Here is a 60,948-nt window from a genome sequence, read left to right on the forward strand (position 1 = left end):
TTTCACCATAGAATTCCCACTAACTGAATTATTTTAGTGTTTTCTTACAAACCATCACTCGCTTTGCAACCTTTCACATGTCAATTTCTATTGACTATGAAGAAGCGCATTACAAGTAAAGGGTCGCAAACACGTTCGCAACGGGAAAATGTCATCAATGCCCAGTAAAACTAGGAGACATCAAGACCGATTATGTGATGGACATAAGTTTTGCACTAGGGACAACTCAATATATCCAAAATTGAGCACATCTATATTGCTCAAAGCGTTACATGTTTCGCATTGGCGACACCTTGCATTCCACAAGATCACCAATTGAAACATAGATTTACGGCGATGTTTATCCACACAGCTTTCCATCACTAGGTAGTGAATATCCACTTTGAACGAGTGCAATATTCCCTAGAATCATGCACCACTTCAAAGCTCGCTGATCGTTTCACACCAACTTCATGCCAAATGAAAATGGCATTCCATGTTCGCGTCGATATGATGTTACATGCGATACAACGTTTACAACTACTGACGGATATTATGACCAACTCCATGGATTCCCACACGCATAACTTGAGCATATCCTCGAGTGTTTAAATAGATTTCTTGGATTAGCCGGCCGCCTGCGGAGGGTACGCTGAGCTAGTATTTCGAATACACTTTGAGTCAATCTCGCCATCACGAAATTTCCCACATAGTGCTTTAGCTGTGACAATGACTTAAGTTGCACATCAGGAAATCTTGCCATCAAGATCTCCTAGCACAACAAGTTATCAACGTTACCTCATGTCTCCATCTCTCAACACCGGAGTGCATCAAGACTTGGGTGTTAAGTATGTATTCCACACACACAACACCATCAAGGCATTGTCCAGAAAATAGTAAGGCATAGACAACGGTTACCAACTCTGAATCATGAGGAGAACGGCGCTACTCATGGTCCACAGTTGACAAGTAGTATAGGTTACATCCTTGCCGTTACACAAGAGTGCATCCCCGCCCTATCGCGATGTACTTGTGCAAGCCACATACCCAATAATCTCAACGGGTAGTTTAAGCACAGGTGCAATCGTGTGTTCACGTTCTATTGTGTTGACTACGTGTCCATCGTCATCATCACATAAACCAAGAATGACACTTCCTCAACCAAAGCTCACTTCTCATGAGCTTGGAGAAGAATCTCTTTTACTAAGCACTTCCAACACTGATACCAAGTGTCTTCCATGCTCGACATGAATAGTCGAATAGACTAACATGTCGATGTTATACTCAACTAATCACCTATCTAGGTATTCATGGAACACTTGACTCATCAAGTCCATAAATATAAATGGTGTATACGACAATCCGAATGGTATCATCAAAAACTCATAATGGTCATACCATATATGGATCGTCGACTTTGGCACATTTTCTCACGCACCAAAAGTCAATGGTATCTCAGAAGAAAATCAATCTTCGGGAATACTGAAACTCCCTAGAGTTGACTGAACAAGTTATTACTTTTCTTTATTGAACATACATCCTAGATCATCGCTAGGTTTATCACACGGTAATCTATGCACGACTACATAGACTCGCGACTAAAGTGGAAACATTTGTACTATCCGGATGTTCCCAACTCCGACTCGATATGAGCTTGGCTTAGGCATAAGCCAAACACAAGTATACACTCTCAGACATTCATCATTGTTAAACTTCGGAGAGAAAGTGCGGAGTAACTCGCCAACGAGACCCGCAAAGTTTGGAGTCTTTATACCATAGGGTAGGAGTGCAACTACCCACTCGAGTTCATCTATGGTCACTTCTACTCTTTGATCGTCAATCCATTCCAAATTGACACCAAAGCCCTAACGAGTTAATATCGTAGTTCAACATGGTAAGCATTATTGTTTAGTATGTTGAACACCGAAATCCTATATGCATGGCATTAAAACTAAACACATTACATGTTGAAGCTAAATATGCCAACATTGGAACTCTACACATATAACACTGCTAGCTTCGCTGGCAGAGTCTTTTCTCTTGCACCAATGGAACAATTGTCCACATATTTCCTGCAAGTGAATGCGTCACCAACAAGAGTGGTCACACAAGTGTTTAATCTAAGAGTTCGATGCTCAATTTGCATGACTTACACATGCAAATGAGACATTTGTGGATCACTTAACATACCAAGCTAAATGAGTTAAACACTGTAGCTCATCATGTCAAACACTAGAGCTAGCAATGTCACCACCCATATAGTGCTAAGGCAATAACCTCCATGTTTATGTTTATTGTAGACAAATGCGTCACCAATAGAAATGGTCACGTACATTGATTTTAAAGGTTTGGTGCCCTTTATGCATGTAACAATGCATAGTGAGACATATGAATGGATAAAACTCAATAAGCCAAATGTACACAATGCTACAACATAAAAGTATAATACATGTGGCAACATTGGCAGCATTTGTGATGGTTGGACGGACTTCAGCATTGCTCGGTGTGAGTGGGCACACCTAACTTGAGCAAACTGTCTTGGCTGATCATTGCCCGCTAAAGGTACTTGACTATAGCGGCAACAAGTTGGCAACCACATGTGGAATTGTCACCTTGACCATATTTACAATGTGCCCTAGATCTTCTATGACATATATACAAATGTAGCTCCCACACTCTACACTGGCAACGCAAGAGTTGCTTTGAGTCAAAGCAGCTAACGAGGGACATAGCTTTATAAGGTGGCCAAGTCTACTGCATCGAAAGCATACCCGTAATTCAACACGACACATACACCAAAGTGTGGCTTCCCACAATTGGTGCACAGCGTGACACCGAAGAGGCTCGCAGAGGCATCTTCTTATCCAAGGAACTTAGAGTCACAACCAATAAATTGCTTCTTCGGCAGTGAGGAAGCATGAGCTCCCAATGGCATTGACCATTTTCTACTCAAATGATTCATGGTCAAAGGTCCATCAATGAGGAATGCCTAAAACCACTACTAACGAACAATTTCCTCGATAGAGTGGAGGATGGGGTAGAGGCACCTAAAATCACTTCCAGCTCAATCACTGACAGAGGAATCCTCTTCCTCATTGCGTATCGACATTGCTGGTCTAGGCGGCATGACTTTGTCTGCACAATGAGATGCCACATAGACAACATTGCGCAAACAAGATTACATGCATCACAATACCCATGCAATGCACCTAAGAAGCTTATTTTAAACCGTTTCCCGTCTAACCGATATACTCTACACAATCACATTGAAGTTAACCTACAACGTGAAAGTGAGAGGAAAACTACCTAAACACGTAAATCAAATAATATGCATCACAAAATCCATGTAATGCATATGGAGTATTACATTTTAATTTCATATCTTTGTTGAAGCTTTTAAGATTTCCTATGGCTCTTTTGTTACACTTAAACTCTGACACAACCCTAGGTTTCCGCTTTCCGCTTTTCCTAACCAACCCTAGAGCTAACTGCTCTGATACCATCTGTTGTGACGACCCATTTTTTATTTTTATTTTTTTAAAACAGCAGAGGCTTTGGAAAGGCCATTTGGCTTATCCATTAATTGAGAAGGGAGGTGCACGTGCACCTCTCTTCTATATTTTTTATTTTTTTATTTTTTATTTTTTTTACTTTTACTTTTTGACTTTTCTTTTGTTTTCTTTTTTCTTTTTTCTTTTTTGGTTTGACCGATTCTTCTTTTTCTTTTTTTCTTCTTTTTTTTTTAATACATTTTCTTTTCTTATTTTATTCCTATTTAATTTATCTTATTTTCTTTTTCTTTTAAATTTTATTTTCTTTAGACTTCAAAAATGTTCTCTTGCATTTTTAAAAACACTAAATTAAATTAACTAATTATTTACGTAAATTTTATACTCTAATTATTAAATAATGCCCCGGACATTACAATGGACGAGCTCGAGCTTGAGCTTGGACAATGTTTTTCCTTTGGCGAGCATAGCCGAGCTATGGTTTTGAAGCTCGTCACGAGCTCGAGCCGAGCTCGGACAGGCACTACTCGCCCAAGCTCAGCTCGTATACATGCCTACATACATGACATTCCAACCATTTGGGAAACTCATGTTATACATGCACTCCAAATATACGGCATATCATAGAATGCAAATGCAATCTAGCCGAATATTATTATACATATGTTTCTGTCCCATACCAAAAACATATGCATACTAATACGTGTAGCATGAAATTCCTTTTTAAAACATGTCACACATCATCATGCTATGTATGATCTTGTTCTGTTTTATTGGTTTCTCTGCTTGCAAGGCTACAACCCAATGACTTGTTTCTGATGCCATAAGACTGTATACTCACTGGTCTTACACTTTCTCTGCCATTGTGATCTTTCAACCATGGTCTTAAACAACCAGCGTTCATGATTTCGTTATGCTAATGCTCTAACACTATCTGTGCTATGTGTTCATGTTATCACACTTATGCAAATCATTTCATTGCATGCTCTTCTTAAAATTTCATCAATACATGCATTTCTTAAATTCCCGTAAATCACATAAAACAATATTCAATCCACTTGTACTCAATCATAACTAAAAACTCACAAATCTCATCAATTCATCACTTTAACATATTAAAAGCAATTCACATGTATATATTATTCAAAAATACTATTGGCTCGAGATTATCAAATCGTAATATTTTCTTAACATAAAACACAACAAAGTTCTCAGTAAATAAAATACTCACTTAATTTGGCTGCTTGATATTTGGCTTAAAGATGGATTCCTAACAAAAGCCTTGCAATGTACTACTGCATTATCACATTGCATGACACATAACATTTATAACTCTAAATCCCCACTTAGCTCTTGAATTGCTCAAAAACTAAACCCATGAAAAACCCATAGAATTTCTAGAGTTCCATTTGACAACCCATCAACTAATAATACTAACCCATAAAATAATCTTAAAGTTAGACACAAATTTTACCCATTTAAAACACTTAGACAAAAACTAGGGTTTTGGGTCTTACCTTGATTTCTCACCAAAAATAAAACCCAATACTTGAAAATGATCAAGAACACAACAAAACACACAATACCTAAAGAAAATTGAGAGATTATACTTAACCTCTCAAAATCAACACAAATCTAGGAAAAACTAAGATTTTGGATTTACCTCAAACCAATTGGTGAAAACGTAGATTTTACCCAAATAATCACATTTCCAAAGTCAGATTTGAGTTTGGAAGCTTCAATAAACTAAGATCTAGGGTTTTGAGACAAAACCCTAGGAGAGAGAAGAGAGAAATTGTGTGGTTGACGGAAAAATCAGAGAAAATAAGCTGAAATGGGCTCGTTGGTGTTTTAAAATGCGGCATGTTTGGACACTAAAATGGTCCGTCCAGACATGCGTGTGTGGAATCGCAGATATGAACTTTCTGTAAGGCTAGTCTGGATACGCGTGAATGCTAGAACTTACTGGAAGTCCCGTTTGCAGGCTCGTCCAGACACAGCATCAGACATAGGGTTTCTACCAAGTCCATCCAAACACCAAAATGGCTCCGTCCGGACATGTACCGAGAACCAAAGTCACTGACTAACCCGCCCGGACACATAATTGATCCGTCTGAACGCGCAACTCAGAAACTCTCTTCAAAACATTTTCTAAGTGTTTTTCCTTTATTTGTCCTAATTTCTCACTTAATTAGTCTAATTCATGTTTTTATCACCTAATTAATTTCTTGGACATTACAATGTAACACATTGGGTAGCACTGTAGCATATCCAATGTTTAGGGAACCTTTGGAAAAACTGCTGTAAGTGGTTTTTTTTTTTTAAAAAAAAAAAAAAATCCCTATATTTAAGGAAGGGAATCGACTTTAAGGTAACTACTTTTGGCCATGGTTGTGGGTGACTTGGCCGTGGGTCACTGACTCACTGTAGTAAAAAATATCAAATTAAAAAATGAGGTCTCGAAGTCAGAAAACACAAAAGCATAGGGATCCTTGGAATATTCTCCTTACAATATATATTATACAATATATATTTTTTATTTTATTTATGGTAATAGTAAAGATTATGTATTAATTGCATGCCAACTATGTTTTAACAAAGATACATGCTACTTCTTCAACTCCTCTAGAGATCCGTTACTTCTCTAACCTCTGTTCAACTTTCATCCAACCATTGGATCTGTTTTCCTACGTATGGATCCTACATCTCCAATGGTTGATTTTTTTTTTATTATTATTTTTTTTTAAAAAAAAAAAAGCTGTTAAAGTTGAATAAGAGTTGGAGAAATAACATTTCTCTTTAACAAAAGAGACTTGATATTCTTCCAACTCTTGTCCAACTCTTTTTTAAATCCATCATTGGATCTACAGGATCCACATGTCGTTCATACAGATTCAATCATAGATTTGAAAAAAAATATGGATGGAGTTGGACAGGAAAAATAACATTTCTTTCAACAAAAATATTTTACGTATTTATTTTTCATTCATAGATTTAATAGATTCAAATTATAATTGTTATAATAGTTTTTCTCATGTCAGAATATCAATTAGCACTTGAAAAAAATGAGAGAAGTAAGCAAATGATCTTATCGATGTTGGCCACTAGGAGATGGCTTTGATGCTTAAGTCAGTATGTATCCAAAAAAAAACTTGAGATAAAAATAGAGGAGAGTTTTGGAAATAAACTAAAAGTTCCTTTACCTGGTTATAAGTTGCCTTTTATAACAGCCTCCCCTTAACTGCTTACTATTGGTTCCTCCGTGATGATGGTTTTTATAGTGGTTTATCCCGTGTTCCTTCACTTCTCATCATGCCCTATGCTTGAGATTCAAGGCTCACGAGGTGATTATGAAAATTGCCCTGGTAGCACAAAGGTGACCAAGTAGAGTGGGAAGAATCATGTGTGCCAATTGTTTGGTGAGCTCAGGTTAGCAGGTTGGTATTTCGGTTGCACTGAGTTGTTAGCTCATAAGCCTAACAACAACCCCTCAATTCCCTTGTCCAATGTGTCAAGTTGGACAAAGAAAATGTTATATTATAGGCATGTGGATCGGTGTCGACCATTGGGATTGTATAACGTTGGACATACATGCCTCGATTTCGAGATTTACACTTGGCTTTTCAGTTTTGTAAAGTAAACAAGTGTCTTTGTAATATTGTGGTTGGGTGGATTTGTACTTAGAATTTGAATTGAAGATTGCTCAAGAAAATCAAGTACAAGAAGTTATGTGTGTGCCATTCACTGATGTCCGAACGAAATACTCAGACAATGAGTTTCGTCTGTGAGGGCATCTGTTGATGTCCAGACAGCTCCCAATCATGAGGTTTCGTTTGCTGGTTTGTATGCTCATGTCTGGACGGATTTTAGAAACATAAACTCTCATCCTCTAGGGCGTTTGCTGGCGTCTGGACAAGATATTGTTTAAAGGATTGAAATTCTATGGATATCCAAACGTCACCACATAAAACCTAAACCAACTTTAGGTTTAAGAGCTAATTTTTACAAGTCTATAAAATGATTTTGGAGGCACGATTTCTATTAAGCTTAGCAGTGCAAGTGCAATTCAAGGCTGATTTAGAGTGATTTCATAAATTGAGAGCTTAGCCAGTTTATTGTATGCCAAGAGATATTGTTGGCATGTTCTTATGGGGAGTTTCACTGGAGATAGTGATTGTCAAAGACTCAAACGACTTCAGCAGACTTCGCGGTCACTGATCACGATCAGTCATTTTTACTCTCACCGCTACAAATTCTTTGAAAATCTTCTCAATCTTGTCTAAGTGCTGAGACACGCTCGTGCCCTCGAAGTGAGCAGGCAGCTGTCACCACCTTGATAGGGAAATAAGTATGGGTGCGCGTGCGCCACGGTTCATATTTTTCTTACGTTTCTTACCCCTGTAATACAATCTATCATGCAGGGTCCAAAACTCAAGGTTTTATTACATAAAAATGCCATTTTTGTTCGCCTCGATGAAACACATTTTTTTCGATGTTTGAGGTTATTGAATAAGATCGAAGGATTGTTACCCCCCTTCGCTACGCTCTTCCCACTCGGGTGGATATTGCTCAGCTGCCAGAGTGCGGGTTGAGCTTCTTTCTTTTGCAGCGTCACAAACTCTTCTTCTTCTTTTTTTCATGCCAGAAGGCTAATTATGTTATAAAAAAGAAGGAAAAAAAAAAAAAAAAAAAAAAAAGAAGAAGAAGAAGAAGAAGAAGAAACTTTGGGATTGCTGAGTTTCAATCTCTTAGTGCAATCAAATCATGTTTGGTTCTACATCAATAAACCGTTTGAAGTCTACCAGTGGGTCAGTAAGGAGATCAAAAACGAAGTTTGGCCATTGAGGAGCTGGAGTTGCTGAGGCAAGAGGCAAGTGTGGGTGCTTGACTGCGTACATATTGTCTAAACCATTACAAGTGTGTTTTGCATGTACTTGAACCTTTTTTAGTGTTGATTTCATGGGTTTGGTTGTTTTGGAATGATTTTACCTTTAATGTGTTATTCAAAGAGTTTTCACTTCGTAAAAAACAATTGGTATGTTGGTGTGTGATTGTTTTATGCTTTCTTAAATTGTTTAATAACTGTTTTTAATTTCTACATCATTGATAATTTTGCTGCATAACTGATAATTTTTTTGCATAATTATTGGTTGTGAGTGTTGGGGTTTAAATTATGCGTTTCAACACGAGCGACATTTGAAAGTTTTGAACTTGGTACTTACATGTCCCTCCGTAAATTCTTTAAAAAGGGGGGAAATTAGTGCATTCATTTCCAATAAAAAGATTGATGAAGATAAGAAGTTAGCAATTCAAACAAAGGATAAAGATGGAGAAATTTCAACTAAGAATGTTGAGGATGTGATCAGATAGTAACAAATGTAATCTTGTTGTAACATGACATTCCATGCATTGTTATGGGAGTTGTATTACTATTTATAATTCAAAGGGTAAGTGTATCATAACTCCCTGAGTCGGAGCGCACCCCCACTTTTTGAAAATCAATGTTGACTCTTTAACTTTTTCACGAATTTAAAAAAAAAAAAAAAAGAAGGGAAGTTGGGGGTGGCCCGCCCAACACTTCCCTTTTTTTTTTTTTTCTTTTTAATAATAAAATTATTAAAAAATAAATAATATTTAAGGTGATGTGGCAAAAAGGCTGACGTGGCACTAATGGAAGTTGGGAAATTGGACAAAAAAGTGACGGAATGACTTATTTCAAATTCGCGAAAAAGTTAAGGAGTCAACATTGATTTTCAAAAAGTGAGGGACCAGTTTCAAATTGCGCTCCGACTTGGGGAGTACACTTACCCATAAAAATAACCTAATCATACAGGACACCGAGATTTAATGTGGTCCGGCTTAAAAAGCCTACAGTGCCACATGTAGAAATGACCAAAAGAAAATTTACTATCAAAAGATGGAGTACAAACAGTAGTAGAGAAAAAATCACTTAAAACACAAAGTCCGATTACACCCAAATCTCACTTTCATGCAAAAGAGAAAATTAACCAAAAAGAAAAAGTTTTTTAGGGTCATGGACTCGTATGGCAACAATTTATGAGAAGACAAAGTGAGATTGTGTGATGTTCTCTTTGATTCACGGTCTCTTTTTCTCTATGTTTCTTGTTGTGCTCCATCTTTTGACTCATTGTCATTTTTCGTGTGTGGATGTAGATTTGTTAAGTCAAATCATGTTAAATCTTGATGTCCCGTGTGTTTGAGTTAGTTTTTTTTCTTATACTTTTCTGATACCCTAAATATCATTTTGTCACAACAGGGAAGACACCAATGAGAGAGAGGGAGGAAGGTTTAAAAAATGAACGTTGAAAATTAGACAATTCTAGAAAGGGAGAGAAAAAAGAGAAAAGATAGATCAAGTAGCAAGATGACATGGGACAGTAAGTATGAAGTATGAAATTCTTCCAGCTTCAAATGCAAATTGTACTGGATATAAAATATTGGAGAAATTGCTCTGTTGTCTCTCCTAAAGACAACTAAAGAGTTCCCCGTGACTGTTGACCCCTCCTCCTCCCTCTTCCCCTTTGCCCCCCTTTTCCCTCTCCCCCTCCCTTTCTTGCATCTTTTGAGGCACCAACTACCTCACTAAAGGAACTACTTGTATTTTTGAATGCCTTAACAGTCTTTTTGGAAGCTCTATTTGCCTCTTCGAAGGCTTTATCTCAGTTCATCTACTCTGCTAGTACCCCTCCATTGTAGATGGCCTGGCCATCTCCCTCCTCTATTGTGTCTTCAGCCAGATTTGTCAAGATCTTGGGTCAAAATTTTTGAAGCTAGATCTATTTTCCTCCGTTAGATCCAGCTCGACATGTGCCTCTCCACTGTGTCCCTTGTCGTCTTCTGCTTGCGCCGACACCAACCACTTCTTCGACAAACTTCCATGCACTGGAGCGTGGCCTACACGTGCTAGCCTTCCCCCGCTAATGATGTCGGTTGTTCTTGGTGGCCCTCTTCCTTCCGACCACATCTGCAGGCGTAGGGTCTTCACGCGTCGGAGCTTAGTCTTCATGCGCCGGCAATTGGGATTCACGCGCTGGGACCCTTCAACTCCCTTCGCACTACCAGCTGTCGATGTTCTGTTTTGTATTTTTATTTATTATTCCCAGTTTGCTTCGTGATGTTAAAGCCGTTTTCATCATATGCTTCGTTTTTTTCTTCATCGGCGTCCTCTTTACTGTGGTGGTTCACCTTTGGGTGTGCCACTACAGTTATTTCTTGGTTAGGCTACATATCAAGTTATTAAATCTTTCGAGATTTATGATCCTTCTCGTGCCTCTCGATTGTGCCGTTCATGGTATGCCTTGCCAAATCGCCTTAATTGACAACTAATTTTTTTGGTCTTCATTCCAAGAAAATATAGAGCCGCGTTATTTATTTGATGCATTCATTTTTATTTATTTTTTACCTAAACTGATGAGGTTAATTGAGGTTTTTTGTTGGGTTGCCCAACCCAATATTTTTCTTTTGATGTAATTTCAAAAAAAAACTGGATGAAAGCTGCTTCCTATCTAGCAATGGGCCTGCCACGATCAATAGTGATCACATTAATTAATATTTTAAATAATTAAATTGTAATTCATATTAAGTGAGGGCATAAAGGTCCCACTCTGAAAAAAAGAAAACGTCAAACTAGCCGTTGCAATAAAAAAAACCCACGCTCCCTTCTCTAGTTCTTCTTGAGAACTCTTCGTCTACTCTCAGCTCCTTTCTGTTTGCACAATTCCTTTTTCTCAACTAAAAAGCTCCCACCCTCTCTCTCACTCTCTCTCTAAACAAAGTGACAAAACCATACAAGATGTTCACCGAAGGCCTGGATGAAAGCGCGATCAACTGGATCAAACAGGTACTTGTACAGTTGTACTGTAATTTCTCCGTCAAATTTCTTGTATCTTTTTCAAGGAATCGATTTCTTGTTCTTTGATCTTGTCCCCGTTCTTCTATTTCTTGAGGAACTTTCTCTACAATTTGCTATTTTTCGTATGTTTTGAGTTTTGGGTTCTTTTCCTCAAGAACCAACCAAGACTCATAACTCATTTTTTTTCACTTTTAATTCGTATACGGAAGCATCTTGGTCTCTTTTCCAGTTTCAAACTTTTCTTGTTTGCCTATTCTTCGCTTTTAATATTTGTTTGGGTAAATGGACCCCGCTAAAGAGTACTGCTTCTTTACCCTGCAGGGATCCGATTTACAAGTGGAAGAATCTCAACAAGTTCGATCTCCTCTTACCGAGAAAATTGCTGCTGACCCATTTCCAAAATCTCCACTAGCATACAAATACAATAGTGATACTGTTATGTCTTCCCCCATTTTGCCTCCTCTCAAGTTCAACTCTGGCTTGCTGGCACCACATAGTTTGGTTGCTCCCTATCTGGACGACGACGACGATGACGATGCTGAGAGTGTAGCTTCAGTTCCGGATGATGATGATGCCGATTACTCGGACGAAGAAGTTTTGGGATATAATAATAATGACATTGATTTCTTGGATAACCCAATTCTACAGCGTTATGGTGACCAAAAAACATATGGTTACAAATCCAGCACAAGCTTGAGCCGAGGTCGTGGGTCTTCTGTGAATAGAGGGTTGTTCAAGGAAAATCTCCGGATTGAAGTACCTGAAAGTTTAAGAAGATATACTGACGGTGAATTGGGTACCAGAAGATATGCCCAAAAAGATACAACCCCAAGTGGTGGGGGCAGCGAGCTTCGTAAACGGGTTCTACTATGCAATCTACAGGTAGGAATTGATGTCCTTTGTTATTGTGATTAGAGTGTGTTAAAATGTTCCTTTGTTAGTGTGATTTATGTCCATGATGATTTTAGGGTACTCCATCCCATCAAAGTATCCAAGATTTAGCCGACTTGGGAACTCCAAGTGCACCTCCCATAGCTGACATTGGAAGAGAAGAAGGAAGCTTTAAGATTGTCAATCAGCAGCGGAGAGCTTCTGAAGGTTTGACAGAAATTGATCTGACTGATAAAGGGATGGGTCCATCAAATGTATCAGACAGTTTTAATGGAAGTAAAGAAGGTTTAGTGGAACGGAGAGCACAATCCTTAGACACCAATGAAATTTGTGAAAGGTATTGTTTCTGTTTAGCCTCACTAGACCATCTTTATGTTATGCGAACATTTTTCTTGCTCTTTCTTTCTCACCCTATCCTCCTATAAAAATTAAGTCTTTTCAATATTGTTGTTTCAGAGTAAACGAAAACATACCCAGTGAAAAAGAAACGCAGATCCCTTATTTGCAAGCAAGCCAATTGGATCACTCTCCTTATTATAACACCAGGTACAGTCTATGTCAATTTCTATCTGATGCTTGACACTAGGAGATTGTTGTCTAGTGCTAATTTCTTTTAGTGGAGTTTACTGCTCTATCCACAGAATTGAACCTTTTGTTCATAACAGCAGAAGAGCCTTTCTCTGTCCTAATAATGCATTACGATGTGTAGTTATATTTTCCTATATATATATAGATTGTGCCATATGTAGACATTAAAAATCAAATTTGCTATCTTCTTTTTATCATTCCTTTTCAAAACTCTTTACAACTGGACAACTAAATTAGATTTTCATGTTTTTTTTTTTTTTACTTGTTTTCTCTTTCTAGCTAGGTGTGTCTGTTGTATACTCCTTGTATGTTTGAGTTGCTCGTTTTGCACTTTTAATAATATTTCAATTACTTATAAAAAAAAATTATCTGCTTGGTCCTATTTGATTTCTCTGGCTTACTGGATCCTCAAATTATGCCTTGTCAACTCAATCATTGTAGTGGACAATATGCATGGCAAACACTGATTGCTTATGATGCTACTATACGCTTATGCCTACATGCATGGGAAAGAGGCTGTACCGAGGCACCTGAGTTTCTACGTGACGAGTGCCTCATTCTCCGAAGTGCCTTTGGGTAGGTTGTGTTTTGCTTGATGCTACTGAAGATTGAGATAACCCTTAGATATTTTTTTTATGTTCCTTGTCTAGCTTTCAACTCTGATTGGGCATCTCTCCATGTTCTTTGATTATATAGGTTACACAAATTTTTGTTGCAACCCCGAGGTGTGCAACCAATGGAAGGCAGGACTACTAAGAGTGTTGAACAAATATGCCCTTTGAATGCAAAGAAGGTTGTAGGGAAGATAAGAGTGGAAGGTAAAATCCAGATGTTATTCATGTACTAAGTTTATATTGAAACCAACCATTTGGAAAGATGAACTTGGGGTTACATATCATACCAATAGATATATATGTCCACAGGATTGTAACTTGGCTTGCATTTTATCCGTTCGGTTGCTTGGTCTATGGTTCTGTCGTTTGAAGATCCATATATATGTTACATATGTTCATAAGTGATAAAAAGGATTCTATGCTGATCATGAAATTTGATATTCTCCCTTTTTTTTCTTTTCTTTTCCAGACAAAGTGAAGAAAATAAATTTTCTTTAAGATTTAAGATCCTGTAAACTGTATTCTTAATTTGAACTAAGGTGTTGTTGTTGGATAATGGCAGTGAGGAAACTTCGAGTAATACCAAGGAGGACACTTAAGAGCACATATTCGCAGCGAGGTGCAATATACATTCAAGCGGGGGTAGAATATGTCCGGCATGTTTCGTCACTAGTGAAAACTGGCATGAATTCTCTAAAAGTTGCCTCATTCTCAGTGGCATCAGAAGGTTTGCTCTAGAAATATTTGGGAATCTATTTTTACTTTAGTCTTGAGTGTGACTACAAAACCACTTGTTGAGCTTAAAGACAACACTTCCAGTGAAACAACCAACTATTTATAAATAATGCAGGTGTTCAGCTTTAATATTGTTAATTTAGATATTGAAGTAAAAACTCTTGCTCATTAAAAGTTTGCAACAATTTACTGGGCAGATGTTATCGTACCTTTCTCAATCAAAATCCTCAGATTTTCTAAAGATCAAGAATATCTCCTCTGCATGATGCTTTTAGTGGTTGTCTTCATTTCATGTCAATCACACTTTCATAGACATCATTAAGGACTGTTTCCAACCACAAAACATAATAAGTCTCTTCTCATGCTTGTAGAGCCATTATCATGCTTATTACAACTAAAGAGTGCTACAGAAGATACTGAAATGGAGCCAGGTTCTTCTATTTCCTTGCGCCCTGGAAGTGGAGATTACCATGTCTTGTAAGTAGCTATTATTACTCAACTGGGCTATTGTCCTGTGGTTGGCCAGCTTTAGTTTTTTTTTTTTTTTTTTTTTTCATTTCAGGTGACTAATAAAACAGTTAAAGATTTTAGTATACATGTTGGACAGTATCCAAGATTTAACTGAAGAACCCTAATAATCTGAAAATTCTAACAGTACGATGGTCTTAACAGAAAGAATCATACATTTGGTCATTAGGTCTTTGATATTATGCTGGAAAGAATCATACATTTGAACCTATAGGTTGTGATGTTCTGTTGGCATTTTACTTGAGGGATGCCTTTTTTGTGCCTGTAAATGGTGATTTTTGAAAACTGTACATATTTAAGGTTAATAATTAATATTCTGTAGCATAGCCTACAAAAGCAAACTACAGTCAGCCCCTTCAATGAGCAGTGAAGTCTTACACATTTTGTAATTTCAGTTTCCCGGAGAGCCAAGGGGATGCTCTTTTGGTAGAAGTCCAAGACAGAAAAAATTCAGTCCAAGGTCGAACTACAATTCCAGTTTCATCCCTTACTGATAACCCTGTATGTATCCTTCCTCCATCTTCCAATATCAGATTTCTTTTAGTTATATGTATTATCTCTCATACTCTCCATATCTTACTTGATGTGATTGTCTGACTATGCAGAGTGACAGAGTTCGGTGGTGGCCCATATACCATGATGATCAAGAATGCGTTGGAAAGATCCAGCTCTTTATTGGTTGCACAATCACAAACGATGAGACTAATCATATAAAGGTTACATGTCCTTCAACTCAACTCAGCTGAATACCACAGCGATGACCAAAAAAATAATACTATAGTTTATATGTCTTGTGAAACTTGTTTACAAAAGCTCAATAACGGATTGGAGTGAGATTTTAAGGATTACATCTAAAGATGTTTTACTATAGTAATATATGATTCTTTGTGAATGTCTCTTATGTTATTTTTCTAGAATAGGTAGTATGTGGATCATATTCAGATGCAGTATCTGTCAGATATCATACTCTTACTAGATGCTGGAGTTCAAAGAGATTATTGTGTATTCACATTATTTCATCCATATTTAGAGTTGGAATGGATAAATCATTTGATCCATATTTTTCAAGTTGGACTGGCCAGATGTGTTTGACCATTGCAGTTCATATGTGAAACAGTTTCTGCATTAATATTTGTTGGTGCTCAGTCTCCAATCCATGTATAGAATGAGAAACTGTGGTATATGAGATGATATGTGAGTGTGAGTTTAGGTAGCAGGTGTGTGTGCTGTGTACATCAAAGTTTTATTGTTCATCCTTCACATGTTGCAGAGTGGACCTGTTGTGGAAACTCTAGCCTATGATTTATTGCTAGAGGCAGCGATGCGTGCACAACATTTTCATTCCCAGAACTTGTGGTTGCATGGACATTGGAAGTGGTTGTTGACTGAATTTGCAGACTACTATGGTGTTTCCGATTCATATACTAAACTGAGGTGCTAAACAAATGTACATTTTGTCAAGTCAATTTAAAGTTACTAATGATACTTTAACCTCCTAAAACTTTCACTTCCCTTGGCTTTCTTTGTAGATATCTTTCACATGTCATGAATGTGGCCACTCCAACAAAAGACTGCTTAGAACTTGTGAGCGAGCTACTTGTACCCATAATAAAGGCTAGAAGTGAGAAAAGTTTGACCAGGCAAGAGGTAAGCCTTTTATAAAGACCCACATTGCATCCGTTACCATTTAATAATCTTTTAATCAAACTCTTGTGCTTCTGATTTACTTTAAAGATGCTGTGGATGATAATTTTCTTTCATGGTTAAAAACTTGAAGCGGTAAGTACATGGTGCTTGTTGCAATAAAATTAGTCAAGAGCGATCATTGCAGGGACTTGGTGGTCATAGATTCTATCTGTTCTTGTCCATTTAGCAACAATGTTCACCAAGCAGAAGCAGTCTCTTCATGTGCCTCAAGGGGAAAATGTTGAAATATGAACATAACAAACTTTTTGATATCATTATTTTTTGGTGTGTCTTGCAGAAAAATTTACTATTGGATTGTGAAACACAAATAGAGAGTCTTTTGGCAAATGTTTTTGAGAACTACAAATCATTAGATGAAGATTCTCCTACGGGGTTAGCAGACTTGTTTGGTCCAATGCAAGAGTCTGCAGCACCAGCTCTAGCACCTGCTGTCCAAGTCTACACTCTTCTTCATGATATCCTTTCTCTAGATGCACAGACTATGCTCAGAAACTATTTGCAGGTAAGTTAAATTTGTCACTGATGGTCACATACACTATTTCCTTGAGCAGACTTGCAATTATATATGACATAGAAGATGAAATTTCAGGTTCTATATGTTCAACTAATGTACCAGTCCAGAGTATATGGGCCTCCCATGTCTAATATTCTGCCTTTGTACGGTATACTAGACCAGATATAAAGATAAATGTTAGTTTTCCAGGAAAGAAAGAGAGCAAGATCTCACGCAGCCTGAAGCAAGTGACCTGTTAGATCATTTACTGAAATCTTCCATGCCTCACGTGATTTAACAGTGGGATAATGGGGATAATGGGGACTGGGACTGAAGGGGTGTCTATAAGCAAAATGTCCATACAATTTCTCATCATATGAACTAGTCATAGGACTTGTCTGTCTTTTTCTGCACTTTGTTTTGACAAATCAGGCGAAATGAAAATCTAAACCAAATGACTTTATGGTACAGACAGCAGCAAAAAAGAGATGTCGGAAGCACATGGCAGAGACTGATGAGTTTGTGTCAAGCAACTCTGAAGGTTTCCTTATGGACTCCATTACCATCTCCACAGCATACTTAAAGATGAAGAATCTGTGTATCAACATAAGGAATGAAATTCAGGCAGACATCAAGATCCACAACCAGCATATACTCCCCAGGTACTGGCAATTTTTATCCATGAAACACTTATTTTTGGACAATAAATGTTCAATAACTCACATATGACACGGGAAAGGATCTTAAGTTTCTAAGTTCCATTCATAAGACATGAATACAAACACACTCATGCTTCCCAACCACCAAGACCACCCATCGAATAAAAAGAAAGAAAACAATTGGCCTTTCTTTTTTATTAAATTTTATTTTCTTTCTTTCTCCTTTTCTTTTAGGAGGTGAGTCAGCTTTAGCTAGGTTCCTTTGGCAAAACTTTTTAGATGGTGTTTTTTGTTTTTTTGAATGTTTTGTGAGTATTTTGTGTTTTGAGTTGTTTTATAATGCTACAAAAAAGAAAAAAGCTATCCTAAAAAGCGTTGCCAAATGAGCCTAAGATTTCTGTCAACTATCATTGCCTTTTGTCTATTTAACTTATAATTTTCTTTATTTTTTTTTGTAAAGTTTCAGACTATAATTGGATTCTACAACTTGAGATATCTATGAATTCCTAAAAATTATAATTTTGCATGATTTACTTTATCATATATATTCTGACTCATATTAGCCTATTTCCAGCTCAATCGACCTGTCAAACATTGCAGCTGCTGTTTACAGCACTGAGTTGTGCAGCAGGCTTAGAGGTTTCCTTTCTGCATGGCCTCCATCTAGCCCACAGCCGCATGTAACTGAGGTATTAATAGCAACTGCTGATTTTGAAAGAGATCTTGAATCATGGAACATCAGGTTTGTAAAAGACACTTAATACAAGTTCCTCAGCAAGTTTTCATATATTTGAATGACTGACAGCAAGAACATTGTAGCAACACAGCTTGCAGCCTATTGTAGAAGTAGGGCTTCCTTTCTGACATGCTATTTTCTGTTTGCTTCAGTCCAGTGCAGGGTGGTGTAGACGCAAGGAATTTGTTTCACAATTATATAATGGTGTGGGTACAAGATATGCAACTTAATTTACTTGAGCTTTGCAAAGCAGAAAAGGTACTGCCTCTCTTAAGACATATATGAATTCATCTGAAACAAAAGCATATTTTATGTGTGTTTCTTCTCCCACCCCTCTATCCCAGGATGGGCCAAATCTTAAGCATTCACCAGAGAGATTGTTCAAATGAGGAACCAGATTAAATTATTGTGTTCGAATTAATGATGCAGGTGCCATGGTGTGGAGTGATGACAAATCATTCCACCTCACCATTTGCTGAGGAAATGTATGAGAAGATTAGAGACACCCTTATTCAGTATGAAGTAATAATCAATAGATGGCCTCAGTACTCATTGATTTTGGAAAATGTAAGTTAATTTCAGAGACGTGCTTACAGATTTCAGCCCATATTTGTATGCATTTATGTGCTTGTGCATACACACTTTTACCAAGCACATAAACACTTTTATGCACAATATTCTTGCATCCGCTGAAACTTTGCAATTGCTTTTATGATTTGTGAAAGGCCGTTGCAAATGTGGAAAGAGCAATCATAAAGGCGCTGGAGAAGCAATATAATGACATATTGACACCCTTGAAAGATAGCATCCAGAAGAAGCTTAATATGCAGGTTCAGAAGCTCACAAGAAGACAATCAATGACAATCTATTCTGTTCCTAATCAAGTGAGTGTGCTTTGCATGCAGATATTCCATGGTATGGTATTAGTTTTTTGCCACCAGGAATTTGAATAGGTGCCTGAATTGAACTGAGGTCAAATTTAGCCAGTACCAAGCAGAGAGACATGTTGATATTTGTATGTGCATATATAGGATTTGAAGTTCATTGTATATTCATGTCTCTTGTTTTTTTTTTTTTTTTTCAACAGTTGGGAATTTTTCTGAACACCATGAAGAGAATTCTTGATGTCCTACACTGTAGAGTGGAGGAAATCTTAAAGTCTTGGGCATCATATCTGCCAGTTGGGGGAGAAAAGAAGTCACTGTTTGGAGAGCAAATGAATGGGATCACAGTTCTCTTGAGAACAAAATACAAGAATTACTTGCAGGCAATAGTAGGGAAGCTCATAAGCAACGTAAGCTCTACTGACAATTCAATAGCCTTTGAATTCTACCCAAAGTCAAAGGTCTTTGTATTGATTGCTGTAATATTTTACAACCGTTTTAACCAGTTAGCCACTTCTAATGAGCATAGTACATAACAAAGAAGAACTAGGTCATTAGCACTCATGAATGAATTTTGATACTATGTTCTTCTTTCTTGTGTCCCTAATCTTTATTCCAAACAAATGACAAACTAATTCACATAATTTCTTTGAAAATGATTATATCAGATGCAAGCTAATCGAAACACGAGGCTCAAAAGGATTCTGGAAGAAACGAAGGAAGAAGATGGAGAGGCTGAGGTCCGTGAAAGAATGCAAATGCTGAGTTTACAACTCATTGACTCTGTATCCAACTTGCACGGGGTTTTGACAAGCTGGATATTCATTGCAACCTGTCGTGGATTCTGGGATAGAATGGGACAGGTGAAGAGAATCCTAGTATATACACCAGATTTACTAAATTTCTTCTCAAATCTAACGCACTTCCAATTTCAATTGTTTGTACTAGATCGTTCTGAAATTTCTCGAAGACAGGAAGGAAAATCGAGTATGGTATAATGGATCTTATTATGCTCTTGGGGTAAGTAAATTTAAGATTGGTCTCTCCTCTTCTAATCCTTGGACTTAGTTGGCATCATTGGTTGATTACATATCAACAAGGATCATATCCAAAAACACTCTATATATGTCAATAGAAGGGGATTGCATTCAGGTTATGTTCAAGACCATTATGCAGTTTGGCTTTGCTCAAGTTTGTGGTTGGTGCTGTGCTACTGTAGTTATTTCTCACGTACAACGTTTCTTTGCAAATATACCAATCATATGATTTTGCTTTGATTTGTAGATATTGGATGACATCTTTGCTTCGCAAATGCAGCGATTGCAAGGGAATGCCCTGCAAGAGAAAGATATTGAGCCCCCTCGTTCAGTAATTGAAGCTCGATCAATTCTTTGCAGAGACACAACAAATGCAACAGATTCGTCTACCTTTTTCTATGTTTAGCAGTTGGCTCCTCCCAACTGACAAATTCATGTATCAGTTCATAGCATAGGTGTATAGTACTAAATTTTTGGTAGATGTTTCATTATATTCTTTTTGTGTATGGTTGTTTATATTGCATATCAAATTTCTGCTTCTTACCACGAAATCAAATTGAAGAAAATTTTCTCATTTGTGTATTTTGCTGCCAAATTTCTTCCTTATTCTTCCCTTTCTCATGTAGGACTTTAGGAATACACTTGCAATTACTAGTGGTCTGTAACTTAACAAGACATGGCATTTCTGTTGTTCGAGTCGGATAATAGAAAGCAGAAACATTTACTGGTTTCGGATAGCAGATAACTGATTAAAAAGCTTACCCACCCTACCCTCCATGGCTCCATCTATGGCATCATTTGTTACATTCAAACAATGTAACATATAGATTAGCCAGCGAAACCTCTGCATGCTTCTTGTTATCATGATTATTTATACCTATTCCATTTGAGCTTAAGGGCTAACAAAAAGAGACGCAGCTGGAAATAATGCACGGAGGTGAAATCAACGCCATCATAACTCAAAGGCCTTTCACCCCCACAGCTTAACTAAAAAAGAAATCAACTTATGTGCTTGCCATAGTAAACCTGTAGGTCAGCCCAGATCCTCATAAAACAAAGGGTTCGACGTTAAAAGTAATGATTGTATAGCTAATTCAGACAAAGTACAGTTACCTATCATAACGTTAACTAAGATAGAAAGCCAAAAAGATATTCACATCATGAGTTTACACAACAAAGCAGGAAGGGAAGCTCTAGCAGCTTCAATTTCTAAAAGTGAAGTAGCCATAAATACTAGCTGGTCAGTTGAGTCAAAATGAAAGTACAAAACAAGTAGCATGGTCATTAAATAAAACAAAACCAGATACCGCCAGTCAGCTGCTGATCAGGGAAACCCAGAATCTATTTGCAATTTATACAGATTTGTAATTCCCAAGATTCTTTTGCATCGACTTGTAGAAAATAATTTCTGTTCCCTGAGCTGGTCAACTTCCTTTCCCTTGTTGGATTTGCTGAAGAAGAGCAGCTGCCAGCTGTAATGTTGCTTGCAGTCGTTTCTGAGGATCTGCTTCTGCTTCTTCCTGTGCGCTATTGTTTTGCAGTAGTTGATTTCCCTGAGCCCCTGTCTGAAGCTCTCTTTGAACCATGCGAGGCACTGCAGGCACATTTGAGGCCTGCTGTTGCAGTTGCTGCAACTGTTGAACTTGACTAAACTGCGATGCTGAAAGCTCAGACCTCGCCTGATTATTATGTGGAACATATTTCTGGGATGTTCGTAAAGAGTTGTCAGATTCATTCATTGTGTTTATCTGCCTATACTCATCACCCACAGATATATGGGGAGTGCTCCCTGACTGCCTCTGCTGACCAAGAAGAGATGATGCCAACTGGGCAATTTGATCTGGTTGCAGGGCCGTCATAGGCAGCGACAAAGAAGCTGAAGTTTGGGTTCCCTGAAGAGACGACTTTCTATTTCCAGATAATGAAATACCAGAAATTCCACCTTTATAATGACTAGAGCTCGTTTCTTGCACCGTGTTTCGCAGGACCGAATGATGCTCCTGCACAACAGAAACAGCAGCACTATTGGATGGTTGTGATGGTGCATTTGTACTACCAGACATTGAATTCTGAAGATGGTGAGAAGAGAAATTTTGTCGCAGCATAGGGTTTCCCTGACGTAGTTGATAGTCATGCCTGTTTTCATTGTAAGAGTCAGATACACCACTGACAGCATAAGCAGAGCCTGAAGATGATCCAGGTGGAGCTGATGTAACCACATTCCCTGAAAAAGACACATTGGGAACTCCTGATTTTCCCAAATCTTGGAAAGATGTTAATGGATGAATACGTAGCAAAGGTGTTGATGGCTTTGTAAATGATGTATCCGCTTTAATGGGCAATAAATTTGTAATTTTCTTCTCATTTTGATGGTGAAGAGACCCAAAATTGGAACCGGAATGCTCTAACCTCAAAACAACCCCAGATATACTCAGTTTCCCAGGTACTTTAAGTACTTTCTCTGAGAACTCTGATGGGGGTACAAGAAACAAAGTGGTCTTTTCGTCCAACTTAGCAACTGCTGCTCGCTGTTTTTCTCCAAGATAATGCATAAATTCATTATAGAATCCAATATCAGCATCACTTTCAGGTACAAAGAAGACAACCCAAGCATTAGCCGCTTGATAGTAATGCTTTGAAAGCATGTCTAGACCAGTCCTTGCAGTGCAGTCCAAGAATTCAGGCCTGCAGCATAATTATACCGTTAACAGTGAGTTTAGTGGTAGTTCGGCAGCTAGGCAGAAAAAGGAGAAAGAATGAGCAGCTGTATACTCTGCTCTGAGTTTTATAGTCTTCGCAGCTACTAAACTGCAATTGAATACTCCACAGAATTGAAACATACTATTGTATTCTATAAATCCTAAAAAACATATTCATATTGTTTCTATAGCATCTGAAACAGGATACAGACAAATTTAAACTCTGGAAATGATATAGAAAAATTTGTCCCCAAATTCAGTAAATTGGGCCAAATCCGGAAAATCAAATTTAATTAAATATGGTCCACTTTAATTAATTAATACATATAAAATTCAGAGAAATAATCCAAAACTCAATGAAACATGGTAAGCTTGTAAAAAAGAATTAGTTTGTCCAAACTCAAATTAATTTTAGACAATATTATATGATACATTGACCAGTATGTAATGCAGCTAGAAACATGGACAAAACCATGATATGCATTGAACACTCAGATGCCTTGTAGAACAAAATAGACATTTTCCATTTCCATGGGGCACTGAAATGGACCCTGAATGGACAGATATTACTTGCAAATAAAGTATTAAAACGATGGTAGAAATCAATGCATTCACTAAGACAAAACAAAATCAAATCATCCTTCTTCTTCTTTTTTGTAAGAAATCAAAGCATCTTAGTAACTACATAAAGAGGAAGCAGCAAGAGGGAGAAGTAATCAATTGGATGCTGTCAAAGCACAAAAAGAGAATAAGTAACAGTCAACTAGAAGCCCTTTTCACAACCTCGGTTCTGTTTAAAGCTTATCATGACAACAAAACACAAATTTCCAATTAAGAACATTTATTTACTACTTACAACATGATGTCCAGGACTTTTCCGACAGGAAAGCAGCGAGCCCGACAGACAGGATTTCCTCCCTTTGCAATAGTCCCTTCCCATTTCCATTCATTCAAAGAAGATTGATCGGATTCAGGTGTGAATCTTTTTTTCTCAAAAGGATTTGATGGCAGAGAACCAGAGCCCACCTTGAAACTATCATAAGATTCTCCCCAGTGATCACTACTATCTGCATGAGGTAGAGCTATATTCGGTCTGTGATCAGGGGTCTGTTTATACCCAAAAGGTACAGCCTCAAAGTTTTTATCAAAGGCCTCAGGTTGGGAAAAATCAGAAAATACCTTTGGGATATGTGTCTCTTGTTCAAAATCAGAAAAAGGATGCTCAGGAAGGTCTTTTTCGGGCAGAAAGGAGCCAGTCTTCAATTTCTTGGTTCCATGAAAGAAATGGACATCTTCTGGCAAGTCCCATGGATCCTCATACGATGGACTTGTTTGAGGAAATCTCTGAGAATAATCATGTAACTGAGCGTGTTTCTCTCTTGTAGGACTACTGCAATGTTCATAAATATCCTCTTGTAGTCCTAGATCAGACCCCACTTCTCCAAACCTTCTCTGTTCAAATGTATTATTTCCATCTGTCCATGAAGAGCGCTTCCTATTAAAACTATAGGCGTCAGAATCTCCAGCATCCAAATCTGGAAAAAATTGAGGAGATCTTATGCCGAGATCTTCAGTTAAGCTCCCAAAATTCCTATCCTGCCGAAAGTTCCCAGAAGATCCCAGGCGAACATTTGTCTTGGAAGGTGGGGAAGGAGGGGCATTCATTGAGCTCCTTCCGCTGTTGGATGATCCAGTTTCACTCTTTGCAAAACAAATATGTACACGAGGATTTCCAAATAATTTTCCCTGAAGAGTTTCTTTTGCCCTGCAAGCTGACATTACGCTCCTGAATCGAACAAAGGCATAACTACGACCAGGAAATGCAGTAATCTTCTCAATCTCACCAAATGGTGAAAAAGCCTTCCTTAAGATCATTTCATCCACCTTCAATAAAGCTGGAAACCCTATCCATAAAACTGAACTAGGGTCTACATTTTTATCACTCACATTGGATTTGTCAGGATAGAAAGGATCAGGACTAGCATGGCGTGTTCTAAACTCCCTTTGCGAGAAAGGAGATCCTCTCAATACCGAGCGCTGTTCATCTTGACGTTGAGAGTGATCTTCATCACGTGATGATGTTGATGACTTATCCTGTGATTAAAAGATCTCATCAAGTTCGAATGCAAAAACCAACCCATATTCCAAGCAGTCAAAAATGAGCCACCCTTATGCTTCAGCATACATCCGAAAGAAACAAAAGAATTGCAACTAATCTTCAAATAGAATTGATGATCTCACAATAATTGGTGATGGGCCTCAAGTATATTAGGGATGGCAGAATATATATCCAGCACAAAGCACCCAAATTACTAACAAGTACTATTTATATGAAGTGACATTCTGCATAGAGACATGAAACAGCAAATCCTCATGTTTTATTCGATGTGTCAGCCCATCCAGATGCAACTTACAATATCAAATTCAAGTATAATATGAGACCAATCAAATACAGTCGACGTGAATTTAAACAAATTAATCAGCTCAAGAGACATTTGCAAACTTCTATAAGATCAATAACAAGTTCAAGCACTCAGAGGAGACAACTAGCACGTATTCAGAAACCCACTAATCACATTATAAAGAAATTAAAGAGGAGCTCAGGGGAGCAATTTGACACCTCTTTCTTATTGTCAACACAAACATCCTCCTCATTTCATGACAACGGTTTGCCTGTCTGTTTCCCTGTCAGGAGTGAATAGAGAATTTTTTGACATCTATGTCGGACACTTGAGCCACTAATAGGAAAGCAAACAAGGACTAAAAGAAGATAACTAGTGGCAAATATAACAAATATGCCAACAACAATAACTTTACCTCTTCTTAAAGAAATTCAAAAGGGCTGGACATTTTGCCACTGTCAAACAAGCATGATCCTCAATTGAGAAGACCATGTCCAGGAGCATGATTTTCCTTAATTCCCCATTAAAAGAGGTGAAAAAGGACTCCTATGCAAAAAATCAGGAACATAAATCGCTCAAAGCTCATGCAATGGGAAGTGGCCAGTTCCCTGGTTAAATTACCATTTAATCTGCCTGCTTCCACTACAATGGGCACACACATTTGTACTTCTAGAACAACTGGAAATCTTCTACTGAATGAATGAATTCTGATCAGAGAAAAATCAAATGCCCCAACATTAATAGCACATAACTAACTGACAAATTTGTATTGTCAATCTCACGCTGAATTTCATTCATAGGCACTGAAAGTAATTGAAAGATGTACACAAGCACAAAGACCCAATCATTGCTCCAAGCACCATCTAAATACTAAAGGTATCTCTAACATCCTTTTCAACCAGCTCATGCGCCGCCAACTTTTAACCACCAATGAAATATGAGAACAAAAGCAGAAGAGGAAAAGGGGGAAAAATCTTGATGCATAATTTAAACAACCCACACATGATCAATTAGACAAGAAATGGCAATGCGATGCCACAAAAGAATGCTCCATTAGCTTCAATAAATGGGAAATTAATTTCAATTTAATCAAGTCGAACCGCAAATTTTTTTGACGTCAAGCAACTGTCTACATGTGCAGACTTGAGATTCCAAAAAGATTCGCATGGAGAATAATGTTATGATACCAATGAAACTTTTACATAGGGAAGTTAAAAAAGTACAACTGCAGGGCGTTGTCAAAGATTTTCCAAAATGAAAATTCTTGGCTTCGTCCTGTAATAGATATAGGGAAGGAAATAAGAGATGGATATGGATGACAAATATCTGCCTGTGTAGTGGTTTACCTATTCTCTGAAACAAAGCCCCGTTAGTAGCAAGGTCCCACATTTGGATAAAACAGTATCATTCCACAGACCATGTCATTAAAAAAATTCAGTTGCTAATACCCAAATTACCAATAACATAGAAACAAATTTGCAGAATACCCACATTGCAGATTTAAAAGAATTTATTTTGAATCTTGAATACATGAGGATAATAACAGAGGATGTCAACAAGAGTAGAAAGGGCGATCCTCCCACAACGGGGAATGCAATTAGGATTCATGGACCTGTTATCACACGTTTGTATTAAGCAGTGCTGCTTCTAAACCCATGATTTCTTGCAGTTACACACTTCTAAGTGTCTGTCAAATTAATGCAACAATTGCAGTGGTAACTGAAGTCAATATCTAAATTTCTGTAATTTCATCAGATGAATGATATTTGCGAACTGGATTATATGTCGGTCCACAACTCCATGAAACTTGGAGATTGGATAAAATATCCAATATTAGTGATTCTGTTACTTGATTTTTACATTTTTCCCACCGAAAGTCTATACCAAATAGAGATTAATATTTTATGCGATAAAGTTGTGCAATCTGCATATTATATGCCACTTCACTTCCATAAACCATCAAGCTTATAACACATTTCTCGATAAATATAAGCATAAGACCATATGAGTATCGCACAACATAACTCACTCAAACAAAGTTATTAGTTCAACCAATAACCTCACATCATATTATGTATCTTATCCATTACGATACAATTTCCTATACTCACAAAGATACCATACAACTGGCTTTATATTTTTTTTTTGATATGGGTTCGTATGGATTACCTAAAAATATGGTCTGTGGCAAGAGAAGTGATTCACATGCAGCATGTCAAACTAAAGGATGAGAACCATTAGTCAACTTCAGATTTCACGTATAATTAATGAACATCATAATTGGCACAACAAATTCATATATATTTTTGCTTGCTTGATCATAGTGGCATAAAAGAAAGCAATTAGCCGATTGGGGCAATGGCACAATGCATTGGAATACTTGCTACAACCATCAGTACAGAAACTCTCTTTTTTGCTCTGGCATAGCAAACTTCATAAACTACCTAGCCTTGATTTTGCAAATTTTTACTGTTCAAAGAGTTATAGCACCCAAAAAGAAGAAACAAAAAGAAGAGCAAGCAGCAACATAACTGGAAATTACAATCTCTCTTCTTCTTCTTCTTTTCTTTTCTTTTTTTTTTTTTTTTTTTTGGGGGGGGGGGGATTAAGTGAAAACCTAAAATAAGTAGGTTTTGTTTGGTAAACTATTTTTTTAACTAGAATTTGCACGCTCTAGCTTCTGCCTTTGTGCTTCACTGACATAGTCATATAATGTAATAACTGTTTAGAGTGTATCATCATTCAAACCAAACTTGCAAATTTATATCCCACAAAATATTGCATTTGAATAAATCCAAGGGCTGTGCACAGATCATATAATTTGCATTCCTATCACCTGACATTTTAATGTTGTTTAGAAACAAATCTTGTTTGAAGCGGATTCCACCTTTAATATTTGTCTCAATGTTCCAAATGCAGTATATTCCAGAAAATATAGACAATTCTTCAAATGATCCATCCTAAATTCATCCTCTCATATTGTCAAATTACGAAAACCAGTGATTCTACAATAGGGGACAATTCTGTCCCTGCCAATATCAAAATGCGTCCTCATCAAACTAAATCAAACAAGAGAGTCAAAACACATTTCAATTCAACCCTGATGGGTTTGTTTTGGGTTTCTTTCAGACATGTTGAGAGGTTCTAAAAGAGGATATTATGGCAGTATTGAGGGAGTTTCATGGTCAAGGGAGTTTTGAGAAGAGCATTTTCATCTCTCTTATCCCAAAGAAAGTTAGTGCTGTAGATATCAAGGATTTTCGTCCTATCAATCCAGTAGGGTGGTGTCTACAAAACATATATAAGGTAGTGGCAAACAAATTGAAACAGGTGTTGGAGAAGATCATATCAAATTCGCAGAATGCGTTTATTAAGAGGAGATAGATTCTGGATTCAGTTTTGGTTGCAAATGAGTGTATTGACAGTCGACTCAGATCAGGGGTTCCAAGCTTGTTGTGCAAATTGGATCCAGAAAAGGCTTATTATCATATGAATTGGGAATTTTTGTTGTATTTGTTGAAGAGAAGTGGTTTTGGGTAGAAATGGCGAGCATGGATAGCATTTTGTATTTCTATGGTGCGATTTTCCATTTTAATAAATAGAGCCTCATCTGGCTAATAGGATTGAGAAACTTCAGCGAGATTTTTTTTTTTTTGATAAGTAAGTAGAGAATTTTATTAGAAAAATGCAAAGCGCAATCAAGTATACAGGGGGTATACAAGAAAGACAATTAAGAAGAAGAAGAAAGCAATACAAGGAAATCGTTATAACTAATCTCTAGAGGTGCTAGATACGCAGCCGTCCAGGAGTACAAAGAATGAAGAAAAAAGGAAATGAGCTCCTCTATGGTTCTTTCTTTGTCCTCAAACTGTCTATCGTTGCGTTCCGTCCACAGGCACCACATAAGACAACAAGGAGCCATTTTCCACACGACCGCACTTCGAGACCGTCCCCCCGACCACCAACAGGCAAATAAGTCTATCACCCGAGAAGGCATCACCCAATACAGACCGAACCGGCTAAGGATGACATACCAAAGAGCGCGTGCAACCTCGCAATGAAGAAGAAGATGATCCACAGTCTCCCCGGTCATTTTACACATGCAGCATCTATCAATCACAATGACACGCTTCTTTCTGAGATTGTCCAAGGTGAGGATTTTCCCTAACGCTGCCGTCCAAGCGAAGAAGGCCACTTTCAATGGGGCCTTGGTCCGCCAAATACTTTTCCAGGGGAATAAAGAAGCTTCTTTGCAGGCAAGAGCCTTATAGAATGATCTAACATCAAAAGACCCTTTGCGAGAGAGGGACCACCAAAGCCGGTCCCCCCCATCTTGAGCCACCTTGGAAGAATACAGTAAGGAGAAAAAGGAAGCCATAACATCCACCTCCCAATCGTGAACATCACGGAAAAATCTGACATCCCACTAATAGGAACCACTTACCACTACCAAATGGTCTTCTACCAAAGTATCCTTGGCACAAGCTATATCATACAGAACTGGAAAAGCTTCCTTGAGGGACATCTCTCCACACCATACATCATCCCAAAAACGTATCATCGACCCATTGCCCAAGATAAGTCTGGTATAGCTACAAAACAAGCTCCACCCCTTCCTAATGTTCTTCCAAATCCCCACACCGTGAGACCCAAGGGGATCTAAGGAACACCAACCAGCCCTAGAAGAGCCATACTTTGCATCCACCACGGATTTCCACAGAGCTTCTCTCTCATAAGCATAACGCCACAACCACTTCCCTAAAAGCGCCTTGTTGAAAATTCTCAAGTTTCGTATGCCCAAACCACCTTCAGAAATAGGATGACAAACCTTGGACCAACTAACCAAGTGGTATTTGAATACGTCGCCTATGCCACCCCACAAAAAGTCTCGATGCAGCTTCTCAATGCGACTAGCAACACTGGATGGAATAGGGAAAAGAGAGAGAAAATATGTAGGAAGGTTGGAGAGAGTACTCTTTATAAGGGTAACCCTACCCCCCTTCGACAAATACAACCGCTTCCAGCTAGCCAACCGCCTCTCAATCTTCCCTACAACTTCATCCCAACAAGACTTAGCCTTGAAAGGAGCTCCCAACGGAAGACCAAGATACTTTATAGGAAGAGAGGAAACTCCACAGCCCAATATGTTAGCTAGACCGTCCATATTATCCACCTCACCCACAGGAACCATAACAGATTTGGCCAGATTAATCTTCAATCCTGACACAGTTTCAAAAGAAATAAGAAGCATACGAAGATAATGAAGATGATCAGAATTAGCCCCACAAAAGACTAAAGTATCGTCTGCGAACAATAGGTGAGAAATGTTAATAGCTTCGCTGTTGCCAGAACCCACAGAAAACCCTGAAAGGTAGCCCTTTTGGACAGTAGCGAAGAAAAACTTGCTAAGAGCCTCCATCACAATGACGAACAATAGTGGTGACAGTGGGTCACCCTGTCTAAGGCCACGAGAGCTACTGAAAAAACCGGTTGGGGAGCCATTCACCAGCACAGAGAACCGCACCGTAGATATACAATGCGCTATCCAGGAGCACCATCTCTCCCCAAAGCCACATCTTCTCAACATATACAATAAGAAATCCCAGTTAACGTGATCGTAGGCCTTCTCAACATCCAACTTACAAAGTAACCCTGGTTCGCCGGATTTGATTCGACTATCCAAGCACTCATTGGCAATAAGAACTGAATCAAGAATTTGCCTACCTTTCACAAAAGCATTTTGAGGGGATGATATAATCTTCTCCACCACCTTTTTAAGTCTATTTGCAAGGACTTTTGCAATGATCTTGTACACACCACTTACAAGACTGATAGGACGAAAGTCCTTTAGATCCACAGCCCCAGACTTCTTCGGAATTAAGGCTATAAAAGTGGCGTTAACACTTTTGACAAACTTGCTTTGAGAGTGAAAGTCCCAGAAAACCCTCATAAGATCTGTCTTGATCACATCCCAGCAGTCTTGGAAAAACGCAAGAGAAAACCCATCTGGACCAGGTGCCTTGTCTCGATTCATGCTTTTCACCACCTCTAAGACCTCCATCTCCTCGAAAGGAAGTTCTAAAGTAGAGGCCTCAGCTGCATCCAAGGTCTCGAAAGCAATATTATCCATTCTAGGTCTCCATGGGAAAGGTTCTGTAAAGAGAGACTCATAGAATTGAGCAACATGCTCTCTGATAACCTGCTGGTCGGAAGAAACAGAGCCATTGATAGAGAGCGACTCTATGGAATTAGACCTCCTGTTCGAGTTAGCAATTCGGTGAAAAAATTTAGTGCATTTATCACCCTCTTTCAGCCAAAGAACCCTAGACTTCTGTCTCCAACTAATCTCTTCCTGCAAGATAGAGTTCTCCAAGTCTCTGATGACCACACATTTCCTCTCCTTTTCTTCGGAAGATAAACCTTGTTGTTCCTCCAACCTATCAAGAGTACATAACTCTTCCATGTGCATTTTTTTGCGAAACTCCACATTGCCAAACTCCTGTTCATTCCATCTCTTGAGATCAGCCTTTAAGGCCTTAGTTTAAGTTCCATTTAGTTAAATGATCAAAAATTTGTTCCCTGAAACAAACTGGCGGATTAGGGGTAAAAAAACTTGATTAAGTTTAATCAAGCACTGCTTATCTCCAGGTTTTTAATGTTAATGTTCAGTGGAACTCATCTTTCTATTAGATTTGTACAGGATTGGGATGTGGATTTGGTGATTGCATTTTACAATGTGTTGTATTCTCTCCGATTGAGACAAGGTGGTGAGAATAGTAGTTAGTGGATCCCTTCAAAGAGGAGGAAGTTTGAAGAAAGGTCATTTTATCAAGAATTAGCTAGATCAGAGGGTTCATTTTTTCCTTGGAAGAGTATTTGGAGAGTAAATGTTCCATTGAGAGTAAGTTTCTTTGTGTGGACAACAGCTCTTAGAAAGATGTTGGCATTGGATAAATTGAGGAAGAAGAAAGTAATAGTAGTGGAATGATGTTGTATGTGTAAAAGGAGTAGGGAATCTATAAATCATCTTCTTCTCCATTGTGAAGTGGCAAGAGAATTATGAAATGCGTTGTTTCGCCATTTTGGAGTAGAATGGGTTATGCCTAGAAGTGTAATAGAGCTATTAGATTTTTTTCTTTTTTTGATAAATAATTCATTTAATTGAAGAGCGCAAAAGGGCGCAACCCAAGATTGTTGGTGAGGTCAATTGGGAAGTCGATCAGTTTTAGCTGTTTGGAAGATGTCCCCTTTATGCTTAATGTAGTTATGGAGAGAACGAAATGCAAAACGTTTTGAAGATCGTGACATGGTGGTGGAAGAGCTCAATAACATCTTGGTCAAAACGCTTTATACATGGACAGTAACGTTAAATTTCTCATTTTTTTCTAACTTGGCTTATTTATGGATTTTTGTTCTTCTTCCCATCATTAGTAGGGGTTATCTCTTTTATACATCATGTGTACTAGGGTTATGCCCCTTTGCACTTATTAAAGAATTGTATTACTTATTTAAAAAAAAAAAAGTTTAATTAAGCACTGCTGGGTAAGTGGTTATGTCGTTACGCTACGGAGACGTAGGCTTCGTGGCAATTGACGATGGAAGCATATTAGGAGGGGCTGGGGAGTTTTTTTCCAAGATTTGCCAGATATGAAATGGGAGATGGAACTAAGATTAGGTTCTGGTATGATTTATGCTGTGGGGATCAACCACTGAAGTACTTTTTTCCAGAGTTATTTAGTATTGCTCGTTGTAAGGAGGTGTGGGTTACGATAAAAATTGCAGTTTCCAATGGTAATATTCAGTGGAATGTATCTTTTATAAGACCTGTACAGGATTAGGAGGTAGATTTGGTGATTGCGTTTTTTGATTTGTTTTATTCTATCAGATTGAGGCAAGGTGGTGAGGATCGTATTTGGTGGATCCCTTCAAAGAGGAAGTTTGAAGTGGGGTCGTTTTTTCACAAGTTATCTAATTTGAGGGGTTCATATTTTCCTTGGAAGAGGATTTGGAAAGTCAATATTCCATTGAGAGTGAGTTTCTTTGTGTGGACAACGGCTATTGGTAAGATTCTGACCTTGGATAACTTGAGGAAGAGAAGAGTAATAGTGGTGGAATGGTTTTGCATGTGTAAGAGGAGTGTGAAATCCATATATCTTCTTATCTATTGTAAATTGGCAAGAAAATTATGGACTGCAATTTTTGGCTTTTTCGAAGTAGAATGGGTCATGCCTAGAAGGGTGATAGAGTTGTCAGATTGTTGACGAGATCAGTTGGGAAGTCGTCCAATTTTAGTCACTTGGAGGATATTCCATGTGTACTTAATGTGGAGCATATGGAGAGAACAAGAATGCAAGATGTTTTGAAGATTGTGAGATGTTGGTAGCAGAGCTGAAGAACATCTTGGTTAAATCGCTTTATAAATGGATATGGGTGTATAATATTTTCTCATTTTTCTAACTTTTCAGAATTTGTGGATTTATGCTCTTCTTTTAATCATTGGTGGGGAATATCTCTTGTATACATCATGTGTATTAAGGTAGCGCTCCACTGCGCTTATTAATGATATGCATTACTTATAAAAAAAATAAAAAATTGATCCATTTTTTTTAATTTCCTTTTTCTAAGCAAACAAACTTTCCAAAATTTGGTTGAAAGAACACTTGATTCGTTTGGGGCATACGATTGTTCTACTAATTTATTACACATTTTACGACTATTCTACAGATTTAATACACATTTTGAACCTCCATCCTGCATCAAGAGGAACTAGGATATCTCAAACTAACTTGTGATCGACAATTTCCTACTATTAAATCACAATTTATTTCAATAATTTAAGCTGATAAGAAAATATGAGTTTAATCATTTAACTAATATTTTAACACTCCTCACGTATGGGCTCAAACTTCTCCTAATAACTAAGACCAATACGTAGAATATTTAATTAAAATAGGAGGCGAAGTACGAAGAACATGTTCGAACTCAAGTTAACATGGTATCAAAGCAGAGGTCCTGAGTTCGACCATGACTCCAAAGTTTACCATCTCATTTCAGTTAAATATTTCAAGTGTTGCACCTCACTTGTTAAATGAGAGTTTTAGCCGACACGAGAGGGGGAGTATTGAAGTGTTAATTAAATGAATAAATGAACCTTCTCCTATCCAAAACTCTTATAAAATGTACGCAAGCTAGGAAAGCACCGGTTCTTTCTCCCACCTTGACAAGTGCCGTTACAAAAACTTGGTTGGTAAACAGCAACTCAAATGGCACAACTGAAACAATAAACCCATGATTCCAACCCTTTTTTTCCCAAAATTAAGTGCTATTGATTAAAGCAATCAGATAATAGAATTGAAAATCAACGATAAAGGAGGCTCAATAGGCCATGTAGCTAAGCAGGAAGCCAGTTATTAAGCATTTGAAATGCTATTTCCATGAGGTAAACTTAGCTGCCGCAGCAACATTATCAGATGCACTAGGGCATTAAAAACACACACACACGTCATTCCTTCCTCACCATTCCCAACTATAATTATCATACATTTCAGAAAGATGTGCATAATGCATTAGTTAGAAAGAAAGAGTGAAACAAAAGAGCTTTTCCACTGCAAAGTTCACTCCATGGATACTGATCCATGTTTTTTCACCTCATACACAAATGACTTGAATATTTCAAAATGATGTGGACTGGTCACAAAGATGAGTCGTACACGAAAGCAAGCCACACAAGATTTTGAAACAGGGAGAGATGATATCTGATGAGTGGCAAGCATTAATTTTGTGAAAGCATCAAGATCTGCAGGATTCTATCACTTCTAGAATGGAATTTATTGGTGATTGGTTAGTGGAAAAGCTAATAGGGCTTTCCAGCACATCGGTTACACAGGGCTAATATATTTAGGACCTTGGTAGACAAGTTTCTTTCCTACAAGGTGCTCTCTTTATTTTTTTATTTTTTTAAAGTCGGAAATCAAGTGTAAGCACTTGTGATTCAGATATGAAATGAGATATCAGTCTGCTTTGGCTATGATGTTCTGCTGAATGGTGTACACCCCTTTTTTCAACAGATAGGAGCCTATCTTTAAACTTTCAGGTTATGTCACAGACGAAATACTCTGAGATTACCTTGAAAATTGCATCATCTTTAAGTTTATGATTATAATTAAGGACTGAAATTATGATAGATGGTTATCTAAAGCATGAAGCATCCTCTTTCTAATAAAACTTTCTACTACTTATTAAAAGTTGCTTGTCACCTAAAGCATGAAGCACCGAGTTTGTTACATCTTATATCATTTCTCATTTGCATTGCATCTTCAAATTCTTTTTAACTTTTTCTCCTTATCTTTTAACATAACAATAACTCCCCATAAATTTTAGAATTAGTTCAAGTGAGTACATCAAAATGAATATTTTCATCAATCGGCCACAGAACAGGCTGCAGTCCTGTCATGACCCAGAAAACGTGAAGCCACTACCACAATTTGCAAAGATAAATGTAAAAGAATGCGCACGAAAGTTACATTGACATTTGTGGTCACTGCCTGCAATGCGTTTGAACCAGCCATATGGAACATGCATAAAGGAATTAACCTTAACGAACTATATAATCATGATTTGTATGACATCTCATGATCTTAAAAAGTGTCTTCTTGATATTTTAATGTGCATACAGATTAGAAACCAATAAGTAATCCAGTGACTGCGGAACAATAGAATATGAATGGTTAACACACAAGATACTCTGCTTAGTTTGGTGGGACAAGAGGATGTTTCAGGCGAATGTCACTCTGGAAAATGTGTGCATATCTGACAGTAAAGAAAGAAATACCAATTGAAGATACATTGGACCTATTGTGAACCATGCAGAGAACTTACCAAATGCACTAGGATATTGGGAACAATATTGTGCTTTCAGGCCATGATACTTTGTAAATCTAGTCCCTCCCCTGTCTAGCTACTAGAAAATGAAACTTCATGGCTTCCATTCATGAATCCAGTTGCGCATATTGGTATTAGAGGAATTTGGACACACAAATTTAAAGGACTCCAGTCAAAATTGTTTGCATAAGCAACTAGTGTATGCGGCCATGATACTTTGTAAATCTCGTCCCTCTCCTGTCATGTCTTCCACTCATGAATCCAGTTGTGCATATTGGTACTAGAGGAATTTGAAGACAAATTTTAAGGACTTCAGTCAAAATTGTTTACAGAAGCAACTAGTGTATGCTGAATGCTTGCTCTACTAATAATCTCAACTATTATTATATGCCCTTCTCATGGAAAGCAATTCCAAAATTTCCAATGGCACACTGTCCACTCTGGTACATATAGCTTCACTCTCTATAAAGTATTAGAGGATTTAAAAATACCTAGCTGAAAATGCAGAGAGAGCACCATCTACCACCATACGCTAAAGGCCATAAACCACTACAATAGATCAATCTACTCCTAAGGTGTTTGTCCAGATGTGTTCCTTACAAAGCCAACCAAATACGAACAACTTTCCCCCATTGGCAGTCACTGGGACAATGAGTGTAAGTGAATTGGATTTTTTCCAATCTGTCCTCACGGCATAAAATGTTCAACCGACAAATGCTTAAAGATTACTGGAAGGAATGTTTTTGAGATTTTAATTTTCTAGGCAAATTTAATGATCTGTCAGTTTTATGAGAAGTTCCTTCCCCATCAAATGTAAGCATGAGAAACTGATTTTTTATGACAATGGAACAGAGTTGTTTCATTGGTGTAATTTGTTTTCTATAGTTTTCTATACTATACTAATTAAAATGGGAAGCAGGTGCATATCCCTGATGTTCTTTAAGTATATGATTAAACATTAATTTCTCCAACTCGCATGTGGTTTAAAGGCATTAACGCTAAGCAACACCTCAAGCAAAGAATTTTCCTGCTATTGACCATACTTCTCAGATAATCATGCAGCTATCAAAAAAAAATAGTTCTACTCTCTTGTTCTGGCAACAGAATTGTCATTATGCATTGGAAAATTGGAAGACCCACTGCTTTGCATCTTTTCATTTCTTTTTTTTTCTTTTTTTCTTTTTTTTCATTTCTTCCCCTTTTAATTTGCTGTTAAATACTTTGCATGTCTTTTTTAGGATTAATTTTGAGACAATTGAGAGTCTGAGACCAGATAAAATTTGGAACTCTTGAGAATGAGCACAACAGAATAAAAGTAGAAAGTCAAATAAGTTGCATGCCTCTTCCGTTTGTGATATAGATGGCACATTAAAGCCTGGGTAGAAACCCTTAAGACTTAAGGTTTCTGATATTAATCAGCTCATGAACATTGGAGTTTGAAACATCTGATGATACTGCTTTGCAGTTTCTGATTGAATAACTAATTGATTGGAGAGTCGCACTGTTGTTAACTGTCGATGTCATGGATTGCTGTCATTGGTTTGGTTAGATTACACAAGTGGGTCAAATTGAGCTAATATTTCTCTTGCTAACTTTTTTGTTTGAAAACTATGAAAGGAAGCTGCTATTAGTGCATTGACAAAATGAACTGAACATTAACTGACAATGGAAAGTATACATGGATACACATACACATAATACACAATATTTCACCGAGAAAGGAAAGCATGTCTAAGAATGTAATAGACAAGACAAAAGGTGGGGGGGCAGGACTAACCGCCTTGGTAAACTCAATCCTAAGCGGGTTGCCGGCAACAGGGAAACCTTGAAGCGCACTCATGGCATTAATGGCATCATCTTCCCTCCTGAAATTAAGGAAAGCATAGCTGCGGCCGGGCTGGAAAGCAATGCTTTCGAGCTCTCCAAACTGCAAGAAGTGATGGGTGAGGTCGTGCTCGAGTATGCCGTGGGGAAGATTCCCAACCCAGAGGTGTCTGGAGGGCAGATTGTTGTTGTTATTGTTGTTACGGCTGCTACTCTTGTCTTCAAATCTCAGAGGGTGGTAGTCCCTTCGGAACCGGTCCCGTCCTCCTCGGCCCGACTAAAATGCGAATACAAAATATAAAATCGACACTCTCAATAACAAATCACATCTTATATTATTATTTCAGTTGTAGCACATAAGAATGTGAATCATGGTAAAGAGGGTTTGGTTATGTCAGTCTCATTTGCACAGTTAATTACTCAAATCAATCAGATTAAAATTTCAGCAGCCTTATTTAGGCACAAACCCTAAGGCTGGGAGATTTGCATTGCTCGTTAAACTTAAAGCTTTAGGCGCAACTAGAATTAAAAACTGAAACAAAAAAGCAAGCAGAAAGCAGATTGTTTCCTATTGAATTGAGGGTGATTGAAGATGGAAGGAAGAGCTAATTTACCATTGTGTTGCGATTGATGTTTCTTGGATAGAGAGCAGAGAGAACCACAAATCCAATTTCCAATGTATTCAACCTGAATTTTCTCCCGGGTTTGCCGCGGAGGTTTAAAAGCGTTTAGAGCAATAGCAGTGATTAGACTCTCCGGGGCTCAGGGGCTCGGAGCCTCAGTCTCACACTAGAAAGCGTTTCTCTTAGGGTTTGGGATTGAGCACCGGTTATTTTTACTCCTTTCTTTTTCCTTTTTTTTTTTTTTTTTTTCCCTTGTTATATATATATATATTTTAATATAAGAATAATTGCACCACTGGTCCCTGGGGTATGCCATAATTACGAATCACTCCCTATGATTTAAAAAGTTTATGAGAAGTCATTGTGGTAAACTATAATTACAAATCGATCCTTAGAGTCAAATTCAGTTAAAAATTTTGACATATTCTGTTAAGGAATTTGATTCCTACACAATATCACCACAACAACTGCACAACACTCCTTCACATGGGGTGAGCCCCACCCCATGTGAGGGGGTGTTGTGCAGTTGTTGTGGTGGTGTTGTAAATCTATCATTTTCCTTCTGTTAAATGTCACGTCAGCGCCACATCAAAACAATAAGATGGCGACACGTGTCTATCTTAATAAAAAAAATATAAATTTATTAAAAAATAAATAAATAAACTTATTTTTTTTATAAAAAAATGACCTTTTTAGTTTGTTTTTTTTTTGAATTTTTCTTTTTTAAAAAATAAAAAATTGTTTATTTATTTATTCATTAATATATTTTTTTTTATTCAGATGGACCCGTGTCGCCATCTTATTAGTTTAATGTGGCGCTGACGTGGCATTTAATAGAATCTGTCAAATTTTTTAACAGAATTTGATTTTAGGGATCGATTTGTAATTATAGTTTACCACAAGAACCTTCCATAAACTTTTTAAACTATAAGAGTGATTCGTAATTATGGTATACCCCAGGGACCAGTAGTGCAATTATCCCTTTAAGGTACTATGAAAATTTAAGAATTATAATGACGTGGTTCGGGGCGAGTGGCAACCTCACTGGATGACTGCGTGTTTCGTTCCAAGAAGCCCACAACTTGTAGTTTGTATAACAGAATAAACGACCAATCCTCTGAGATCGTTTAGGCATTTTTTAAACTTTCCTATATCTTAAGAGCTAAAACTATAGGGGTGTATAAACGGTTGCAACCGGCGGTTATTAACTAAAACCGGTAACCACAACCGCCTATGGCGATTATTGCATTTTACCAACCGCAATCGCTAACTACCTAGGCAGAGGCGGTTATTTTTATAACCGCTAACCTACCAACCGCAACCGCTAACTGCCTAGATAGAGGTAGTTATTTTTATAACCGCTAGTTAGTGGTGATTGTATTTATATCCAGCAGTTTTAAAACCGCTTTTTAATTTGGGCTTTTGACCGGTTTTGGGCCTATTTTGAGCCTATTTTAGACAGTGTTTTCATAAAAGATTTTAATAATTTTTGGGCAATGAGATCCTATATATCAACAAGAGATTTGGAAAATAAAAATATTAGCTTTATTTAATTGCACCCTTTTTTTTTACCTTCCATTTTCCAAGTTTTTCAACGTGATGAAGAATGAGATTAATGTGTTTTTACCGTGCAATTGAGTTTCCAAATACCCATTTTGCATCAGTTCGTAAACAATAAATATTGTCTCGTCATAAACATTGCAACTCAGTAGAGAAATTATATTTGGATGTTGAATTTTGTTAAACAAATTGACCTCATTCTACAAATCCAAATGACAACTCAAGACCAAAACAATCAAGTCATAATACTCAAATTTTTAAAAATCGTGTAAACAGGCCTGTTAGTCTATTACGCCTCAAAATTGTAAACATAGTTATATATATATAGGTAGGCGGTTAGCGGTTATTAACCGCTTTCCACAACTCCTATAACCACTAACCGCCTTTGCCTAAACGGTTAGCGGTTATTTATAATCGCTTGCAAAAATGGTTATACGATTATGCGGTTAGCAGTTATAAGGCAGTTAGCGGTTGCAGAGCAGTTAAACCGCTTCATTTGTACACCCCTACTAAATAGTATGTCATGTTACCATGACATTGTCCTTCACCCCGTGGGTCAATTTTTGTTTAAAAAATAATTAATTAATGAAAATATATTACATTATTATCTTACTACTATTTTACTATGTTAACATGACATTATTTATCAGCCTTTGATCAACTTTTATTAAAAAAAAAAAAAAAAAAAATCAATGATGGACAAACAATACTATATTAGAATAGTGGGATAGTATCATAGTGATATGTAGTATATAACACTACTCTTTTTCGTCTTCTTTGTTATTTTATAGTGTTTAGAGTTGGCATAGTCCGACAACAATTGATATTGAAATCATTGAGTTGCAGTTGCCACATTTTAAGTATTAACGCAAAAGAGACATGACATCTCTCTCTTCTTTAAAGAGAGACTCTGATGGGCCCCATGGTAGGCCGAATCTTAAAGATCCCTTACAAGTTCCAGATGGGCCAATCACAAAGTCAAGGGCGAAGAAGATTAAGGAGGCAATGCAAGGATTGGTGCAATCCACTTGGGCCGAGTTTGCAAATTTATCGAGCAAGACTCCAACATTCAAGATGGGCTTGAAAGAAGAAGAACCAACTTTAATTCATGTGATACAAGCAACAGATGGGGGCGGCATAGCCTAATGGTTTCTTGCAAACTCTTTATTTCACTAAGTATAGGCATATGGGCCTATTTTTATGTTTCTATGGTTGTAGGCCTTTAGGCCTATTTGTTTTATTAAGTGGGCTTATTTTATTAGCTATAGAAGTGTAGTTTAGGATATTTTGGGCTTGAAGATGTTCAGCCCATATCTTTTAATTGATGTAGGCCTTAGTAGGGTTAGGGTTTTATGGAGAGGTTTTAAAAAGACTTGTAGCCGCATATGCTAAACAAGTTGATTGTGAATGAAGTTTTGTTCTTCATAGAAAACTTTTTCAGTTTTCTCTACTTGTTCTTGATTGAACTAAGAACTTATCAAAGGCAAACCCTTTGTGGCGTTCTCACCAAATCTAGGTTCTTGAAACAAGATTTCAACGGGTCTAGATTCTTTGGACTTGATTCTTGGCTTTCTTGGGTAGATTTCAATTTGTTTGTGGGTTCAAAGGAGATTTCATCCTGCGGGTTCACATCAGACTCTCTTCCTTCTCTCTCAAGAGTAAGGCTTGCCACCTCCATTTGTGAGGTTTTTCCTCCACCTCTGGTGGTTTTTCAAGGGAGGAGGGATGGATCATTTTCCTCCATCCTCCCTTTCCCTCTTGTTTTCTTTCTTTCTCTTCCTTCAATCATTTTTCTCTTTCCTCTTTCTCCGTAGCTGTTGATTTTGGTTCCTCCAAATACCACCATTACCAGCTGGCGGCTACTCTCTGCCCCTGGCCCATTGTCCCCCGCTATTGAGCTACTCTCCACCATTTTCCCACCCTCGATTGTCGGTTGTAACGCCCCACTTTAACAAAAAGCGTAAATAATAAATTTTCGATTTCTATGTGACATTACTACAACATCAGAGTTATAATATAGCAGTGGAATATATATAATTATCCAACAGAGCTTCTAACTGAAATACTTATTGACATCCATTAAGAATACTTAGAACAATTACTTGTACTTGTCAATAGTGACACGAAAGAATACATGAAAATTTTAGCAATCTTCTCAACATAAAAGGTTATAAACACAGAAGACTACAAACAGAATACAATCTATGTGTCATTAGCTTTTAAACCTCTTAAGCTCTAATCTTCATCTATAAAACCTGCACCAATATATATTATATATAGAAACAATAACACAAAATACTATAAGTGAGTCCGTTGTTTCCAATAATAGTATAAATGCTGATTTATTTAATACATGCAACATAATGCAGATATGGCTTTATAGTAACGTGTATATGCAATATATGATCCATGGTAGCTAATCACAGTCATAGATTGAATATAAACATAACCATAAAACAATAATATAATAGTTTTATATGCAAAGTTTAATTATCATCTTTTGCACTCTTCTCGTGATAGAACCAACGGTCCGGATTAGCGTGTTGTGGGAGCCAACGGTCCCAGCTGGCAATACCATCACCCCACCCCCCCGCTGTATTAGCCAACTCTCACTTAAAGCTTATTTGTTTGTCGTTGGAATCCAAGGGTACTAGCAGACTAAGAGCCAAAGATCTTAGCCCGTTTGTTTATTAAGTGGCATGGAAGCCAAAGGTTCCACTGGCAGCCATCAACCCCCTCGCTGCATGCCATCTTTGTTATTAACCAGTTTAGTTAAAATAAAAAATATGTAAAATCACATGCGCAAACAAATAAATAAATAAATAAGTGTTCATAATATTAAGGAAAAGTCCACCAGCATCACCCTCAGTAAGTATAAAGATACTTACAATTTACTATTCAAAGATTATCCACAAAAACTGCATAATTATATCCATGCATTAATAGACTAGCAAATAATAATAGGTGAATCTCCTTATTTATTTATTTCATAAAGAAATCATTATTTATCCGGACATCACAATGGCCATACATAATATATAAATATAACCTCATCGTTATATTTGATACCAACAAATAAAATAATCATTTTTATACTAATAAAAATGGAAGGCACAACGGTATAAAATACTGATATTATTTTTATCATTTTTTTATCTCTAAATAATATAAGGTCGTTTGGACATTACATCGACATATAAAATGGATTAATTATAATATCACATATTTCATGCGGGCATTATAATAGCATTTATCAAAATACCCATTTTTAATAAAAAACTGTCATTTTCACTTTTAAATCATATTAGCACAATATTTATTTTTAGACATAACAATTAATATAACTAATTATCATAGTTATAAAATAATCTTAATTTTATTCTTTTATAAATTTGGGCAGAATAATGACATTAATATATTGAATGCATAAAAATACTTAAATGTATTTAGGCAGTGTAACGACGCTTTTGTAAAATAATAACTTTTTATTCATGCATTATAACGGTGTATTTTTATTTTTAATAACTCCGCTTTGAATACCCTGTTTAAAATACGACTTAAAAACGTTAGATTTAATTAACAAATAACTCATAAAAATCACAATATTAAACACAAAACTTTATTTAAACTAAATAGCATTTTCTTTTTCTTCTTATCTCTTTCTTTCTTCTTACTTTTATTTTTTCTTTCTTTCTTCTTCCTGCTTACACCAGTCAAGAGACAGAGGGATAGAGATGGAGAGAAAGAAAGCTCGGGAGAGTGATTACCTTCTTCTGGTCTTCTTCTTCCAAGGATGGGCTGCTGTATTAAAGAAGAAGAAATGGAAAACAAAGAGAAAGAGAAGAGAAAAGATTATCTTATTGCTGCAAACCGTGAGAGAGAAGAGAGAGGTAGAGAATTTTGAGCTACGGGTTCCCTTCTTACTACTGCATCTATGGAAGAAGATGCAGAGAAAGAGAGATCTATGAGAGAGCTCCTGCAAAACAGAAAACAAAGAGAAAAAGAGAGATGAGAAACCAAGAGAGTTTCTTAAGAGAATTTGAGAGAATTGAGATGTGTAATCGAATGAGGGGGGGTTGGGTTCCTTATACAGTGAAATGGACGGCCCAAGTCACTCTAAAATGATCGTATCCAACAGCTAGGACGAAGATTCAGATAGATTTTGTATTAAAAATCGGATTTCAAGTGATTCGGTGCATGAATTTGTTTTCTGCAAAAAATCGATCGATCGCATTTTTACACTATAAAATAATAGATTGATCTAATTGAACAGTAAATCGATTGATCTCATTTTTAGACTATAAAATAATCGATCGATCTATTATACTTAACCAAAATTCCATCTGTTTCAGCACTCATATAATTAAATCGCTCGATCGATCTATTTTTGGCTTCTATTAATGGTTTGATTCCTTAATCGCACAATCGGTTAAGACATTAAACAATCACTCGATCGATTCTAATATCGATTGATCGATTTTAGACTTAGTCTAATTTCTAATCCATTTTAACTCCTATATACTTATACATATATTTCTAAATAAATATTTAATCTCTTAAATATTTATACCTATCTAGATGAATATTTATTCCACAAATATTCATATGTATGTTATTCCTATTATTAGGCCTTAAAACATATTTTAAGATATTTTATTCAATATCTTAAAATACGGAGTATTACACCGGTTGTTACTCGGATTTGCAGAGGGTCATAGATATGGCTTTTTCGAGGCTAGATCTATAAACCTCCGTCAGTCCCACCTTCAGACGCGCCCCACCACCAAGATACTGGTCGGGCCTCCCCGCTTCCCGCCACTCCTCCGCGTCATCGTCCGGCCACCACTCGCCAGCTCATGGGTCCCCCTCACTCGTGCGTGGCCTTTCCAGATTGCAACTCCACCGTCCTGCTCTGCCGTTGCAGCTATTTTTTGGTGTTATGTTGTATTTCTGTTGTTTTCCTAGTGTTTTTCCGTAGCTTTTTTTATGTTTGTATGCTTAGTTTGTATTGTTTGGATTACCGTCTCCTAGCTCTTATGTGATATGATATGTTATTTGAGACTTTTGTAATTGGAATTTGTTCCTCTTCGATGGTTCCTGTTCGGTTATCGACTTTCCGTGCAACAACCACTTAATGGTGGTTGTTGACTTTACCGCTTAGAACTCCTAACAGAGCCATTTTGCCATTGTTTACCGCCTTGTGCGGCCCTTAGAGAGGTCCAAATTCTTTTTTGATCTATTGCTTAATGCTTACTGTTTGTTCTCTTATCTGTATTGCCTTTTTCGTTTGGATTTTATTGTTGGAGAGCTCACTCCCTTTCGTTTGTATTTTTTCCTGTAACCTTGTCCCATTATTGAATAGAATAGAAGAAGAAAAAAGACAAAAAGAAAAAGTCTTAACGCAAAACTAGAGCCATCCCATTATGTCATTATTTCGTCAAGTTACTCAATGAATGCCATAAAAGAAAGAGGGGTAGTATTGATTGAATTCAGCTTGCATCCTGTCATTGAATATGGATGATGAGCAAATTACAATCTTATTGAAGAAGAAGAAGAGTGTATTAATATATTATTAAATGACAGTAGGGTAGTGCAAGTTCTGGATTCAACCCCCACATCCACCTCCGCAGCCACCACATCCAGCTCCGCAGCTACCCCCGCAGCCACCATCGCAACAACCAACGGTGACCTCATTTCTATTGGCATTGCTTTCTTCCTCCTTTTTCTTAGCAGCATCTTCTTCCACATTAGTACCATCGGCACATGCAAAAATTATCATTGACATGGTTGAAAAGACAACAAATATGCAAAGTAGCAGAAAATCAAGGGAGAGATTACTGACATTCTCATCCCCTTTGATTTCCAAGGCTCGAACCATCTTAAGAAGGCTTTACGCTTTCAGAGTCTTCTACTCTCTTCTTCTTATTTTATAGTTCTAAAGGACACCCTCGCTTGCCTAAACTTCCTTGTAACTTCCCAGCCGGCCTCCAAGATTTTATTTTTTGTTTCACTCTTTGGTTTACAGCTACTAGCCAGATTGTCTCCTAACGAAGCTCCCCGTATCTTCCTAGACAGCAACCTACGTTTACTTCAGACCCTTTTAAAAAATAAAATAAAATAAAACACACACCAAAAGGCATTGTGTGTATTATTTGTGTATAAAATGTGTGCAAACAACATATCTTTTTCAGTTATACATCTAAGCTTGAAAGAGTGATATCGGAGCTCTTATATTACACCATGTGTCAAATTAGACACTTTTGCATTTTCTTCCCAAAATACCTTATAGTTATTAAAAAATAACCACTTGAAAAAATTATAATTATTATTATTTTTTTTTAAAAAAAATGAAAATACCCAAAAGGGGTGACTGTTTTCATATTAGCCCTCTTAATTTTTGTTTCAAATGGATATTATATATATATATATATAACTTTAAGGGTATTTTTTTAATCACTTTTTAAACTCGAATTTTTTTTCGTTCTTGATAGGACACCAAAACGGGAAAAAAATAAATAAATCATGAACATTCATGTACAAAATATGGAAGCCTGAACAAGGAACATCATCCGCTAGAAGGCTGAATGGCAACCCATTTTGACTATGTTAAAACACTAGATTACATTTCCAATGTGTATACAATATATAATAACAAAACCTTTCAATGACCGAAGAAAAACTAGTATCCTCCAGATTTCCTTCATTTTGACTGACTATCAAATCCAATACAAAAACTAGAGCCTACAACCAACCATCTCTTCTTTAGCTATCCACGGGGGACAAGAACGAATCGGTCGCCGGCCACATGAAAGAATAGTGCACTAAACAACACCTTAAACTGGGAAGACAGGATAGTTCAACTTGGAAAACTATACACTGACAAAATAAACCTTTAGCTTCAGAACATCCACCTTAAAGTCCCTCACAATTGACTAAGTTTTAGGGAGTCTGTGCAAATCACTTCCTCACAGCACAAACTAAGTGGACCTTGAGCTTTAGCAGATTCACTTCGTAATCCTATGGCTTCAGGGACTTGGTTTAGGGGCATTGTCTTCTGCAAAACCACATTTCCAGTGTGTTTTAGTCTAAGCATCAAAAGGAAATAATTTATAAGACCTCCAACATTCTAATGAGTGCGTGCGCATGCGCATGTGTGTAATGTGTGATAGATTAAACATTCCCACTTGACATCTGGATACGATTTATATAATTGCAATTCTATGCATTTTCATGACAGCCTAAAGGTCCATTAGCAGAAGTCTTCAAGTGGCCGAATGAGAAGTTTTTGAGAAAATATTTAACCAAATCATATCCCAGATTTCTCAAGTTCTTGAGTTTTGGAAATATATCTAAAGCAATATAAACAAGCAGCAGAAACAATACAAATATATTCTTCAGATTCTCCAAAATTACTGGAACTTGGATTTGATCACTCAACAGGGAAAATACGTGAGCCTAAAGGTCCATTAGCAGAAGTCTTCAAGTGGAATGAGCAGTTTTTGAGAAAATATTTAACCAAATCATATCCCATATTTCTCAAGTTTTTGAGTTTTGGAAATATAACTAAAGCAATATAAACAAGCAACAGAAACAATACAAATATATTATTCAGATTCTCCAAAATTGCTGGAACTTGGATTTGATCACTCAACAGGGAAAATTCGTGAGGACTCACCTACTGAAGTAGGGTCTATGTGTACAAAGAAACTAGCAGCAACTATCAGGTAGCAAAGAATGAGCATTAGTCCTTTTAAGTAATTAGCAGTTCCCTCCTGCAAGTTCAAAGTGAAACTAGATGAAGAACAATCCCTAGGAAGTCAAGATTTTCAGACAAAAGGCACTAAAAATTTCGATGTTTGTGCATTTGTGCGTCATGGAATTGGATCTGTTATATATGTTTGGGTTGATAATATAGTATTACAAATTTTACAATCATGAAATGTCTTTTCGTTGTGAAATATTAATGTACATTGATTAATATACATTGATCTTTCCCCACAATAGTAGTCACTCGCTAACCTGCAGCATGAAGGCTACCACGAGAACAGTAATGAAAAGCGTGGCTGTCTCAAAAAGTTGGAAGTTTAAGTCCATAGGACGCCCCATGACCCACCCAGCTACCACACAAAAGGGAATCTGCAGTTATAGAAACAATTATATAGGATTTAGTGGATACTTGACCCGAAGAAGGCAAGGGAAAGCAATATATTGAAACCTTCCCTACAAAATAAATAATTGAAAATTCATCTTGAGTGCCTTTGCCCCTAGTATGGACTACTGCATGGTACTGACAACGTTCATATAACAATTATTCTGACAATGAAGATGTGTGTTTAAGCATTTCTAGCAGATCAAGCACTTCATAGAACCATTTCAATCTACAAAACTGAGCAAATTGATCAGACGACTCAAGTAAGAATATTGGATGTTGTAACACTACAACCATTCCAAGTTTTGCCAGAATCAACAAAGAGGAAAAAAGAAGCAGCTCTTCACACATTTTCAGCAACCCAAAAGAGGAAGAAAAATATACTTCAGCTTACAAGATCACATCTTAAATTATGAATTCTTTCTTTTGCATTTTTTTTTTTTTTTAAAAAAAAAATATTACTTTTTGAAGAGGATAATAAAGCTAGGGAAATTTCCTCTGGTTGGAAAAATGTATACATCAATGCAAGAACAAGATGGAAAGGTTGCACTCGGAATGCAACAGATTAAGAAGAAAGACATGATCACTGCTATTATATTTGGAACTCACCCCAAACATTGCTATCTGTGTTGATGAGCCTATTGCCACTCCCAAAGATATGTCCTTCGTAAGACATTTGAGTAAAAATTAGACTTTAGTACATCAAAGAAGTATGATCAGTCATAGTGGCTTTATTACACTAGCAGGATAAGCACTTACAAGCTTGTCTTTCATGGCAAACATAACAGCACCTGCATGCTCTGCAGCATTCCCAACAATTGGGAGCAGAATAACACTGATAAATGCTATCGGGATTTTTAATGAAACAGATGCCCCCTGAATGCATAATAACATATATTGTAAGAAAATCACTGAACAGTATGAAAGAATCATACCAATTTCTAAGCAGAAGATATATATAGAAGGTGTCAAAAAAAGCTATCACATCCAACAGCAGAACAGATTCACAGGACAAAGTCACCTCTATGGCATCAACTAAATATTCTGAGAGGACCGAAATCCATGCAGTCAAAATTGATAGCCATATTATTGATTCCCACTTAGAGATCTCTGGAGCTTCTTCATCATCTGAACTCCCTTCAATCTGAGGCTCCCCCTGAATTTATGCAATTTGTCATATAAAATATCAATAACAGATAAAAGGAGAAATTTTAACAAGAAGCGAATAACTGGTCTGTCAAATCCTCACTACTCATATAAATCTTCCGTTAACATAAGGGCACACATTATAATGTTTCTTCTTTGATCATGGACTGTATATTCTTAGTGAACCATCCAGAAACTTATTTGTTATCACACAATGTGAATTATTTGGCAAAATCAAAATAAATTAGAAACATGCTTAAATGGAACTAGTACTCATGTATCCTAATATAATACTGAAACATACTGTAAGAATGTACAAACTTATCTTATACACGTGAGAAAATTGTTGATCTGATGCAATTATAAGAAACTTACTACAGGTATTCATCCAAAAAAAAAAAAAAGAACTTGGTACAATTAGAAACAGCTAGAGAAGTAATTCAAATAATTCAGCATTAAGTACTAAGCAAAAGTTTTGGAACAAAAGGAAATCATCATCCCCACAAATCAATAAATATTGCAAAAGATAATATATGAATATCAAGAAATTCAATAGTTATTAAATTTTAACCAATACTGTGTAGAAGATTGACAGGGTATTATATCAATAAACTTTGTATAACGTATTCAATGTCAAAAACCAAAAGCAAAGCGCACATAAATAAGAAATTGGTTCCCCCTGTAAAATATCAAAAGTACCAACCTCACTAACAGGGACGTATACATTGTTCTGCCTCCTCAACTGAAAAAAAAGATAGGAAGCATATGCCACAAGCATAATACAGCTACTAAACCTTGATAGAGCTAACTCAGACGTCCCAAAATGTAACTCTGTGTGTGTAGAATGAAGGACAGCCGGGAATAGAAGGCCCATGACTGCCATCAACAGCAAACCAGAGTCCACTGCAACAGCTCCCTGAGAATAAGAATAGAATAATTTGAACCTTATTGTCAACCAAAACATGAATGATACAAGAGAGAAAGGATAAATAATTGATATTGGGTTGGATTTTTGTTCATTTGCTCGGCTTGCGGAGCGGCATACCCAAAAAAAATATTATTCTTTTGTTTCAAAGACTAAATATGCTTGAATGGTGAAAAATGCACCTTGTTGAATACTTGTTCTCTCTCAAAAAACACAAGTCCACCACTGAAGAATGCACATCCAAGCACTAGCAGCATGTTAGACAAAATTGAGCCCAGTAATGACTGCTGAACGACGCGTATCATGCCAATTTTCAGTGCATGAATTGATATTATCAATTCTGTCGCATTTCCAAAAGTAGCATTTAGAAGACCTCCAACTGCAAAGCTCAAAAGAAGGTATCTCATGTTATCTGAAACAGTAAATAATTAGTGCCATATCAAAAGGGAAAAAAAAAGATCCGAGTTAAATAAGTCAAAATAACAGGAATGAGGTTTTTAATTCAGGCTTCTTTATAAGCAACTAAACATGGTTCAAGGTATCCATCTATGCAAAAATGCATAGGCTAATACATCCTTGTTAGCATGACCTGGTCAAGATTTATTGTCCAGTGACATGAGGGATTTCTCCTGATTATTGAAAGAAAGGCTGATGTATTGTCAAGTGAGCCATCAAGAGCAATATAAATGAACACATAACATGTAGTGATACAAGAGTGGCAATGACACCCTTGGATATTTAAAAAGCGTGAGAATCTTTTAGTTCATACTACTGGTGCAATATATTTTTTGGATGAAATGGAAATTACTGTTCTCTCTTCTTGCAATATCGTGTAATATACCTCAAACTATTGACGTAAACTTTCAGGATACATAAGACTTAAGGTGTAATATGCAACTTTCAGGACAGCATTAGAATTAAAGACCAATGGGACAGCACATTAGGATTAATTTTTACCGCATTATATGTAATGAAGCCCCATACCCATTTTATTAGTTCAATGCTCCAGTGTATGACTTCATGCCTACTTTTAAACTTTGCAATCATTACTTTTTGATATCACAAAGAGCAGCAAATGCTGGCAGCCAAATAATCTGTTACTGTGAATGAAACAAAGCTTAAAAACCATTCACAAAGCCAGGGGGTTCAGAAAAAGGACATAATTTTTCTACTGAGAGCTTGCATTACAGATCTATAAATCAGAAATTTTACCGTTGAATGGAATTTAAAGATATACAAGTGGAAAATGAAAAGAGACTGATATTTAGGCTGGTACTTAGCAATAAAATTACCTGTAGGTCCAGTAAACCAAGCCAACTGCCTGCATCAAAACAATCCCAAGCCTTATTAGTACTTGTCATTTGTCAATCCCAAAACATGTAAAGGTAAAGGAAGCTAGTGAACTTAGAATGCGTTGCCCTCTTCCCTTATCAGGCATGCCTGTCAGGCTCCTTTGGAGAGGATGATTATGACTTATGAGACATATTTTCGGTATCCACCCAGTGTGTAATATTAAATAAGGACTTCACACCAAATTATAGATAAGATGCGAGAAACCTTACTCTGTAGCATAACCCAGACGCTCAGCCAAAGGTATAATACCCAGTAAGCTTAAAAAGAAGACCCAACTCTGAGATGGAATTGAAGATAAAAGTGAATAAAGCATAATCATCTAATGATACAAAAGATAAGTACAAATGCGTAAAAAGTATAAAGGCAACTCACGTGATTTCCAGACAATTTATCGACCAAGATTGCTAGAGGGCCAAAAGGCATGAGTAAGTTGATTTTGGCTGAGAAGACTACGATCTTTATGCTATCTATCACGCTATTCCTGATAATTTCTTCTGCATAACAATGGTCTGAACCACCGGCGGATATATGCGGAGCCGCATGAAAAGAATGTTTCTTTCTAGCAATTGATGCAGGACTCTCTAAGCTCTCATCCTCAAACTCAACCGATCTTTCTTCAAACGACTCCATCTGGGATCACCAAGGAAAAAGAAGCAAATGCCTTTCAAACAACATATATGCCATAGGAGGAGGAAGAGGAGGAGAAAGAAACGAACCTCTACAGTGGATTGGATCCGAACCATTGGCGTTTTGTTGTTGTCGTCGTTGTGGTCGTGATTATCCATGAGGTGTATCTAGGCCAAAATAACAAAGAGACTATGAGAGTTCCATCTCCGAGCACGGGCATTACTGCTCAGTCACGTTCTGCGCTGCAAAACAAACTGACCTTGTGACAATTCAACAAATGCAGGATCAAACCCAAATTTTATTTCTTTTGTTTTTGGTCAAATTGAGAGGTGAGTTTGTAGGTTCAGACCAAAACAATCAACCAAAAAGAATATTTGCAGTAATGATATTCAGAGAGGCAAAGGTGGAAACCGGAAATCTGGAGGAATGACTACGATTCATTCAAGAAACAGTGACCAGCTATTATGGGCATTAAGCGGTTTGATTGATAAAAAACAAGAGGAAAATAACACATTCCTTGTCCCACAGCCACTCGGTATCCCGCCATTAATGCCGGCTACATATTCTATTATCAGACGTGATACACGTTTTTACTTTTCTTTCTTTTGAAAGCTCGTGACGTATATATAATCGGGGCTTGAAAGCTTTGAGCACAGCCCGAGAGTACTGGCCCAGTTCCGCGGCCCCAAGAGGGTTGACTTTGGACCAAGTTGAGTTGGGCCGGTGGGTAAAAATGAGAACAATCGGTGGCCTTGGCTCCGGAGTCTCAATGAGGATCCCCTGCTTAGCAATTCCATAGAGAGTGGGTGTCTTGCCTTGAGTTGAGTGCAATTTCCACAAAAGAAGACGAATTTGACTGTGACCACTTGAAAATTGAAATCGTCGATGGCGTTCAAAAGGATTTTTTGATTTGATTATGAGAAGCAAGACTCGCCGCGGGGGTAGGCCTAAACCTCCCACCTCTACTACTACCACCGCAACCGCTAGGGCACTTCCTCTCCTCCTCAGTCAGGTTTTGTTTTGTTTTTGTTAATTTATTTATATTTTAAGTATTTTCTACGATATCATTCCTGAATTCTGCTGCGTATATATGAATTATGAATACAATTTACAAAGAAAAATTCTTAGATAACTAATTTATAAATTATATTCCACTTTTCGAAAATCGTCAAAATGTATGTATCTTTTCTTAGGATGAAGATGATATGCAAAGACTTGTGCCTGAAACCTGTGATGTAGCTCATAATCTGAATGACGAGACTGTTGATAGTATGGATGTAGATTGGGTAAAGGAAGATACTTGTATAAGTTGCAATAGAGGTGGAGATTTGTTGGTTTGTAGCGAAATTGGCTGCCCGATTGCCCTCCATGACAAGTGCTGCAACCCTAAATTCGATGACTTGGGACACTTCTACTGCCCCTATTGTTCGTACAAAAGAGCGATTGTAGAGACTCGACGATTGAGGAAAAATGCCATGCTGGCGAAGAAAGCTTTGGCGAATTTTATCGATAAAAATGCGGTGGCTGGGAATGGACAGAAGCAGAAATATGGGAAATCTCAGAGCAAAGGGCCCGATTTATCACTACATGTGGGAAATACAAGCAGGCCTGATCATGAGACATGTCAGCGTGATGATGGTGGAGTCCAGAATGAATCTGTGCAAGATGAGGAGGATCAACAAAAGAAAAGGGGCGATGCGGAGCTAGCCAGCAATCATCAGCATAAGATTGTGGTCGATGATGAAGTGTGCGCAAATGCTTCTACACCCGATGCTAGTGATAATGTACATTTTAGAGAAGAAGGGATTACACCAGGGAATGAGCCTCTACAGGATTCCATAACCAAAGATAAAGAGATGCTTGCAGATGGTACACTTGATGAGGAAGACAGTCAGTATGACGGAATTTTTGAAGAGGAAGAGATGCTTGCAGATGGTACACTTCATGCATCAAAAGAAGGATCACAGGATGGTCTTGAGTTACATGAGGAAAATCAAGGTGGAACAGAGGATGAACAACAAATGCAGCCAGAAGCACCAATGGCTCCTTCAAATGCCAATGTTCATTTGGAAACTAATGATTCAGACACGGAGACACTCTCAGCACAACTTAAAAAAAGGCGTTTCAAACGTAGAGCTCGTAAGAAGGCAAGACCCCATAATGTCATTTCACCAAGGAAATCATCCTCTCAGAAAAGCAAATCCCCAGAGAAAAATGCTAGGAAACCAACTGAGAAAGTTCCCACCTCCAAGAATAATAAGGTTTCTGCCTCCAAAAAGTCGAAACAACCCCAAGAGTTGCCTAAGCAATTGTGAGTTATTCATCTAAGTTTATTTTCTTATGAGATTTAATGTGAGTGAGAATAGTAGCTCATGGTAGTGTTTGGTTTGCACAAACAATTATTGGTAAGTTAATTTGCTGTTCTAACATGCAGCACAAAGATGCCTTTTCCTAGTGTGAAGCGAAAGAGACTTAACTGGACAGCTGAAGAAGAAGACATGTTAAAGGTATGAGTTTATGGGCGTATTCTTGCATGTCATGTCTAGATCTGTGCTTGCTAATGGTTGACTTTCTGAGATAGAATTAACAAATATCATTGAGCATGGGCTCATTCTAGTTGATATTACTAACACCCTTCCCCTTAATCAGATTTCTCTGTTTGCTGATTTTGTAATCTCTCTCTTTCTCCGTTTAAAATAAATAAATATATATATATATATATATATACAGGACTTATGGACATAGGTATCATTGCTATGTATATTTGCTCTGTTTATGTGACCCTAATGATAGAAAACTTGGAGAATCCAGTCTAATAAAATCATATTAGCATTTGGTGCAGGCTTGGAAATCTAAACAGGTTAATTTATATGGATACAATTTGACAGCATACATGCAGAGTCTTAATATACTTAATAGTAACAAAAAAGAGAATAGTACATAAATAAAAGATTGATTTGACAACCTGTGAGTGCTGAATTTCTTCATCCTCTTCGTCGTCTTCTTCAAGTTCCACTTCTATGAATATTTCCATTTTGTTTCTAAGTTATGAAAAATCTCAATGAAGCGGAGGTCACAAATTTGAATCTCCCCTTCACCTTCCCCCTCCCCTTGGGGATAAAAAATTACTTATCAAAACAAAATTCTCAATGATATTTTGTATGTGAAACTGCTAATCAGCATAGTACTTAGGGCTTGTTTTGAATTGTTTTCTGATAATAGCTTTCCATTTTTTTAAAACAAAAAAGAGAACAGAAAATAGTAAAAAAAAAAAAATGCATAGCAAAAATATTTTGAAAACTGTTTCTAATGCATCATTCTTGAAAACAGCCTGGTTTCTGAGAACATCAAGATGACGTTCACCAAAGGATGATGTATTTCTGTTCATCAGGGTATAAAAGTTGCATTTTAATAAACCTGAGATTAGAATTTATAGGTTAGTATAGAAAGAGAGAAACGTGCCTGAAGTTCAATTTCTCTGACTTGTTGGCATCTGAATTTATTAAATACTCTTATGTTGCAGGAAGGAGTGCATAGGTTTTCAACTTCAGAGAAGAAAAATCTCCCTTGGAGGAAAATTTTGGAATTCGGTCACCATATATTTCATGCGACGCGTACACCAATAGATCTCAAGGACAAATGGAAGAATATGATGGCCAAAGATTCTTCAACAATTACGAGAAGATGAGCCTAATACTTAGGAGGTGTGCCGAAGTATGTGATTTTGTTATTTCACAGTCTAGTTTTATTTTGATAGGTAACTTTATTTCATTTTCTGAACCTTCTGCAGGAACAAGCCGGTCTCAGGGTTAGAAGATACGTGTTCTGTTAATTCTGTAAATTCCTAATTCGTTCGTTTTCTAAACAACCTTACTTGTGGGGTTGGTTTCGCTCTATTGCCAAGAGTTGTATCTCTTGATACTAACAAATCCGAAATGAATATAAAGTCATTCAAGGTTGGATGCTTTTAAGGAGTAAAAACTGTAAATAGTTTTAGCTGAATGAGTTTTCGGGACTCTCTATTAGCCTCAATGTATGACTTAATATACAGTGTACTACATTGTCTCTTTTTCGACCATGATATGACTGTAGAGTGCAGATACTTATTTGAGGAAACAGATGCAACAATCCCTTTCATGCTTTTTTCTGAATTGGGAAGGAAGTGGAGTTAATGGTTAAAAGTGTTAAACTGAAGTTTTAGTGTTTTTGGCAATCAAGGTGATAAGGGGCATGACAGCAGCATCTAGCTGGGTCTCTTTCCCCACAGTTTCTACACTTGTTTTGATGTCTAACTGTATTGCGTGTGTATAATACTAGGAAGACCTTTTTGGATGATGAAAGTTGTCTAACCTCGTGAATATGTCACATGTTTTTGTTTGTCAAGGAAGGTATTACTTAAGAGCATTAGTAGGAACTTTCCTAAATCTTTTTCCATTTTCAAAATGTAAGAAAAATTCTTAAAAAGCCCTTGCAACAAATTCCCTTAAGTTACGTTTGGTATGCGGAATGGCTATTCTATTAAAAAAATGGAATAGCTTTTATAAATAGAATAGCTTTGAAATTGCTATTCTCATAGTCCAGAGGAGTAGTTATTCGTCAATTTAATGAATAGTCATTCTATCATTAGCCATAGGAATGACTATTTTAAGTATGAGCACTCAAAGTGGCTTCTTCATATATAATTTTTTTTTTTTTTTTTATATTTTTAACAAAAACCACAAATAGGCTTATAAAACAAACTCTTTAGCAAATGTTAAACTTAATATTTGTCAAATTTTCTCTTTAGATTCAAAGAGTCAAAAAGACAATGTTATAATTTTTTTAATAATTGCAAACCGTCCCAAAGTAGAGAAAAATAGTATTTATTTAAAGATAGTGGTATTCATGGTAATTATTGTCAATGATTAAAAAATAGTATTTATTTAAAGTAAATAAACATTTAGAGAATTTGTTGTTTGATAGTTTAAAAAGTGATTAGCTAAAACCTTTTAGGTATATTTTTAGAGTTAAATTTAAAGAAATTATGAATGCTCTAGAGCACTCACAATGAGCTCTTTAAATTTGGTTTTTCTCTAAATTTTTACAAAAAACACAAATTACCATTTAACAAACTTTCTATTAAGAGTTAAATTTAACTTTGGTCAAAATCTCTTTAAATTTAAAGAGCCAAAAAGTGAATGTTAATGTTTTTTTAATATTATTTTTTGCCTTGAATGTTTTAAAAGGTTTGGCTTAACTTGAATTTAATGCATTGAATTTTTTAGTATTAACTTTATCAATAAAAAATAGTATTTATTTAAAGTAGATAATTGTTATTAATTGCTTTAAAAAGTAATTAGCTAAATTAATAATGTTGTGACAAAACTAATTTTAGGGATCACCAAAGAAGCAAAAAATAACACAATAGAAAATAACACAATCACACAAAACACCAAGATTTAAGTGGTTCGACTTAGTAAGCCTACATCCATTGGCGGAGACGACATAGTGGAAATTCACTATCAAAAGATGGAGTATAAAGAATAATAAAGAGCAAATCATTCAAACCCAAAAGCCTCAATACACTCAAATCTCACTCTCACTCAAAAGAAAATTTTACAAAAGAAATAATGACAAAAGAGATTCTACTCTAAATTCTGTAAGTGCTGCTGCGTAACACAAATATGAGAAATATTGGGATTGAGAAATCTCACAAACGCACGTCGTGCGTAACTCTCTGTTTGACACTATCACAGGTATCTCTCCTTTCCCCCCCCACCCCCCCCCCCCCCCCCCCTTCTAGGTCGTAGATACTGTCTTTTCTTGCTCTTTTTTTATAAATGACCAAAAGTGTCCAGTCTTGTAAATAAGTGGGTCGGTCAAAATACTTCACGGTAAAATAAAACCTCAAAACTTAACTAAGAAACAAACTTCACCGAAAAGTAAAACAAGGAGAAACAAAATGTGTGGCTAAGAAAACAATGTGGCCCAAGTTTGAGAAATGCAAGTCATAACACAACAAATAAAAGTAGATTTTTAGAGTTAAATTTAGAAAAATTTTAAATAGCTCATTGTGGATGAGTATATGTATACTTTAATACCAACGCTATTTGATTTCACCTTCTTCCATTTTTAATAAAGCTATTCATTTTTCTAATGGAATAGATATTTCGTGTACCAAACGTATCCTAAGTGTACCATTGACATTATTTTAATATAAAAAGATCTTCTCTCTCCTCTCGATTAAAATGACTTTCACTTTTTTCTAACATTTATTTGAAATGATATTTAAATAGAATAGGGAAATGATAAGGAAAACTATTGCAGAGTTTATTTGAATAATGAAGCAAAAGGTAGTTTCGTTCTCTAAATTTGACAAAAGTCTGAGAAAAGCTACTGCAAGTGCTACGAAGAAAAATTAGCAAACAATGATAACTTGACCAGGTTAGAACTTACTGTTACCGTATAACCATAACCAATAATACTCTTTAATATCATCATCAATCATTTTGGATGAAGGAATGTACGGAGGTTTTATAGATTGGAGATGAATAATCACAGAAGCTGTAATAGGAACTCCAAAATTGTGAAGGTGCTAGCATAAAGTGTATAGATAATAGTAATTTACTTGAACAATATAGATATATATAGAGGAACCTGAATTCTGTCAATGGCTCGAAATACGTAATTTTCTTAAGAAATACGAGATTTTCTTGTTTATTTCTTCATTATCATCTACGGAGGCGGCTTTGTTCATCTACTTTTTAGTCCCAATTAGACTATTCAATAATACCAAAGCAGTATATTTTACAATGGCAGATCCTTCCCACTTTTCAAGAGGAAGATCTGGTAAGGGAAACATGTTATTGGCAATACTATTAAATAATTTGGTTCTCTTGATTCTTGCACAGCTGTTGTGCAAGAATCATGTCCCGAAAGTTTTATAGTAACAGTAAAAAACAACAAAACTGTCTCACATCAAACATAGTAAAAGTCCATGGGTGTCAGATTGGGAACAAAGGAGATCATGGTTGCAAAAGTAAAGCTGAATCTCCGGAACAGCTAAAAATAGCTGAACAAAAGGAAACAAAAATCAGTATCCCAAAACAACCAATAACCCACCAAAACCAGCAACCACGTACTAACAAAGACCAAGAATACAATATGACGGCATCAGCAAGCAACCTTTTGGGCTCATGTTTATCACTATTTAAGGAACTATTCTCTTTTATGCTACTCAATAAGGGTTCTAACCCTCTAACCCAAGTCAGCAAGTATCAACGTAATTGTAGGCATAACAGTAGGCGTGGACAGCTAGCCTTGGTTAATAAGGTTTTTCCCCCAATCCAGCAATTAGCAGCCTAATTATAGACGTAATAAGGTAGGGTTTTTCATTATTTAATAAGGTAGGGTTTTTCATTATTTAATACCCTGTTGTAATTGGAGAGATGGCAGAGTATGATGAATAAAATTGCTGTGTTTTATCCTTGAGGTGAGACTCCTCTCCCAATGAGACGTTGGGTTTGTTTTTCTAGTTAGTTTGGAGAGATTCCAGACTAACAAAGTGTGTTATTTCGTAAATCCCAGCCTTTGCATTCCTCTGCTGCGTCACAATAATTCTTCATAAACCAAAGACACTGCAGGAAAACCAAACCACCACCTACAAAACAAACTCAATCCCACTAATCAAAAAAACAACTATTTGATACTCCAGTTTCAGCAAATATTAATCTGCTCTTCTGTCTTTTGATGACTTCCATGCCTAACATAGACAATCTGTAGATGTTGGCCAGCACAGATTTTTTCCTCCAACCATCCACTCCCAGCCCATGACATCTTTTCAAATTCTGTCGACGAGTAGAGGTCCGGTAAAGGTTTGGCATGAGTTTAGAATGGGTTGAGGAGAAGCGGTCTAGTTTAAAGTGGCTTGAGGAGAAGGCATCTGGTCTGTGACGATACCCAAACGGCGTGATTTTTTTTTTTTTTTTTGCAACAAGTCACGCATAGTCCTAGTTTTAAACATAGTTTTGTTGGCTTGGCTGTTAGTCTAAAACGACGTAGTTTTAGACTAACATCTACACGGCAGTTTACACTGCCGCGTAGAAGCCGAATTCCAGAGGAGCGATGTCACTACCATAGTGCTTGCAAATATAATGGAACTCTTTGAATTTAAGAGTGCGTTTAAAATTGCGATTTCGTAGACAATAAGTACGATTTTAAATCTAATCGCAGAACATAGATCGTTTGGGAACTGCGTTAAAAATTGCGATTTGAAAACGTAGAAAATCTGCTTTTTCAAATCGCAGATAAGATTGTGCTTTTTTGAAAACGTAAAATTTTAAAAGTAAATTCGCGATTTTAAAGGCTAAACTGCAATTTTGTTAAACGCTTAAATGCGTTTTTAAAAATCACTTTTATCAAATCGCACATTTTAAAATCATTATTTTAAATCACACTTTTTAAAATCACAAACCCAAACAGACCCTAAACCCACAGCCGCACTAGGAGAGAAAGAGTCCTTAATGGCAATGTCAAAATTCAGTTTGG

The 60,948-nt window shown here is 36.8% G+C and overlaps 4 protein-coding genes across 10 annotated transcripts; 2 read left to right on the plus strand and 2 right to left on the minus strand.

The window, feature by feature from the left end:
* Positions 1–11,180: 11,180 nt before the first annotated feature.
* Positions 11,181–20,789, plus strand: LOC133859939 (uncharacterized). The gene is made up of 22 exons (XM_062295529.1): positions 11,181–11,349; positions 11,683–12,243; positions 12,330–12,589; positions 12,709–12,798; positions 13,282–13,416; positions 13,537–13,658; positions 14,017–14,181; positions 14,561–14,666; positions 15,113–15,218; positions 15,323–15,433; positions 15,988–16,151; positions 16,247–16,364; positions 16,702–16,926; positions 17,389–17,579; positions 18,151–18,318; positions 18,465–18,570; positions 18,742–18,879; positions 19,038–19,196; positions 19,400–19,606; positions 19,865–20,059; positions 20,145–20,216; positions 20,481–20,789. Exons 1-22 carry the CDS (start codon positions 11,302–11,304, stop codon positions 20,637–20,639), a joined length of 3,606 nt encoding a protein of 1,201 aa, XP_062151513.1. The 5' UTR covers positions 11,181–11,301; the 3' UTR covers positions 20,640–20,789.
* Positions 20,790–21,342: 553 nt separating this feature from the next.
* LOC133860909 (flowering time control protein FPA) lies at positions 21,343–38,882 on the minus strand. The gene is made up of 4 exons (XM_062296572.1): positions 38,654–38,882; positions 37,993–38,316; positions 23,789–25,026; positions 21,343–22,918 (listed from the first exon to the last, which is right to left on the minus strand). The coding sequence occupies exons 1-4, from the start codon at positions 38,654–38,656 to the stop codon at positions 21,658–21,660; spliced, it is 2,826 nt and encodes a 941-aa protein (XP_062152556.1). The 5' UTR covers positions 38,657–38,882; the 3' UTR covers positions 21,343–21,657.
* Positions 38,883–46,712: 7,830 nt separating this feature from the next.
* Positions 46,713–53,004, minus strand: LOC133860780 (vacuolar cation/proton exchanger 3-like). Of its 6 annotated transcripts, none has more exons than XM_062296398.1 (12): positions 52,834–53,004; positions 52,512–52,659; positions 52,168–52,425; positions 52,005–52,072; positions 51,735–51,763; positions 50,625–50,821; positions 50,221–50,433; positions 49,393–49,527; positions 49,131–49,247; positions 48,981–49,034; positions 48,242–48,358; positions 46,713–47,276 (listed from the first exon to the last, which is right to left on the minus strand). In XM_062296398.1, exons 2-12 carry the CDS (start codon positions 52,578–52,580, stop codon positions 47,145–47,147), a joined length of 1,389 nt encoding a protein of 462 aa, XP_062152382.1. In that variant the 5' UTR covers positions 52,581–52,659; positions 52,834–53,004; the 3' UTR covers positions 46,713–47,144. The 6 variants fall into 6 exon arrangements, with proteins under 6 accessions (XP_062152382.1, XP_062152380.1, XP_062152383.1 ...); XM_062296396.1 differs by having other exon boundaries at positions 52,512–52,664; XM_062296399.1 differs by having other exon boundaries at positions 52,772–53,004.
* A 77-nt stretch (positions 53,005–53,081) lies between these two features.
* On the plus strand, positions 53,082–56,500 carry LOC133860779 (uncharacterized). 2 transcript variants are annotated; one of them, XM_062296395.1, is made up of 5 exons: positions 53,082–53,434; positions 53,616–54,733; positions 54,857–54,929; positions 55,946–56,136; positions 56,213–56,500. In XM_062296395.1, the coding sequence occupies exons 1-4, from the start codon at positions 53,339–53,341 to the stop codon at positions 56,108–56,110; spliced, it is 1,452 nt and encodes a 483-aa protein (XP_062152379.1). In that variant the 5' UTR covers positions 53,082–53,338; the 3' UTR covers positions 56,111–56,136; positions 56,213–56,500. The 2 variants fall into 2 exon arrangements, with proteins under 2 accessions (XP_062152379.1, XP_062152378.1); XM_062296394.1 differs by having other exon boundaries at positions 53,084–53,434; positions 55,946–56,126.
* Positions 56,501–60,948: the final 4,448 nt, after the last annotated feature.

This window comes from Alnus glutinosa, chromosome 2, assembly GCF_958979055.1.
Source record: "Alnus glutinosa chromosome 2, dhAlnGlut1.1, whole genome shotgun sequence".
In the NCBI taxonomy this organism is placed as follows: domain Eukaryota; kingdom Viridiplantae; phylum Streptophyta; class Magnoliopsida; order Fagales; family Betulaceae; genus Alnus; species Alnus glutinosa.

Bases quoted from the DNA above. Each gene is read 5' to 3' on its own strand.
- LOC133859939 (XM_062295529.1), top strand. From the start codon at position 11,302: ATGTTCACCGAAGGCCTGGATGAAAGCGCGATCAACTGGATCAAACAG. The intron at 17,580-18,150 runs GTACTGGCAATT...GCCTATTTCCAG, and splicing joins AACCAGCATATACTCCCCAG to CTCAATCGACCTGTCAAACA. The intron at 18,571-18,741 runs GTACTGCCTCTC...TTAATGATGCAG, and splicing joins AGCTTTGCAAAGCAGAAAAG to GTGCCATGGTGTGGAGTGAT.
- LOC133860909 (XM_062296572.1), bottom strand. The intron at 25,027-37,992 runs GTTAGTCCTGCC...TTTTAATCACAG, and splicing joins GGATTGAGTTTACCAAGGCG to GATAAGTCATCAACATCATC. The intron at 22,919-23,788 runs GTAAGTAGTAAA...ATTATGCTGCAG, and splicing joins AAAGTCCTGGACATCATGTT to GCCTGAATTCTTGGACTGCA.
- LOC133860780 (XM_062296398.1), bottom strand. From the start codon at position 52,580: ATGGATAATCACGACCACAACGACGACAACAACAAAACGCCAATGGTT. The intron at 52,426-52,511 runs GTTCGTTTCTTT...TGGTGATCCCAG, and splicing joins GGATCCAATCCACTGTAGAG to ATGGAGTCGTTTGAAGAAAG. The intron at 48,359-48,980 runs GTGAGTTCCAAA...CTATAACTGCAG, and splicing joins CACAGATAGCAATGTTTGGG to ATTCCCTTTTGTGTGGTAGC.
- LOC133860779 (XM_062296395.1), top strand. From the start codon at position 53,339: ATGAGAAGCAAGACTCGCCGCGGGGGTAGGCCTAAACCTCCCACCTCT. The intron at 53,435-53,615 runs GTTTTGTTTTGT...ATCTTTTCTTAG, and splicing joins TTCCTCTCCTCCTCAGTCAG to GATGAAGATGATATGCAAAG. The intron at 54,734-54,856 runs GTGAGTTATTCA...TCTAACATGCAG, and splicing joins CAAGAGTTGCCTAAGCAATT to CACAAAGATGCCTTTTCCTA.